Here is a 55202-nt window from a genome sequence, read left to right as displayed (position 1 = left end):
AATGAAATGTGGCTGCGGGAAAGCGTAAGGGAAATGGAGAAAAGTGTCCAAAGAAAAGACAAAACGCAGTCAACTTCATTAAAGACGGATGAGCGACAAAGTCCAAAGATCGACTCTGGAAATGAGCGAAGAGAAACAGAGACAAGAGAGTGAGAAATGGAGAGATGGAGAGATGGGTATAGAAGAGAGAAAAGTTTACATGAAAGATTTAAGGAGCTTAGCGAGTCAAAGACGAGAACAAGACTCGAGTCCTTTTCTCATTCCTATTGCTCTCTCTGTCTCCTTCTCCCTCCCTCCCTCTCTCTCTCTCTCTCGCTCTCTGCAATCGAGGTAAAAGTTTTGTCGCTGGCTTAAAAACGTTTTCTCCTCGAAAGTACTTTTGGGGAACATATTTGCTATCAGTTGGCGTCCAGTTGCATGCCTCAGTTTCCTCCGCTCTTCGCGCAACTTCCGCCAGCTCCATACCCCATACCCCATGTCTCTCTCTCTCTCTCCCCCTCTCTCTGTCCCTCTGTTTGTTTGTTTGTCTGTCTGTTTGTTGCCACTTTCGGCAAGTTTTTGCGAGCAATTTTTCAGCCACGTCGTGTCTGGCTATAATTTCGTGCTGCCTCCGTCGCTGCCTGCTGCCTGCTGCCGCCGCGTGGAGTCGCCATCGTCGTCGTGTGGTTGGCAGCGCTGCCAAGTGTTGCATCCGTTTCCTGTTGATAGTCAGTGGCGTGTAAATAGGAGAATGTTTCTCGTACTTGAATTTATTTGACTCTCCCTCTCTCTCTCTCACCATCTCCCACCCTGTTGTGGGTGGGGCATGCCGCATGCCCACTCGATCTTTCTTTCTGTTTAACAAAGTCAAACAATTTCATGCAATTAAAACCGTTTTTCATTAAAAATGCAAATTTCAAATGCAAAACGAACTCGAGTCACGTCAAGCATCAACATGTACACATACTTACAGACTCACTCATGCCCCACTGTGTGGCATCCACCATCCCCAGCCCCATCCTTCACCCACCTTCTATCTGCCACTCCCGCTGGCGGGCGGCTGAGTGTTTGTTCTCATGCAAGGCGGGTGCTGGATTCTGATGGGTGCTGGCTGGTTTCCGGGGGGTTCGGCGGGTTTGGGGGGGCTTGGGGGGTTTGGGGGGTCGCAGGTACTTAACTTGATGTCACCAAACAAAAGCACTTTGTTTTAACATGTGCCTGACACTCCTCCCTCCCAGCCCCTGCTGCTCTGCCTCTCTCCCTCCCATGGAGTATAGTACCCATCCCCGGGTTAGAGGTTGCATTGCAGCGTGCTTAAAAGCCGCTTGTCTTGTAAACAATCATAAAAAATCATAATAAAATGCCATAAAGTTGAGAATGTATGTTGTACGGGCACCCTGCCACACACTCCATGCCCCATCCGGACAGTCTCCCTGCCCCTTGTGACGATTAAATTTGAAGACTCCCCCGCCCTGGAACTCCCTCTCCTTCTGCTCCTGGGAGCAGGGATCATTGTCTGCTCTTTAGCTGTGGAGATGGAGCTGAAGCTGAAGTGAAAGGGAAGTTGCTTTTGTTCTCCTAGCAGTCTGCAGCGGCACTCAGACCTGCCCCATCCTCCTGCCACCACACACACACACACACACACACATGTGTCTCCTGCAGCTGACATTGTCATGCTTTCGGGGTACTGATTGTGGTCCATGCATTGTTGTTCCCTAATGTCTTCCTTTGCCACCGAGAAGAGAAGCTCTGCAGCTCTCTGCAGCTCCGAGGCTCCGAAGCTGCGAAGCGAACTGAAGACATTGTTACATTTGACAATTTTAAGCGGATTTCGGAAGCGAGGCATGCCGCAGAGGAGCAGACGAGGGACTCCTTTTGCTCCTATTTCTATGGTCAGCTTTTGGAGAAAGAGGAGTGTACCCTGGAGGAGATCCCTTGGAAGAAACCTTTCCTGTGTCGGGACAACTTGTGAAAGGAAGCAAACCCCTAGAAAAGACCGGGACTCCCACGGAAGAAGCCTTTGGCAGTGCCATCGATATTATTTTGATGGAGTGTACCCCAGAGAAGACTTGGATCGAATGGAGAAAGGCCCCCTGCTTGCTTTCTAGTGGGCCTTTGAAGTGGTCTCGATGTTGGTTCCTCTCAAAATTCATCCGCTTTTCGGATAACTCCACAACTTATCACTAATTGGTGGCACTTACCTCTTGCCACTGGCTTCTGTTCGCACTCCTGTAAGTGTGGGGCCCCCTCTCTCTGCCCCCCTCGCCCGCAGAATCTCTTTTCATCTTCTATTAGCTATTTGGGTGGCGCTTCGACTTGAAAGACGCTCCGCTCTCGCAGCGTTTTGAGCATTTCAGCTTGTTTGTAAAGTGGCTTATAAACTGACTGACAGAGTGCTATGTGTGTGTGCCACATCCTGCTCTGCTCTGCTCTTCTTCCCTGTATCCTGGCTCCTTCCATAGCTGTGTTTAAGCTTTACTTTTAGCCATTTAGCCATGGCACAAAAGGAGGAGCAGGAGCTGCCAAAGTTTTCGCCGGTGTAAGCCGAAGGTTGGCCAATTCCTAGGCGCTTGTTATGAGTGCTTACGCTCTCACCTACTGCTCCCGCTGCCGCCCACCTGTGCCCACGTGCCCCATGGCGTACGCTTCATTGGAAAGCATTTAGGAAAGTTTTCCATTTGGCGCCAACTTTAATAAACGCCGCCTCGCCTCGCCCTCGAACGGCGGAGAAAAGGGACAGATTCGATGTGTATGCGCTGCGAATTTAATTTTCAACTTTGTCTGACATTTCGTAATTGAAAGCACAGACATTGACACTTGACACAAACACCACCCGGAGGGGTCGTCGATGAGGGTGGCAGGGGGCTGACGGGCGAACAGCTGGACAGGAGGCCGAAGACTGGGCCCAAGCTCTGCGTATGGATGGCGCATTACTAATACGCAGTGTGTGACAACCACAAGAGACAATTTGGCAGCTGCCAAAGGGTTTGGTGGCTCGAAACACAGGCAGAGACCCACAGACACAGCAGAGAGGGAATGCTGATGGGAAGAGCATGGTCGGCAACCGGAAAGGCGGCTGCTGCTGCAGTTAAACATTCTGCTCTGTCAGATACACTCTCACCCCCTCACACTGGGAAACAGGCATAGAGTCACGCACACACATGGCAAATGGAGATGAGAGCGTGCCAGCGATATTACGGGGCATAACAGAGACACAGAGGGACAGAGAGAGAGGATCTTCTCAAATCAAAGATAATAACAACCAATTACCGAAGTGATGGTTGGTCGACAATGCGGTCCAACGAACTCTATCGAAAAGAATGAGAGCGTAGGCTGGTCGTCGTCACTTCATAACATTTTTGGTGGTTTCACCTTAAATCCTCGATCGTTCTAGTTCATTAAAAAACCTGAAATCCCCTCGACGTGTAGTTCGTGAGTCGCAAGAGGCGCGTATCCCACATCACGCGCCCATCTGCGGCACAGATCCAGAGGCATCCGCCCACACACAGGCATTGTGGCTGTCTCGAAAACCCAAAAATCGTGAGCATAGGCGAGAGATGTGGGGGCGAAGGATGTGGAGCGGAGAATGGTGGAGCGCAATCGGGATACGGCAGGGGGAGGCAGCAACGGGGGCAAAGGGAGGGGATGGGAGGGATTGCCTGGCCGTTGGTTCATTCGTTCATTCGTTCGTTCTCTCGTTCCGTCGCTAGTTGCTCGAGAGTGGCCGCAGGGCAATTGGATATAATTTCTAATTACACGCTTGGACGGACTTTTTACTGTCAGCTTAGTTTACTGATGTCTCTATATTTTCAGGCTCCTTCTGCATTCTCCCCCCGCATGTCTATATGTGGGTGCTCGTGTGTGTGTGTGTGTGTGAGTATCTGTGTAATTTGGTGAATGTACAAGTGTAATTTGGCATTTTGATTTTTAATTGTTTGCCCATACAACGCTGGCAGGCATGGAAAAATAATTTCCACAACAAGCTTTCGGTTTTCCCTTTAATTAAGAAGACAGTCGAACAGACAGGACATGGTGCAGGACACGACTGGACTTTTGGGGCGTCTGAAGTAACAGTTACAGCCGCACCGTCCGCACAGTCCGTACATGCCGTACAGTATGGTAATTGTGGAAATTACCCCCGAAAACCTACACATGAAATTTGCATATTATAATTCTTGGAGCCGTTGTACGAATGTTGCACGAGTTGATGTTGCATGGAGTGACAGACGACCCTCATCTTCTGCTTCTGCTACGAGTAGGGCTGCTGCTTCCTGTGTGCCATAAATTGCTGTTGCAATTGCAATTGTCGTCGCCGTTGCTTCACTCTCTCTGTCCCCATCTCTCTCTCTCTCTCTCTCTCTCTTTCTGGCGATGGCGATGGCGATGTCAACACTTGAACACGCGCCAAGCTTCACAGCACAAAAAAGCTCCCAAATTATGCAACAGATTCTGAAAATTTGGCTCACGAGAAACAGAAACAGCAAGAGCGAGAGCGAGAGCGAAAGCCATGGCTACAGCTACAGCTACAGAATGGGAGTTTATTTTTGTGCAATTACAAAAAGCGGCAGAGAGTAAAAAATTGCAAACGCTGACATCGCCAGCGCTTCAACTGTCATTCTGTCGCAGACATTTTTCAGCCATGCAAGTGGCGCGGTGGCGCGGTGGCACGGTGGCACGATGGGGCCTTTGTTGCCATTGCTCCTTGTAGATTTTGCATCTTTCAGATGTTGTTGCTGCTGGTGCTGCTGTTTCACGCCATTATATTGCAATATGATTATTATGCGAATGCGAATGCTGAAGAGTGTTGGCGCTGTCACGTTTTGTTGCATGTCAAGGAGGAAGGAGGAAGGCGGACGGAGGACAGAAAAGTGTTGCATACTTTCGCTAATTAGCTCATTTCCTTTGCCCAGCGCAAAAGTCTGGGGGGGAACGGAGAAAATTTCATCCAAAAAGAGAATAAGGAATGAGCGCAGAGGTCGTAAGCGGATTACATCTTTTGTTGCAGGCGCCGGATCAAACGACTTCAAAGGTAAAAGGTACAGATACACTCTGCTTGGATCAAGCAATGACACTGCCAGCACTCTCGCAGTGAGTCCTTTCTGTCGCCAGATATGATTCCCTTAGATAAGCGCTAGATAGAGATGCATAAATTCATATGCCGCCAACTGGTTACCACATTCTTCTTATGAAGCCGGCACCAGCATTGTCCGTGCCCCACACAGAGGTTCCGTTTTTGGCAAAAGGATTGTCTTTTGTGTAGCTGACGGATCAAACAATCTTTCGCTCAGATCTCCATCCTCCACCCACGGGAGCTACAGATACTCTCTGCCTAAAGGATTCCCCACATATGACAGCAGCGTCGTTCGTTTCGTTCCCCCAAAAAAGTTCAACTTTAGAGTTTTCCCGAAGTGGTCAAGCGCTCCCTGCTTTCCTACCCTTCACCTTTCAAGCCAGCTCCCAGCTCCCACCTCCCACCTCCCAACCCCTAAAGCCGACCCTCATCAAAAACGATTTAGAAGCGAGAGCAAAGTTTTTCCTACTTTTTGGCAAATGTGCAAATAACAAATGATTTCGGATGTGCCATCACCCACTTGTAAATAAAAGTGGCCTCTCCTTACAAACACACACAGACGCACACAGATGCACATGGGACTCCCATATGTGTGGTACTTTTGTGTGTGTGTGTGTGTGTGTGTGTGTGTGTGAGGACCAGCATGTTTGTGTTTCTGCCTTTGTTTTTTGTGCCTGTCATGGCCCGTTGTATGTGGATATGCCCTGTGGCCAAATCAAACGTAAGCCACAATTAAAACATAAAACTACACCAAAGCGATTTTGCTCTTATTTTCTTGCTCGTGTGTGTATGTATGTATGTGTGCACATGAGTATCTGTGTTCGCTTTGTTTTACACACATCAAACATTTATTTTTTTTTTGTGTCGGCTGTCGTCTTCAGTTGAGAGAGAAGGCCCCGGGGCTATAATTAGCTCGAATTAGTTCTGGCGCTGCACTTGGCAGGTGGGGTGGCAGTGGGGGCTGTAATCCCACCCTCCGCCCTCTGACCAGCCCTTTGAGGCGACTCCCAGGCCATTGGCCGTACCCTCACCGCCCCACATATCCAAAGAGAGCCAGTCATCCAAAACTATCGCCCCATTGCCCACACGGAGGATGAAACCCAAGAGGAGAAGCAAGGATCTGGTGGCAGTGGCAGTGGCAGTGGCAATGGCCAGTGGAGGAGCCATCGCTATCGCCATCGCCATCGACGTTGACGTTGACGATGTCTTGTCATAAATCCGAGCCACTCGCCGCCGTTGAGGCTGTCAGTAATTAGCGCACTGAACGCCACTCCCTTCTGCCACTGCCACTGCCACTGGCACTCCCGTGCTGCTGTGCCACAAAGCTAACGAGTCACTTTGTAAGAAAGCCAGATGATAGGTGGCGAAAGGGTGAGACGACAGCAGGAGGATGTAGCAGTGGATGAGGCAGTGGAGAGACAGAAAGGCGTCTGCAATTAGTGAGCAGCTCTCTCTCACACCGAGGCGCATTTAGTGGCTGCTGCACTTGGGTTGGGGCTCTCCGACGGCATGATGAGTGCAGCAAAGTGACTCCCCGGCAACATGACACCGTTTTAGAGGATGCCACTGCCTGCCCGGCTGACGGCTTGACGGGGCTGACAGCCTCACCGACTCGCTCGGACGGACTGCCTGTCTGATACATTCCCCATTTATACGCCACGGCTGCAGCCGGCTCTTGGTGGGCTCTTGGGCACGTTCTGGGCCTGCCAGGAGCAACAAACAAGCCACCACTTGACTTGCCAAACCAATTGGAGTGCACTTGCTCCTCCAGCAGCAGCACCACCAGCAGCAACAGCTCCTTCTACTTCTTCTGCTGCCTTTGCATGTCAAAAGTCATCACCTTTATCGCTCTGCCAGCATCGACCACGGGCCAGAGGATGGAGCCGGCGGATGAGACTCCTTTGGCAACCATTGCCATTTAGACGTTGCATTAGCTGTGGCAATATTATGACTGCAGCTGAGCTTTGCAGATGGAGACAGAGACGGAGATGGCAATGGCGATGGAGTCCTTCTCCTAGCACCAGTCGAGTATATTGTAATTCATAATCCTGCGATTTACTTGGCAGAAGACACAGCGGTTTATTTCTTCTTGTGGTTTCCCACGGCTTAAGTGGCGCCTGGTGGCTGGTGGCTGGCGGCTGGTGGCTGGTGCTTGGCTCCTCCTCCTTCGGCACGGGCTCTGTCTTCGACTTGGGTCGAAAATTCTGACATTGATTGTGTTTGTAGTTGTCCTTAGAGATGGAGCCTGGAGCTGAAGGAGGGCTTAAGCCGTTGAGCACTGAAAATATTTCCTTTTGGCTGCCTTAAACGCTGCCTCCAAGCGGCATTTTGGGGCCAAAGACTGGTCATGATTATGGACGGAATGTGCCACTGAGCGGAGGATTAGCAAGGAATCCCCCAAGTAGTAAATGAAACTGCCCGAAACGAAAGGTTTACTTAAATTTTTCTTCATTTTTTGTTTTATTATATATTCTCCTTGCACTTTTATACAATCCATATTCCCGTATCGGGGTATTGAATATCTCGTATCTGTTCGATATTTGTCGCTTAACTAAAATGTACACACAACGGAGAAAAACAATCTCGAGAAGCAATGTATTTATAAGTACGAGTATATATGAACACTCGTATATATAGTAATATGCCCCGATATTTGTGCCTTGGGGTTTCTCATATTTACATTAATTTACACGCGGGGATATATATTTTAAGGACATGTAGTCGTAAGACATTACCCAATTGTCGTTCCAATGCCAATATCTTCTATCTTCTATCTTCTATCTTGCAACTTGTATCTCTATACAGTATCTCATCTTAACAATTAGATATTTTAATTATTGTTCTCTCTGTTTTTCCTCCACCCTCCTCCCCTGACACTTTATCTGTATCTGTATTTGTAGCTCTATCTGTATCTGTATCTGAACTGCATCTTCTATCTGTATCTGTATCTGTATCTCTATCTCTACCTATTCATGTGACATTCTTTGGTCGCTGCTTGGGATATTTACACGGCTCATGCTGCCAGCTGCTTTGCTAAATGATATACATATGTATCGAAGTCCTTTGTATAAATTCTGTAGAGTTATCTCTCCGTTCCGTTTCGAGGCTCCATTCTGTAGCATTCTATATAAAAATATCTTTGCATCTCTCAGATACAGTTGTTAAACGTTCGTCACGCCCAGTTTGGCCAGATTCCCGAGCGTGATGGCGTCTCCTGGCTGCAGTCGGAGTGCCGCCTTGTAGCTGGCCGCCGCATGCGTCGAGCGTCCCAGCAGATGCAGAATGGCCCCCAGATTGGTGTGGGCATGGGCATCGTCCGGCCTCAAGGCCACAGCCTGCAGGGAGAGACAAACGAAACTTCAGTTGGAGACGGTTTCAAGGGCGATTCAAGGTTCGGGAGACTCACCTTCCTGTACCAGATCTCCGCCTCCGCTTTCCGATCCAGCAGTCGCATGGCTGTGGCCGCTGCCACAACCAGAGCATAGTCCGTGGGCGCCAGTTCTGCGGCCCTGCGATGGTAGACAGCAGACTCGTGGTGTCGCGATTGCAGCGAGAGGAATTCGGCTAGAGGCGAAACAACAACGATTAGCAAAGCATTCCCCGGCTCCTTGCGCTAGTGACACTTACCGTAGTGATGATAGACGCTGGCCTGGTCGGGCGCCAGTTTCAGGGCTCGCTTAAACCACATCTCAGCCTCCGCCGAGCGGCTACTCTGCAAGGGAGACGAAAGGAAGAACCACTTAAGGACCACTTTCGAGACGAATGTGTATCGTCTACCTACGTTTCGTGCCAGTGTGATGCCGTACGAAAGATGTGCCGCCACTTGATTCGGCTGCAGCTCGAGCGCCGCTCTATGATGCCGTTCCGCCTCATCCCACTGCTGGAGCCGGCCCAGGACGTCCCCAATGCGCTGATAAAGGACCTCCCGCTGCTGTGGGAGTCCTGGCAGGGAAGAGAAAGCCTCGCGGTAGACAGCCAGTGCCCGCTGCAGTTTTCCCTGCTCCACGTAGAGGGCTCCCAGCTGGAGATACGCTGAACTCCTCGCCTGATCGTGGGCCCCTCGATCGCGCACCGATGCCCCATCCAGCGTGGCGCCAGCCTGGAGGATCTCCATGGCCTGCTGGCGCTTTCCGAGCGCAATGAATGATATGCCCAGATTGAGGTACGCCACTGCCAAGAGGCCAAGAGGAGGACACAAGTCAGTCAAGGTCCTTGCGGCTAAGGATTCCCCCGTTTGATTCACTCACCTGCCAGATTCGGCCTGAATTTAATGGCCCGCTGAAAGCACTCGACGGCTGCCGCGTAGTCCTGTTGGTTCTGGTGCAGGATGCCCCTGTAGTTCGCGGAGAGAGAGAGAGAGAGAGTGAAAGTGTTGACATTAATAGACTGTCGCCTGAACTTGTGCCGCTTGCCGCCCTCGTGATCTAATTAGAGCGCCTAAGCCCTACAGCGAGATACTAGAGCCTGAGGAGTGCCTCAAGGACCTGCTGAATGCAGGGGAATGGAATGGAGGAACGGTTTGAAGGGTTGCTGCCACTTGAAGGAGGAGACGCCACTTGGATTTATGTAATTAGTTTGTCAGAAGCAGCAGCAGAAGGATGCGAGGGCAGGGGTGGGGCCTCTTAAAGCGATGCACTTTTTCCCCACTTTTCTATTTCCTGATGCCTGATGCCACATCGATGCTGCTGTTGCTGTTGCTGCTGGTGCTGTCAGTGTGTGGCAACAATAAAAAGAACGAATGTCTGACGTTACACGTAAAAGTAAAAAATCAAATTATACAGTTCAGTGATTTTCTGGTTTCGGTGTTTGGCTCTCCAGCAGCAGGAGGTGGAATTCCAATAGTCCCCGGTCCTCAGTCCTCAGTCCTCAGTCCCGTACTCGTACTCGAACTCGCACGAGTCCTGAGTCCTGGCAAACACTCCTTCGGATGTGTGGATGTGTGCTTGTGTGTTTGTGGAGGGAGTCGCCTGGCAATCAGTCAAGCAAGCGACAGCGACGGCGCCGCGAGCATTCCTATTGATGATTTGATCGCAGTAAATAATGTATCTACAAGATGTGTGTATCCGTATTCCCAGAGAAGGAGTATGGAATGCTGCTGTTGCTGCCTCTGCTGTTGCTGCTCCTGCGGTTGGCCCCCAAACAACATTGATTTTCGATTAGCGAGTGGTTGGTTCGCTTTGTTGGCGGCTCCGGATTTTCCCTGGTCCTCCCTGTTGAAGGGTTTCCACGCAAGACACACAGCACACATAATGGAGGCCTTAGCAGTGTGTGACCTGATTCTGAACCATTGACTTGAAGACTGTGACAGTAGCATTAGCCCCCACTCGGAGGGCAGTAAGCGGAGGCCCAAAGATGGAGTTCAGCCCGGTGGAAGGCGCACGATGGAATAGTATGAAGTACAAGCAATAATCTGGCATGCGACAAGCCTCGGCTCCGCTCCGCTCCTCTGACGTTGACAGACAGGCGGTAAAAAGGAAACCCAAAATGACGCACTGAATATTCAAAGCGCAACTCCGCGCTCGCTTTTTCTCCGCTCGTTTTTTTCTGCTTTGTATTTCCGTTTTTCCTGATGCCTCTGCTGCTGCTGCCGCTTTCCTGTAGCCCCCGTTATGTTGTGTCGCGACGCTGCTGCTGTGAAATATGCGCAATGAGCAAAAATGCAATGCGAACAGACAACAGGGACACCAGACAACAAAACATAGAGAGCCAGAGAAGGGCGGCCAGCGGAGGAATGGAAAGGAAAGGCGAACGGAGAACGGAGAACACAGCACGCTTACAGACTTTGTCAGACGTTGACAGACGCACAGACGGACACACAGACGACGGAGGACGGAGGACGGAGGACAGCAGAGTGTGAAAGCTAAGGACTTTTGTCGAGCATTGCATTCGGAAAGTATGCAGCACGAAATGCGCATAGTTCTCCAGCACGCAAATGCCCTCCTGCCGGGGAGAGAGGAGCCATGGAGTCGGGGCCAGAGCCAGACCCAGAGCCGGAGCCATAGCCTGAGGAGCCTTGGAGGATTGCTGCTGCGTGCCTGTCTCTTGTCTCTTCTCTCTTGTCTCTCGTCTCGAAGCGGAGAAAAAAGTCAGAAAGGGAGGAAGAATAGTAGGAAATGGGCTTCATTTGACAGCTTGTTCGGCATTGTATTACGCGCGGGGATGGGATCCTTCATAACTCTGGGATGCTGCTGCCGCTGCTGCTGCTTCGCTGCATAAAATGGCCGCACTAAATGCGCACCCAAGCAAAGTGGATCAAAGGGGGATGTGGGATAGAGCGGAGGGGAATGGAAAGATAATGAAAATGGCTGCCATTTATCGCATCGCTTTTCCCATGTCACATGTGCGGCAGAGCAGGAGGGGGCTGTTCCAGATTTCCCCTTCGCATTCGAGAATGAAACATCTCGGAAAACACAGCCAAAGTGTCGATGATTCCCAGGCGAAAGGGAAACCGGGAACAGAAAACACACGGTATTTTTGAGGGATACTCACAGATTAAAGTGCACATCCGCCATGTTGGGCCTGTACCGGATGGCCTCCTGCAGGACCTGTTTGGCCTCCTCGTAGCGTCCCTGAGAGCTAAGCACGCTTCCCAGATTGCCCAACGCTGCACAGATATCAGAAAACAGGAGAACCATATTATCCGAGTGCTCGATTACGTTTGGGAGCTGGTCTCCTGGTAGATGACTCACTCACCCTTTGGCGGATTCACGGCAATCGCACTCCTGTAGAGGCTCTCCTCGTCCCGCCAGTCGGCGTTGCGGCGCACCGTCCTCAGGCTCATTGCGGCAAGAAGGCATACGCTGAGGCACAGGACCAGAGTGCAACGTGTCCGTTGCGTGGAGGCCATGAGGCGGGACACTCCGTAGCCCACCAGCAAGCAGAACCCCACGGAGGGGAGGTAGAGGAGCCGCTCGGCCACGACGAAGCCCACATAGAAGAAGAGGTTGCTGGCGGGCAGGAAGGGGAGCCCGAGGAAGGAGCAGGACATGAGCATAATGCAGGCATGTCGACTCTTTGGCGACATTCCTCCGAGGAGATACTCGGAGGAGCATCGCTGTGGCAGTAGGGAGCTGCTGCAGGAACTCGAGCTGGTGCTCGAGCTGGAACTCGAACTGGAACTCGAACTCGAGGAGGAGCTGCTACCGGAGCTCTTGTTGCTGGAGGTGGTGCTGTTGCTGCAGCTGCTGCTGCTCCGGGAGCCGCGGAAGGCGGAAGACACGAGGTGATGCGGATGCGGATAGGCTTCACTGCTGCTGTTGTTGTTGCAGTCCCTGCTGCACGGCTGTTTGGCAGCGAATGGAAGCGCCGTCTCTTGGTGGATAGGCGGATAGGCGGCTGCTGCCTCAAAGGCTTGGTACTTGTTGCTGGCCGCCAGTCGCTTGCGCTTGGAGCGGGACTTGCGACTTGCGGCCACCTTCTGGATGTGGTACTGCGGGAATGGCGGTGCATTTCCAGCCATTCCCGCCACTGATACTCCGCCCACGTCCTTTCCCCCTCCGTTGCAGAGCAACTGCCGACAGCTGTGCCACGCCACGCCCACCAGCACGGAGTAGAAGCAGGCGGACTGGGCGTTCCTTCGATCCCACAGAGAGATAACGCGCGGCAGCGCATCCATGCCCCAGTCGAAGCTCAGGACCTGCGGCTGCAGCATCAATCGAAAATTGAAGACTGGCAGGTAAAGAAACGTGAGGAGCCGCGTCCAGGCGGATGGGGTGCGGGAAATGGGGTTGTCTGCGCTGGAGAAGGCCGTCTGTGGCCCTGGGACGATGACTAGACGGCAGTAGGCGCTGCAGAAGAGAGCCCCCAGGACAATGCACACAGACCGGAGGCGTTGCTAAGCAGAGAGAGAGAGAGAAAGAAAGAGAGGCAGATTGAGGATTGTTACCCCAGCAGTTCGAGAGGTCCTGCTACTCACCTTATCCACCTGTCCACTCACTCCCCGAATCACATCGAAGAGAGCGCACACCAGGAGTGCCGTGATGGCGGTCTCCTTGCAGAGGAGTCCTGCCAGGGCGAGGATCAGGGTCGCGGCCAGGGCCAGCCACTGGCGGGGATCGCCGGACTCGCGCCAGCGCATGTGCCGCAGATAGCTGAGGTACGTGAGCAGGTAGCAGACGCACGCTGCCACATCCGCCCTCCCCACAACGCCGGCCACGGCTTCCGTGTGGATGGGGTGCGCCGCGAATAGGGCACCCGCGGCTAGCACCGCCCATACGGAGGCGAGCAGAGTGCGTGCCACGCGCACCACCAGAGCCGTGGCAACGCAGTGCAGCAGATTGTTTACCAGGTGGAATCCCCACGGCGCGAAGCCTCCTCCAAGGAAATAGTTGAGCCGGAAGCTGAGAACGCACAGGGGTCGCCAGGAGCCGTGGGAGCCGCTGTCCGTCAGCGGGGTGCCCCAGAAGTCGTTGGCGAAGCTCCGTTGCCAGGGCCCGCCGCCAGAGACATCCGCATTGCCCAGAATGGCGCGTCTGAAAAGACCGAGAGGAACGGATATTAGAGGGAAGGTTACAGGAATGTACGGATGGAGGATGATGGGCTAAGGAATGAGCAGACCTCAGGCATGCCCATGCCCACGTCCTTTGTCCAATCATTAAGGGGGCATCGGCATTCCGGACTCCCTCTGGGTCACCACACGCACAGACCCAAAGCTGCATTTCGATGTTGTCATCAGCATCAGCATCAGCACGCACTGCATCTGCGTCTGCGTCTGCAGCAACAACGGTGGCAACGACTTCGACTACAATGGCAACATCATCCATCGGCTTCTGGCATCCTGTTGGCTTTTCCCACCCACGCACACACTTTAGCTTGCATTTTGGTCTTTGGCGGGTGCCCTTCCTCCCACTAATCCTCCTGCTCCTGCTTCTCCTCCTGCTCTCCCTGTCGGGGCACACCTGTGTGCGCTCTTTCTCTCCGCACGCACAGCAGGCAGGACTTTTGTAGGATTTTGGTGTGGTGTTCGTGACAACGGCACCGACGAGGACGAGGACGACGACGACGACGACGACGCCACACGGCAGCTCGTATATCATGGAAACGCCGATGAGGAGTCGCTCCGCAGGAGGAGGGTAGTGGTTCACATAAACAAATGCCACTCTAATGCCGCATAAAGTCGCTGGAGCGCCTTCTTGTCAGGCAGCCAGCCGCAGTGTCTGTTGTCGGTCTGTGTGTCCGTGTGGGTGTGTGTGTGTGTGTGTGGGTGTGTGGGTGCCTTGCCATAGCTGAAATTCGATTTTAAGCACCACTGAAATTCCATTGCAGCATCAAGGCATGCCACTAGCACAGCAACCTCTCTCTCTCTCTCTCTCCATCACTGATACTTTTTGTATACACTTTCCAAGAAAGGGGGCACTATGATTTCTAGCAGATGATGGTGGAATTCATAGAGGGACACCGGAAAGATCAAAGGTTCTCTTGCTACAAATAAGTGCACGAACCTTTCTTTTTCTGTGCGCAGTATACTGTACTATTTATAGTAGAACTTTCCAAGAATGCATTCAAAATTGAAAGATCCTTAAGCTCTAAAATTGAGTTTGCGCTCCCATTCCTTCATTTTCATATGAAGAATGCATTTCTCTAAGGCAGACCCCTTAGAATGAGCAAGCGCTAAGATCGTTTTTAATTTTTCTGAAGATATTCCAGGCAGCGATGGTTTATCAGGGAGGGTATCAAAGGCATCGGCTATTCTTCCCTTTATGTTATTTTTTTGCCATGTAACGCAATTGAGGTTGTGTTAGAGCTTGTCTGCATCCGTGTGTGTATGATATCGCAACTTTAATACATTTTCCTGGAAGGTTGAACATTCCAGTGCCCTATCCGTTGGCCCCCACATTTTAGCGATCCTTCTCTTACCTGTCGTCGTAGACGAAGCCAGCATTGAGGGTGTTCAGATAGAGGGCGAACGCCAGGCTGCAGCAGAAGAGACACGTGTAGTCCATGCTGAAAGAGGGAAACAATCGATTAGTAATCGATAACATGGAACAATTTGCTTATACCATATCCCCTAATCCCTTATTCTTATCCCTATCCCCTTATGCAATGATAACGTTGTGTATCCAAAAGTCTGAAAAGTTGCGACATTCATTGCAGTGGCTGCTGAATTTTCACTAGGAGCTTCTTTAGCATCTCTGGTTCGCAACTTTTTCGCTCTCATACTCATATTTCTCATTACTGGGTATTGCCCAGCGGCATTAAGCAACTGCTGGATGGCAGAAGAGAAGCCTTTCCTATCCTTTCGCCGAGTTTCCTTTCATGGCGCAAATGTACAGGTAGATGGCATTCATGACTTCCTCCCTTCGGCTTTCGGCTTTCGGCCAGCCATTGTTGGCATTTCGGACTCCATGACAGCAGCAGCAGCAACAGCAGCAACAGCAGCAGCAGCAGCAGTTGGCTTCTGTTCCAGTTGTTCTTACTCTTCTCCCTGCTCTCTGGTGCTGCTGGTGCTGCTGTTGCATGCCCCACTGCTGCTGCTACTGCTTCTGCTGCTCCGCCTTTTGTTGTTGTTTACTGGCCGTTGATGATGTTGCTACAGCCATTACACATAATGAGAGCCAGCAGTCTGTTGCTGTGGCTGTTGCTGTTGCTGTTGCCTTTGCATTTGCTTATCCCACTCCTGGTGCTTCTACTGCCACTGCTGCTGACTCTATGCACATTTGTTGCTGCGGTTGTTGCAACGTCAACAAGCGAGGCACTGTGCCCGTCGCATCGTTGACATTAAGACTCGCAACAGTTGCAGACAATAAAGGCTATCAGCAAGCAAGCCCCAGCGACTGCCATGTATGCCATGTATGTTCCACCCTCACACACCCACCGTCGTACACAACACGTGTTTCCTCCCTGCCGCCCTGCCACATTAAACCATTCCCAATCCCGTTTCCGTTTCCTGCTGAGTGCACAGTCCCTCGCCTGCTTGCCTCTTTGCTTTGCGTTGATGTGGGCAGATTTTGTTCCTACATTTTTGCGGGTAATTATTTTTTGGACACGCCCAAGCCCGCGGCGTCCGTATTCTGCCCCTCATTCCCACTGAATTGCATGTAAAAATCAATGAGAGGAACGAAGTCCGGCGGAGCAGGTGGAAGGATAACACCAGATGAAATGAAACGAGATGAGCTCCCTCTTTGTCTGTTGGATGACTCCCAACCCCCACCCCCAACCCCCACCTCCAGTGAATCTGATCCCATTTATATTCCGAGCATTACAGAATGGGGGGTGGCTGCCGGTCCCAGTCCCGGCGACAACCAGTTCTTTCTGGCATTCTTTTTGGCGCACAAGCCATGTAAGTATATGCGAGTAATAAGCAGTTGGCTTAGGCTTAGTGGACGGGCTAGAGGGTGGCAGTGGTGGTGGTGGGGCTTAGTGAGAGCTCTGGCATAGTTTTGTCGACGTTGACACACAGAGCGAGAGATTTGGCATTATGGACGAGAAAGCCGAGGCACGAGGGCTCGCTCGAGGGGCTTATGGCCAAATTAGCAGCATTCAATATGCGAGTAAGACCCAAGAGAAGCGAAATACAAGAAAATTGCTCTGCTAATGAGCCATAATGATGAGCATTTGGCCCTGCTCTTCCTTTCGAGACAACTTGTGTCCTCTTTTGTGTGTGTTTGCCTGATTGATTTGCCTGCAGTTTGTTTCCGAGCCATTGACTTGTCTACGCGCCTAACACGCTTATTCTTGTCCTTGCCTCTGCCCCTGCCCCTCGGCCTGACCGTTCCTGCCACCCCACGCTTAGACCCCTATCATCCTCAGCTTGTCAACTCATTCAGTGGCGGCTGCTGCTGTCTCGCATACCAATTATCCACAAATAATTGCCCATAACTTGAACTCTCAGACGAGCGCCCATTGTTTACTTGGCTATACATTTCCTTGTGGCTTCCTTCCTTCCGCTCAATCTCTTCGCTCTCATGTGGACCACATCTTAACTTTCTTGCCACACGCACGAGAGTGTGGCTCATTGGGTCTCATTCTGGCCACCGTTTTATCAGGGAGTCGACGGCCATAAATCATGTTTTATTTTCGTAATTAGCTCTGCCACAGCATAAATAACAGGCTTTTCATTGTCTCAATTTTCGTGCCCCTGACCTCCCCTGCCCCCCCTCTTTTCCTCTGTTTTGTTTAACTATTTAACAGTTTCGGGTTTATTGTTGATTAAATTTCCACTTTGTCTTATTACATGCCCCGAATGGTGGAGGAGCCGAGGAGCGCACTTTAAACTGTTTGCACAAGTTGCCACCTGGCTGTGCCCTCTTGCCGCCTGCCATTCTGCCAGTGCCACTGCCACTCTTACAGTCGTCGCTGCCTCATGCCTCATGCCTCATGCCAGTTGGCACTTTTGTTTTTATTGCCCTGCCACCTGCCATCCTTTGCTGCTGACCTAGTAAATTGTGTCGTCTAATGGTTTTTTTTTGCCACCTCCTCAGTGGCATTGCGTTTGTGTTTGCTGTGCCTTTGACAGTTTCCGCTTCCGCCCTCGCCCTCGCCTCCGCCTCCGCCGTTCGGCCAGGTGTTTCTCCTCTTGCCACGCCGTGTGCCACTCCCCTCCCACCCAGCGAAGGGAGGGTGCTCTACTTAACCCGTACCTTCTCTGGGATATGTGTCTCCCCAACGGCAGCTCAAAACTCCAATCTCCGGCTTCTGCTTCTGCCTCTCTTCTTTAAAGCATAAATCGATCTTTATGGGCAAAAGTTGCCGCCCAGCAAGCGACCTGGCCAGGGTCACTCGTTGGGGCTTACACCCTCTGCAAAAGCAGGCCACAATTAGCCAGCAGGGGGTGGTATGTGGGTGGGGGGCTCTCTGTGTGTTGGTTCAGCGAGTTTGGAGTATTAAAATTCTAAATTAATTGCCTGTTGGATGGCCCGAAATGCCAAACACAGCAGCAGCGGAGCGGCAGCGGCAAAAAATGTATGGAAATTAGAACCTGGCGTAGGATTCTCTACTCGGAAGACTAATAGACGTGAAATTTAAGCGCATTGAATTAATTTTTCCACCCACACACACACCCCCCACGAGTAAAGTAATTTGTGGGGCTGAGACCAGGAGGTGTTTGTGGGTCAAAAACTATAATTAATAGGCGTTTTTATTTCGCTTTGCTTGATTATGCATAGAATTAATTATATGCCGACACCTGCGGCCAGCTGCGGTAGCTTCAAGTTTCGCCACACACAAAAAAAGGGGTTAGCCCCATGACACATGCATACCCCGCCAGCAATCACCACCCCTGAGGGGGTGGCAATCATTTTCCGCTTAAATTGTTGTCGAATGAAGGCCCATACTCTTGGAATAGCTCTACTTTCTCTCTCTAAAGTGAAAGTTTATTATTATGCGCCAAACGGTATATACACAAACACACACCCACATCCACACCTGCAAGCACATCCATGGACAGACACCGACAGTGGAGACGTTTAGCTCCGACGCCGCATTGCATTTTAAATGAGCCCAGCCCCCCAAAAAAAGGCAGTTGCCGTTTTAGTTTTTCGATTTTCCGTTCTCAGTTTTTAGGCCTCCCCCACTCCCTCCCCTTGCTGTGCACCCTCTCCTTTGCACAACCGGACATCAAAATAATGAACGGAAAAGGCAGCCATTTTGGGAAAGTACCGTAAAAATGCCGAAAACGTTTTTAAAAATGAAACGATTACACCATTGCGGCTTGCAAACGACCAAGTTATGATAATGTTTGGCCAACTAAACTCGTTTAGCCTGCCAAATAGTAGTACGACTGCTCCCCCATTCCTCCCTTTGCCATTCCCATCCACAAAAAATGCACAAGTGTGTGTGTTCGAGAGCGGATGTGCAAGGTAAGCCTCACAGCACAAGTGCGCAACACATGCAAACAAACCCGATTCGGGGTCCGAGAGTCGTGGAGAGTGTGGGGAGGAGTCCAGTCGAGTCGAGTCGAGTAAAGTGGAGAGGAGAGGAGAGAAGAGAAGAGGAGACTAGCCTGCCCCATTGGACGCATTGTGGATGCAGAACTGGCTGACTTTCCGGTCAGCTTTCGTTAGGCTCGTATTGCTGCTGCTGCTGCTGCTGTTGCTGCTGTTGCTGCTGCTGTTGCCCATTGCCAATATTTTTTGAGGTATTTAGAGCCCGAGCAGAGAGCAGAGCGTTGTGGGTGCTGCCGGGTTACTTGGTCCTTGGAACGAGCTGTAGAGCTCAACGAGTGTATGAATGTTTATGGTCTCCGGGCAGGAGTCAGACTCATAGGTGAAGCCAGCCTCAGACTTTGGCAGTTTTATGCTAATCACAAAAAGGCAGTGCTTTCCTTTCCACGTATGCATATATGTATGCACACACGGCAGCCCACATTCCACATACGGAGGAGGCGTGGCAGTTTTTGAGTAAAACTTTTCATATTTTGGCCCTGCAGCAAAGTTTTCCCTCAGTTCACTCTGGGGCTTTCACTCGCTCGATTTTTGGTTTTATAACTCGTTGAACATTTGCCCAACAGTTCGTACAATTGGGGGGTGGAAGGTGGAGGGTGGGATGGAAGCCTGCCTCCTCCCCAAAAACCTTCAGGAAGCCTGTCTGAGAGCGGCTTTTGGGCGAATTATGAAAGTGCCGCAGTTCCGCTTTCGGTACAGCATTTGAATGCGAATCTGATTTTCTATGCCGCTCGAATCGCAGCAATTAAAGAGAGAGTGGAAAAACCCTTAGGCGTATATCGATGCCATCGCGCAGACAACGAGGCTGCCACATAAATAATAATTAGGTAATAATTAGCATCTGTCAATTAACAGCAGCGCTCGATATGCGCTATTTCCTCCCCGTTTCCCCCCTCCTACGTTTTGTCTGCTGCTCTAAACACTTGCCACGGCTACTGGCCCTGCGACTGCCACTGCCATAATTTAATTTAAATGCCCAAAACTGTGGAATCGTTTAATTATGTATTCTCATAGACACATCCAGGGGGGCAGGGCAGGGAGTGTGGCAGAAGGAAGCGCTTAAGCGCGGGGAGGATGCTGTGGCGGATTACTCTGCCCAAAAATGTTACGGCGGCCCCCAAAAAAGAGGCATCCACAGCGTCTCGATAATCGTGGGGCGCCAGGGAGAGCGGGAGATGAAGTTGCGGCCTAGTTTTAGGGAAACTCGAATGTGTGTGCGTGTATGTGTGAGTTCTGTGACTGCGTGTGTGCGAGGGTTGCGTTAATTGAATGCGCAACTGTCGTGCGATTCCCCCCGTTCACCCATTTGCCTGTTAGCCTGTTGAACAATTATGCTCTGGGAGGAGCAGGAGGAGGATATCCAAAATGCCAAGTGCCTTGAAATTGAGTCCGGGAGTCCAACGTGGCGTATGCGTGTTTTGCTCTATATGCTAATTAAAATGACATGTGCGTATGTGTGTGTGTGCCACTATCTGTCTCTGTGTGTGTGGGTTTGTGCTTTGTGCTGTTTGCATTACATAATTATAATTACGCATACGCCATGTTGGCGCGCATTTGATTTCCTTTCCCCGCAGCCCTGCCGTCCCGTCCTGCCCCGTCCCGTGTTGCAGTGGAGTAGTCTTTTTTACACTTTTGCCCTGCTCCGAGTGGTCCGTGTGTGTGGCAAATATTTACGATTCTGTTGCAGCCCCCCTCCCTGCTGCACTCTCCCTTTTTTGGTTTTTTTCTTTCTTTTTGGGCCTTTGGATTGCATTTAAATAGTTCGCATGGAATATTTAACATTTTGACGCGTTGCTCAAATATCCCCTCCAGAGTTGGGGACAAAAACCCGAGCAAATCGAAACATTAACTGGCGGAAGGCAGGAAAAAATATTATTGCGACTGGCATATCAAATAATTCAGCGGCAACCGTATTTGTGCCCGTCACGTGTCCTGGCTGCGCACCGCTCCACTATGTCTCATTTCTCTCTCTCTCTCTGTGTGGCTGTGTGGCAGAAAGAAATCCAATTGCTAACCGCAAACATAATTAAAAACTTTGCACAACCACAATCGATGGCAGCGCGATTGCACTCCGATTTCCAGCGATGCGAAGGGGAAGCCCTGCTCTGGACATTACACAACGCAAAGAGCAAAGAGTGCGACGAGAGACGAGGGTCGAGAATCGAGGGTCGAGGGACAAACGACGAATGATGGCGCTGCAGTTGCAATCAAATTGAGCAGAAATCCTCATAAGGGGTGGGGGACCTGCAGCATGCATCACGGGGGCTCTTCCCACGTGAGGAATCAGATTGCAGACCCATGCCATTCCAGTCCATTCCGTGACTATCGATTCGGTGGACTGTCGGTGGTGGAACGACACGCAATCCCTCCGGCTGCACCGTCCACCGTGCACCGTGCGTACGTGGGCATAAATCCAATTAAATCACAAGTTACGCAATGTGATAAGTCACGTTGTTTATTGTTTCAGAGCACACAGTGCCAGTAGCAATGGCAGTGGCAGTGGCAGTGGCAACAGCATCCCATCTGAAGCTGCGAGGGGGAGTTCAATGGCAGGACGAGACAGAGAGGGGAATGTAAGCGAGGAGTCGGCATTCCGCACACCGCAATTTATGCACAACCGACAGGCAAACAACGAAACAAACAAACAACTCACGCGGCCGTTGCGGTGTGTGAAAAATAAAATAAAAAACAACCGACGGGGGAAAGCCAGTGGAAAACCCCGAAAGAGAGCAACGAAAACAACAACGAAAAAAAGCACAAATGAAGCGCCATAAAATACTGCCACAACTAAACGCAGTTGGGCTGTGGATTTGCAGAGCGTATATCAGCGGAGTAGCAGGAGCATCAGGAACCACACGCAGCACCTGCCACACAGAGTCATTCCTCTAAGTAGATAATCCTTTATAATTCACGATCCCATCACCATCCCCATCCGCCCCACTAATGCTAGAGTTAATGCAGCTCCTCTGCAACTATACTGAAAACGCATTAAAAAGGGATAAAAGATTAGTTTGCTAGTGGTTCAGAACTAGGGAAGATCTATATACGTGTCCAGAAGAAAAATATATATATATTGTAGATAGTTGCACTCCTTAGATCATGGGATATTCATTCTTTTGAGATTCCGTTTCTGGTGTCTTTCCATCGATTTGTGACTACTTTTTTCAAACGTTTCGACCTACTTTACAGTCTGACGGCATCGCCTGTGGTTCCCCTGTGCCCGTCTTCAAGCCTTCCTCCCCTTGGGGTCGTGGTTCGTGGTTCGAGGTTCTGTCTCCTAGTCATTATTTACTTTTGGTCAACTCTCGTTCAAGTTTTGAGGAGGATACAAAAAAAAAAGGAGAAGCGCAGAGAGAAATATGAGTTGAAAAGAGGAAACTGCCAAACAATTTGTGAAGTGCGTTTTGCGCACATTGAAGTTTGTGTGGCTTTCAGCGCTGCGCAAAGTTGATTATTTCCAACCAGAAAAAGGGAGTGACGGAATGGAGTCATGTCCCAAAAGGTAAGCCGACAACGGACGTTGGCTGCTGGTTTATTGAAGCATCAATTTTTTGTTGGCCAAATTATTTATTAAGTCCCAGCCCCAGCGCAGTCCCCGAAAGGGGCAGAAACTCAACGTAAAGATTCGCCACAGATTCGGAGACCGCAAGAAAAGGGTTTTTCCCAGGGAAAAGCAGCAAACTTTTAATGCGCTCGAGAGTCGCTTAAACAGAATACTCTGACGGGAAAAAGGGCAGCTTTAAGGCAGCAGCCCTACATCAAAGACGTCGTATCTCTTTTTATGGTTTTTTAATGCTGCAACGTTATTAGGTAGCTTCTACGAGTACAGTACTCGTGTGCTCCTGCCATTTGCCGGCGGCGGCATAAAACTCCAACGAATGGGGCGTCAGAGCGTTAAAATTTGTCACGCGCTCGCGCACACATGGGGCGTATGTGTAATTTTTTCGCTCTGCTCTGTGGCACCCCGCGGCGAACTTTCGGATCGATCGATGGCTGTAGCAGTAGCAGACGCAGTGTCAGTGCCAGTGCCAGTGCCAGCTGGCAAATGTATATCGCAAACATTTCTATCAATCATTCAAACCGATTGATTCGCAATGCAAACAGAGAGCCCCGAATCTGGGGCATGTAGGAATGGCTATGGCTCTGGGAATAGGAATGGGAATGGGTATAGGAATGGGTTGACCTCAGCTGTGTCCCCACACAGTGTAGGTGCACCTGCAACAGCATCTGCTTGTTTCCATTTCCCAAAATAATGCACAGACTGCACACATATTGACAGCCGACAGATTTTTTGGCATTGTGTAGTCTAAAACCAGACCCCGATCCGGATATGGGGATATGGATATGCACGGCAAACAGGCAAGTAAACAGAAAACAGCATCAGCATATCAGCATCAGCATCAGGGAGTGCTGGCACATGCTGGTTGCCAGTCAGGATTGCAATTGCAATTGTTGTTGCAAATTTGTATCTGCTATGAAATGTAAGAATGTAATTGATGTGCCATTTGTGGCGAATATGTGGATGATTGAGGAGGCAACGAGCGGACGGGCAGGTGACCCCCAACACACCTCTAAGATACGAGAACGGGCAGAAAGTATTCAGAATCGATTGCGGACCCTATCTCCCGCTCTTTCGGGGGCATACCGAAAGCATTTGGCCCGGCATTTTAAGTGAATGAAATGAAAACAAATATTGCAAATTTACACACACACACACACACACTGATGCATTGAGCCGTGCAATTGTTGTCTGTGGATCTGTGTACGTGTGTGGATTGGCATATCTGTGGCAGGGCTGCGGTTGCGGCCATCTGTCCATTATGCGGCATCAGCCGCGTATCTGCTGCATTCGTGTTTCAAGTTTGTAAAGCATTTATTCGATCCACTCCCAAACGTTATTTAATCGATGATTCACTACCCATCGGTAGCCGAGAGTCAGATCTCTATCTGTGTATCCATTCCTGCCTCCTCGACACCCTTCTCCTCTCCCCGACAGATCCTGCGGCTAATCGTGAAGTTCTTCGGCCATAATCTCTACTGCTTCTGCCGCAATGTTTGATCTGGCCAAATACAACTTACTGATTTTATTGCAAATTGATTTTATGTACACCTGCCGCCACCAAGCCCCCCCCCCCCCACACGCCACGCCACACACATCGGACGGCCGATTGGTTCTGGCCTGGCCAAAAGGAGCGGCCCGTCCGAAGCGTCCCTGACGTCTGCCAGCAGTTTAATTCAAACAAATTTTTCATGTTTACATTGTAGGGGCGATAGTGGAAACTTTTTAATCAAAGTTAATTGGAAAGTTTTGCTTTGTCACTCACACACACACACAGACAGTGGATCCACACACACAAACACATGCACAGACAGAGACAGATGGCTCTATAGCCTGTCTGGCCACACACACACACAGACACACACACACACACACACAGAGAGAGAGAGAGAGAGATCCACATTCACTCACTCATTCAGTGGCATTGCAGCAGCAGGGGACAGGGTGCATAAAAGGGCAAAACTAAAAACTGAAAAGTAAAATGTAGGTTATCCTTCAGCGCACACAAAATGGTTCTCGATTCCCTTGTGGGTTACTCTCCTGACTTCGTGTTTCTACCCCCCCTCTCTCTCTCTCTCTCTCTCTCTCTCTGTCTCTCTCCCTCTGTCTTTCTCTTTCTCCTTCTCTCCTTCTCTCTCTTTCTGGCCTTTTGTCTATCCTTATCTCTCATTCTGCCGCTCCTACTGCACCTCTCTCATGCTGTTGTTGTCCCACCTTTGATGATAAAATGTCATTTTGCTCGTTTACGTGTTCGGGGTTGTGTTCATGCCCCTTACCACGTGCCCCGTGCACCGTGCACCATGCACCGTGCCACCTGCCGCATCGGGCTGCCCCCTGACAGAGCCAGGGCCAGGGCTGACATTCAACGCTCTTGATTAAATTTTATGCAGTTTAACTATTTCTTTTTTCTTTCAGAGCAGCCCCATGCAGCGAGAGAGAGAAGGATGGGTGGCTGGTGGTGTGGCAGCAGTCACTGCACCGCTCTTTTTATTACGTTTGAAGGCTGACGGACGTAGGGACAGGCCGACGGACAGACAGAGAGTTACGGGTCGGGCATTCAACACTTAAGCGTAGTCGCCTGACGGAGGAGGCCTCCTCTCTTGCTCTCTCTGTGTCTTCTCTCTGTAAGCTTCAGTTTATGCTGCAACCGGAAAATTAATCCTAATGAGTGCTGACACATACACACACACACACACAAAGGCACACACGGAAGAGCGGAAGAAAGAGAGGGAACGACAGAGACTGGAAAGAGACAGCAATGGCGGCGGGGGAGGGGAGGGGATGTTTGCGCATGTGAAGCGATTTATGCTTTTTATTCCCTATCTTTTCGAAACGGGGGAGTACTGGCAGTGCCATTGCCGATCAGCAAGGTATCTGACACGGCACTCAATGTATCTGTATCTTCACCTTGCCAAAGAGCATTTCATATTCGTTTCTGTTTCTGTCTCTCTCTCTCTCTCTCTTGCTCTGTTCTGTTCTTCTGTGCCTCTGTTGCTTGGGGCAAAGTTGGTTTTTGTCGCTGCCTCTGTTGTTGCACACGTGCGTCCCATGTAAAATGCAATTCCCACACACAGATGCAGGGATACACGGGGTGTGCATGTGCGGGTGTACATGCATGTGTGTGTCTCATATAAAACAACATTTTGTAAGCATTTTATGGGGCCATAGTGTGGCTGACTCAGTGAATGGTTGGCTGCCTGGATGGCTGCCTGCCTGTGCAGGTAGATAGTATCGTGGCAAAAGGCACAGCAGAAAGGATGGTAAGGGGATGGGGATGGGGATGGGCTTTGGCAGCGGAGGAGATGGCTGCTTGGTTCGGCTGCTGCTTCCTTTCAAAAGTGTTAAATGCCGCGTTTTGCATTAACTTGCATTGCTCGCGCTTTCCGCTTTCCGCCTTCCCCCGGCCTACCATCCGCTCCTCAGCGCGCTCTTGGCGGTGTCTTTTATGGGTCTCTGCCATTGAAACGGGGCGACTGTTTGGCATGAGATGAAATGCAATGAAATGAAATGAAATCAGTGTCAATGTGCAGGCAGGAAATTCATTTTACGACTTTAAAACCTGAGCCTGAGCCTGAGCCTCAGTCGAGGAAATTAGCCGCCGAGTGAGTGGAGGGGCGGTAGCGTTCCCCATTCGATGGGGTTCTTGAAAAACGCTCAGACCCCCTTGAAGTTATGGGTCCTTCCGCCTCGGGGCGACTGGGAATTGCATTGGCAAACGATATCATTCGATTCCAAGACGTTTCAGTCCATAATTTCTACTGCCACCTCCCCTTGTCGGTCTCTCGTCGTTCTCTCCATAAACATCACACGCTGATGTCGTCGAGTCACGTAAAAGTGTATTTAGCGGGAGGCACGTGTGTGTGGGAGTCGGTGCCTGGCACCTCAGCGGGCTATTCCCTGCCACGCCATGCGGCGCGGCTCCTCTTTCACTCGCAACAATGGGCGCAAAGTAAACAAATTAAAATGTATGCACAAGCACGGCCATATGGCTGGGGGATGGCAATAGGGGTGTCGTCAATTAGGGGAAGAAAACAGAGAATCAAAAAAAAAGCAAAAAAATAAATATGATTGCATAGCTCCATGGACGACGCATCGGGGAATCGGGGCTATCGAGGACGAGGACGTGGACAAATCATTTTGCCAACGATTTCAGCGATTTTCGAGTGCACAAATTGTTCGCCACGTATGTGTGTCCTCAATTCCTGCTCACTTGCCTGCCAGCCTGCCAGCCTGCCAGCCTGCCCGCCTGCTGCATGCCCCCCGCCCCTTAGCCGTTCCATCAACTACGAGTATTGTGGGACACGCTTGCAGCTTTCACATTTGGTTCATGGCAGATTACGTATACGCCCCGTTTGAAAATCGTTTGCATTGCCTCCGCCCCTGCCTCGGTCCCGACAGCAGCCGCCTCTTGGGATGCTGTTGCTGCTGCTGCCGCCGCTGCTGCTGCGTTCCAATTTCCAGTTATTTGGACGGCTTTTGTGTTGAGGATGTTTTTGGTAACAAAAGCGCTATTCGCTGCTTGCTGCTCAACTTTTTGTACCCGTTACCTGGGCAGCCAGGCAGGCCATGAAGAGTGCTAAAATGATGGTTTGTCTATTCAATAATTCTCATAAAGATCGGATTGTTCCAGTCCTGATTAAGATCTCATCATTTCATCGCTTCATTAAAAGATGGTTCTATCTGTCCACCCCTGAATGAATTCATCGCTTGAATGATGGGTATACCCTTGTTTGAGCATGCCCCACACCAACATTCTTGATTGTTTTTTCGTTTCATTTGGGTGTTGGCTGTTCCTTTTTGCGCATGTTTGACATCAATATAACTTTATTCCCACTCCCACTCCCCGTCCCCGTCCCCGTCCCCGTCCCCCATTCCCCAACCCTGGGCCCAGGAAGCCCGATTCACTTGTCCCAGAAATATGCAACTCTTGCATTTTTTGTAGGTCCTGTTGGCTGTACAGTTGGTTTGGCTTTCGGTTGTTGTTTTTTTGTTTCTTTACTTTTGTGTTGCCTATTGTGTGCTTTGTTGAAATTGTCATTTGTTTCCATAGTTGTTGTTGTAGTTGTTGCTGCAGCAGTGGTTGTTGTGTTCTGCGGCAAGCACATATGGTAATGTGTTCTGTTTGTTTCGTTGCTTCGTGGCTGCGGCACAGCATTTTCATGGTTTATACTCCAATGCTGCTGCTGTTGCTGTTGCTGTTTCTGTTTCTGCTGTTGACTGCTGGCAAAGATTTGCACTTAGCGGGGGGTGGGGTGAACGAATGTGAATGGTCCCTTTTTCACCCCCGCAGCAGACCTTTCTTCCCCACCAATTCCCCCTTTAAGCCATAGCCAAAAGTTCGCCTAGAGTTGCATTTAATTATTTATCGTGTTTGAAGTGTGCAAAAAACCATAATCAACAAATTTACTTTTATCTGTCACGCCCATTACCCCTGTCCCCCACATCAACGCCCCCTCTCGCCGAGCGGCACCGCTGACTCGTGACATTTGCAAATAAATAGAAGAGCAACAACAATACGATATATGTATATACATATATGGAATGGTAAAAAATGAGAGCAACAAGAGGAGAGCCGCACCACAGTAACAGTAACAACTTTTCACATGCGCGAAATTTATGGCTGAAAATGGAATTGCATTGCCAGTGTGTTGGTTGGGTTCCGAGTGTGCCAGTATGTGAGTGTGTGTGTGTGTGTGTGTGTGTGTGCCCGTATTTGCAGTTTAATTTAAATATTTTACACGCACACAAACACCAGCAACACAGCAGAGAACTCCACTCCACTCCACCCCCTCTACCACGGCGAAGGACATTCTCACGCATTTGTTTCACAACAGCACGATTCAGAGTTTTCTTTTCTTGTTTTCCCTTTTTCCTTTCTCCTTGCCCCTTTCCCCCTGCCGTTTTCCGCTCTTTAAAGTCTGCTGCTGCTAGCCTTGGCCCCTGCCCTGCCGCTCTTCCTTCCCTTAACCAATATTTAAAATATGAAGACCATTAGCTAAATATTGGCTTTGGCACGCTCACGCTCACGCACACGCCCACGCACACGCACAGGACAACGAAGGGGCAGCAAAGCAAGGCAAAGGGGACGATGAACATCCCAGGAAAGCAGTCAATAATATTAACTCGGAATTGGGAGCAGGAGCTTGGAAGCTGGGAGCTGGGAACTTGGAACTGGATCTTGGATCCTGGAGCTGGCGGTGGAGTCTGCCCCGTGCTGTGCATACTTATTTGGAGCTCAAGGCGCCCACTGAGTGGCGATGGCAGGGGGGTGACTCGGGGGTGACTCGGGGGTGGCTCGGGGGATGGGTGTGAGTGCATAAAATAAAAATAAATGTTAACAATGGCAGAAAGGCGTTTTGTTCGCCGGACTGGATGTCGGAGTTGCTTGCCGGAGTACTGCCGGCGGTGTCAGGCTCATGCGGCGCACGAAATGCCAGCAACAACCGACGCCCCACCCCCACCACCGACCACGAGGGTGGCGGTGGGAGCCGGGCGGCGGCAATTTGTTGTTGCCTTTGCGCCTGTACTTATGCTAAGTAAAGCGATGATGTAAAAGACAATAACGTGGAGCGGGGAAAGTGGAAAAGCGGGAAAGCGGAAGTGTGAGCGGAGGCTGTAAAGCAAAAGCCGCGGAGACCACAAATTCAGCCTTCGTTCTCGGGCTCTCGGGTTCGAGGTTTGGGGTTCGGGGCTCGGGGCTCGGGTTTGGTTTGGCATTTCATAAAGTGCGTAACAATTTGTTTGCATATACATCTGTATCTGTATCTGTATGCGGGGTATCTGTGTGTGTATCTCTTTATATATCCAAAGAAATATGTACGTATGGTTGGGGGTACACTTTTGCGGTTCATCCGTTTTGATATTGTTGCCATTTATGTTTTAATACTGTGTTGTCTGGCGGGCGAGTCACAGCAATTTGTTCCCGCCAGGGCTTCCTGGGCAGCGGCGGCTGCGAGCGGGTGGATTAGCATCCCGAAAATAAATTTCAGGCCGTCCTCCAATCCTGGCAGATGGTGAAAGCTGCCATGCCCGTTCCCGCTGTCGTCCTGGACCCTGGATGGGAGCCCTGACCACAGACGCAGTCTCTCCACAATGTCATTAGGCAACGGAGTAAAAGTTTTTGCTCACCTGTGCGACCACATCGAGGACGACACTGAGATTGAGCGAGCGAGACGAGTGCAGGTGGCAGTGGAGCAGAGAAGTGGAAGAGGAAGCAAGTTCCGCCTGCAGGCTTTAAAATTAAATAAACTAACTCGCACACATACATATCTAAAGAGAGCGGGGGAGACACAGTGATACCCTCGGAAATGTAACTAACACGCTCGCACACAAACCTCTGCAGACAGAGACACACTTACACAATCGCATATTCGGGTCTGTGTGCTGAAAAAGAGGAGGACACCGACAGACACAGCGAGAGGCAGACAGACTCTCGCACATATATTTTAATGCAAATTGAGCAGAATTAATTTAGTGCTGTCTGTGTTTATCTCTGGAGCGCTTAATATCCAAGCCGTCGTCGCTCTGCTCTCGCTTTACTCTACCTCTTAGTGTCGCTCCTTCCCTCGCTCGCTCTCTCTCTCTCTCTCTCTCTCTCTCTCTCTATTTTTGTCTGCCTCTCGGTCTCTCTCCATCTGGCTGGGGCATATGTTAAACGTTTGGCAGTCTCCGTCTCCTGCTTTATTTTATTAAAAAGTGGGCAGCAGCCTCAGTTTTCTTGGAAGCAGCTTGCGCCTGTCTGTCATTGTTCCCAGGACCCGAGACCCAGACGCCCCCTCAGAATGTCTTGCCTACTTTCAGGCATCGCTCATATACGAGCCGCGGCGACAGACAATTTTTGAAGCTCCTGCGACATTTTCGCTCAGTGTACATTCATATGTAAAAATTCTTTCTTTCTTGCGAGAGTCAATCCCCGACCTGCCTCCTCCTCCGCCTCCGCCTCTGCCCCGCCCACGATTGCGGTTAGTCGTTGCCTCCCGGATCCTTTGTTCGGGGCTTCGGTGGCCTCCGCTTTCGCATTAGACACGCATCATTTGCGCGTTTGTAATCAGGCGAAAGTGTTTCGACTTTCGACGCGTCTCTCCCTTTTGCTCAGCCTTCGCACTGCCGTTTGCCTTTGTCTCAATTGTTCCACGCACACACAGAAACAGAAACACACACACACACGCACACGCACACGCACACACAGATACTAATACCGACTCACCCACACCAACACATTCGGATACGTTTCTGGTTTAAAGTAAAAGTTTTTCAATTTCAAGTTTTATGGGCGACAAGTTCGCAGCGTCCGCTCTTCGAGTCCTGCCCCAAGGAGTGTTCGCACCCCCAAAGAGAAAGGGGATGCGAGATGGGAGATGCCCATCAGCTGCGTAAATTTGCCTTATTTCGTTTTATTTCCCTGGCAGTACGTGCTCACAATTCCTGATGCAGTCGCTTCGACTCCTCCTCGAACGCACTTTAAGGCGCACCCCTAAGGCCACGTGTAAAGGACTCTACATCGACAGCCAGCAGCAACAAGTTGTCTTGGCCAACATTTGGGTTCCGCTCAGCTGGCCTTTGCCCAGGACGATCCGGGACCTGGCCCTGGTTTTAGCTGCAATCGTTTAATTTTACGCTCCAGTCACTCCTCGCTGGAGTTGGCCAAAATCGCTGCAGACAATTAAATTCCATTTGAGAATTGGCTGCAACAAATTCGCGCCTCATTCGTGGCACTCTCCCCGTTTTGCACGCTCCTGGACCTCTGGCCGTTGCTTTCGCTATTTCGCTGCTTTTCGCACAGTGTCCTTGGATCAATGGAAATCCGATAGAAATCAAATTCAGTTTATTCTCGCAATTAAACGAAAGGGAATTCTTTTCAGAGAAACTTTTGCGATGCCCAACTATTGTCCCAGACTTCCTCTTCCTGGCTCTGACTCTGGCTATGGCTCTGGCTCTGGCTCTGGCTCCTCGTAATCGGTTCGATGCTCAGAGCTCACAGCAGCAGATCCCAGCAGAAAAGTGCTGCACAGCCCCGGACAAGTTTCGTCTGTTTTCCAATTTCCCAGCGAACGACGACGGGGGGGAGCAGGAGGAGAGTGGGTGGTGAAATACCAAAGCGAAGGATTTTATGAAAATAGCTGAAATAATTTTCCATTAAATTCTTGCGCATGAAATTATCGCATTAAAACGAAACAAAAGCCGCTTTTTTCCCACTCGAGCAGAGTCTCCCATTCACCAAATTTCCCCCCTGGTTACACTACCCCTTCCCCCCTCCCCTCCCCCACAACACCAGCCCAATCCCAATCCCAATGCTCGTCCATTGTTTGCTTAAATTTTGTACAGTTGCTCGTCGTCATCATCATCATCGCCAGCTCCTTCTCTCCGGTCTCTCTCTTGGTGCCTGGTCTCTGGTCTTGCTCTCTGCTGGAACTCTTCTGTTATTTGCTTGGTGTTTTACTGTTTGCATTCATCTTCATTATTTGTTTGCACTGCTGCCCCAAGTGGGCGTGGCAGCGACTGTAGGCCGAGACGGAGGCGAAGAGTGAGACGACAGAACAGCAATACAGAAGAAAGTTGCTGCTGTTCCGCTCCTACTGCTACTGCTACTCCTACCGTTGAGCACTTGGCAGCGAAAGTTTTTGACACAGTTGATTTGCATTTGAAATCCTTGCTCGAACTCAGCCGCTCCTCAGCTCCCGTTCCCACCCCTTCGCCCTCTTTGCAGCCGCCCAACAATCCTACTCAACTTTCTGCTGAGGGCACGGGAACGGGCACGGGGCCCGCCCACACACACAATGATTTATGGATTTTCATCATATTCTGTTGATTCTGGGAATATTTATGATTCGCTCCTCCGTTCTCCGTTCTCTGTGCATCTCCGCTCCTCCTGCTTCTGCTCCTGCTCCTGTGTCTGGTGTCCTTGGGAAATCTCCTGCTCGCGTAGAGTATTCATATTTTGGGAGCGTTTTTGTTATAAATTTTTGAGAAATAAAAGAAAGAAAGAAAATTGTACTTGCTCTCGCACTGGCAAAAAATAGACACAAAAACAAAAACCAAACCCCAAAACAGAAACAGAAACAAAAGCACGCCGGAAAAATGCTGAATATGCGCAAATTGAATTTGATTTTTAAGCACTGATTGCTTTTATTGTTCTCTACGACGGGGGTCCGGTTCTGGTCCTGGCCCTGGTCGTGGCCCTGGTGCTGGTGCTGGTCCTGGGATTGGGTTTGGGATGCGGCGGAATTTAAATAAAATATTCTAAAAAAGATAACCGACAGAAGTAAAAAGATTGCCGCAGCGGACAGCAGCAGAGTGATCGAATGGGAGATGCCCAGCATTGATTGGAACTAGAAACTGTTTGTCGAATATCCAAACTCCCTTTTGAATCCTTCGCCCACAGGGTAGGGAAAAGTTTGGCTGGCGGCTAAAGGGCTCTGCGGCTCTGCGGATCTGCGGATTCCCGTGACAGCGTTTCTGTATTAATTTATTGATATTAAGCTTTTGTGTTGCCCGAATTTGCATTTTTTGCAACGGAAACACGGAAATGAGAAATAGTTTTTATGTTTTTTCCTGCCATTGATATGAAATCGAAATAACCAAATTTTAACAACAATTAGCCGAATGTTATGTTCTGTTCTGTTCTGTTCTGTTCTGGCCCTGGCTTCGGGCCCAAATTGATTTTCATCTAGAGTGGAAATTGCATTTTCATCGCTTGCCAGCGCCCTCACCCTTCTCAACAGAGAGAAAACACATTAGCACGCGGAATGTGCACAAATAAATACTTAATAACCTCAAAGGCATCGCACCCGCACCGGCACCCGCACCCGCACCCGCACCCGCAATCGCACCTGCACCCCTCTGGCAGCCCCTGCAGCGACAAATGCAAGTCACACTTGCCCCCAGGCAAAGGAGTAGTCGGGGGAGGACATTAGCATGAGAATAAAACGAAATTACAGTCTTTAAAATAAATGTATGCGAAATTTCCCAACCAAATGCCAAAAAGTATTCAACTAAATGCGAAATAAATTTGCCAGAAGACAAAGCCACGACACAGGAGGGAGGGTGGGGGTGGCGTGTGGCGTATGGGTGAGGGTTGGAGGGGTGTTGCGGGAATGTCAATTCCCTGGGCGTTGGGATGTGCCGCCGCCGCCGACGCGGCCGCCGCTGCCGCCGCCAGGAGACGCAGAAAATCAATTTCGGCTACAAGTTTTCAATAAAGTAAAAATAATGTCGCAGCCAAAGCCAAAGCCAGCTCCAGCACCAGCTCCAGAATCGGAATCGGAATCAGAATCAGGAGCAGCAACGCGCTCGCTCCTCTGCCATTATCCTGTTCTGTGAGAGACGGTGAGGGGGAGAGCAGAGGAGAGGAGATATCGAAGATATGGAAGCATCGCTGGCTGCCGGCGAAAATCAACGCCGAGTGTCAAACAATGAGGGTCGTTAGAGGCAGCAAATCGGAGCAAAAGCAAGGCAAAGCGACTCGACTCGACTCCTGAAGTCAAGTGCACAAAGCGTCAAATGAAAAGGAAACTGAGAAGAGCAGGAGGAGACTGCCGACTGGGGATTGGGGACTGGGACAGAGCATTGGGGCCTGGGGACTGGAGATAAGTCTAGTGATGCGTAAAGCAACGCACTGTCAAAAAATACTCTCCGTGGCCCGTGGCCCAGGCAAAAGTATCAGCAAATCCGACTCCCGGCTTCGGTTCCATCTCGGATTGCGGCTCTGCCTGGTGCTTGGGATGGTGTTTATTTATGTGCGCTGTGCCTTGTGATAAATCACTGACATTGATGCCCGCAGACACAGAGAGAGAGAGAAAGAGGGTTTCCATCACCATCACCCTTCCCACCTTCATCCCATTCCACTCCCACTCCCATCCATGGTGACATCGAAAACTTTAACCGACTCCCGATGCCTAGGCAAGTGACACGTGGCAGCAACCTCTTCTGGCTAACAAGTGAGGCCTGGTCTCGGTCCCGGCCCCGGCCCCGGCCCGGCACCAGCACCGGTCCCCCGCTTTTAAAGAGTATACTGGTATAATAAGTTTATCAGGAGTCAGACAGGCAGTCCTTGCGGTCCTCGCTGGCGCCTCCTCGCAGGAAATAAAGCGGCGCTCAATCACAGCGCCTGCCGGAAATCGGAAGTTAGCAGGCTCACGATATCAGGGCCGGCGGTTTCCCGAAAGAAGAAACGAAATATCGGAGCAGCGGAGGACCAACGAAACGTGGAGGTAGAAGGCACAAACCGAAGCTGAAGCTGAAGCTGAAACTGAAACTGAGACACAAACTCTGCCGGGAAGTTGGAAACTGTTTGGCAGCGCCAGATAAAATGTTGTTGATTGAGACGCAGTTGAGCGTTAATAATTATTATTTTTGTCCGCCCAGAAGTTGCCTCCCCCTCCCCTTCCTGTGCTGTCCTTTCCTACCCCCTGTCTCCTGTCTAGGACGTGCCTCGCCTGGTTTGCTTTTGATTTTTGATGTCTTACAATTTGTGGCAGATTTATTTTGTGCATTAACCTCGAATTTGCACTGCGTCCATTTCGATTCGATTTCTTCCGAAACGGCTCCAACAGCACGTCGCCGCAGTGATTATCGGGCCCCCATTCCCCCCTTCCCCCATATATGTATGTATGCGCCTCACACTCTCTGTGTGAATGTGTGCGAATGTGGGTGTCAATAAATTCCTGCCTCATTGCCACTGCGGCCACAGCAATGGGAGGGGCGACAGCAGCTGTTTGTCTTGAAGTTTGTGCCCCAGAAACTTGTGGATGCTGGTCATGTACTCGGCTTAGTAATGGGAGCAGCAGCAGCAGCAAAGGAAGGAGCACTGGAACAGCTGTGACACTGTGTGTGTGGCAGCAAGCATTGATTTTTCGGGATGGCGGGGGGCGCACTTTTATGGCTTTTCATTTATGAAATTTTTGACAGCCACTTTCCCTGGAGTCGCATGTGCCCCAGAAATATAAGCGCCAGGCGGCCAGGACCCAGTTCCCTAATTATAACATTCTGTCGAGGCGAGGGCTTTCCATTAAAGCGCTCTCCGGGGCTAAGCACAAATCGATGGCAATAAAATGAGCAGAGGAGGAAACTGCTACATTTTTGGAGATTTTAAGTAGGTCTCCAGCCCTTTTTACCCCCGACTCGCAGAGACCCTCGTCATAGGGTATTTCAAGAGTTCTCAGGTTTAACATACGATGCGGGAAAGTGTCGCCATTCCAGGCCGGGAAATTCTTTCTGGCTTCCGCCTGCTGCTGTCCACCTCCGCCTCTGCCTCTGCCTCCTTCTCCTTCGATCCGGTGGAAATTATAAATAGCAGTGGAGCGAAAATAACTTTTTCCAACGGAGACTTTTATTATTCCGGGCCATACTCGAGTTCCTTTTGTTGTCCAACCCCGCCCCCCCTTCGGACCGGGCTGTGGCTTCTGCCTGGGATCTCCTTCATGTGCACCACACTCTCTCCCAGTGAAATTTTTACGGTTTGTGTGTGCGAATTTATTGAAAAACTTGCGCTAAATATAACGAGAGCAGAATGAAGCCAAAGCCCCAACGAAACCGAACCGAAACGGTCGGAAGTTTATAACAAGTTTGAAATTAATTTGATTTCTGAGAGAGAAACCGCTCCCCCAGTGGGAAGCCAGTACCCGTTACCTATTCCACATTCACCATTCACGATTCAGAACCCATCCAAACCGAACAACAAATAACAAGATAGGGGATAGATGCAAGATGCAACTTACTTTGATTTATGCAACCTCAGCCGCAGCCTCAGCCAGGCCTCGCCGGCCACCATCTCCTTGGCCGACAGCAGCCAAGGCGTCTCCATCAGAGGCATCTCTTTCTCTCTCTCTCTCTCTCTCTCTCTCTCTGTCTCTCTCGCTCTCACGAAGAGTGGTGGTGGAGTAGGAGGAGCTCTTGCTCTCGGACTTATCAAGAGTTTCCTTATGAATTGCAATTGCCTTTGCTATCACTTAGTTTAAATATTTTATGCATGCAAGTGTTCTATCCTTGTTGCTGCTGTGCACCAGATTTGGTTGCATTTTATGTGATTTTCTTTCTGGTAGCCAGCCAGGGGACACACACACACGTGTGTGGGCTTTGTTTTCCCTTGAAAATTATATGAGTTTTGTGCTTTATTTGCATTCGTCTATGCATTCCCAGCGCATTCTCCGAGGAGACTCCGGGGAACGACTGCTGCCAGGAGCTGCAAGTGGAAAGAATCGATAATCAAGTTAGTCGAAAAAGTGCCAAAAAAAAGATCCTCTAGAATGTGTCAACACCAGTATATCTAGTTGACAGCCAACGCTTTTAGACCAATTACGAGACAAGGACAAGGACACAGACACGGACACACGGAGGTCCATTTGCTGGTGTCATGGAAAATAGTTCCCATTTTGCCCGATTTTGTTTTTCCCTAATTAATTTTTGTTGTTGTTGCCGCAACTAAAATGTGATTATTTGATCTACATTCGTCGATAATTACGGATTATTGAAAGTTTTGTTTGAATTAATATTGAAATAATTTCCACACAGCCACAAGAGAATGGTCATCGGAGGGCAGGCGCACGGAGCATGAAGCATGAGACATGCGGCATGCGGCATGCGGCGTGGGGCGTGGGGCGTGAGGAGGGATAAATAATTACCAAAAAACAGAAAATACAGAATAATAATCGTAAAAATAAATGGCCTCATTGGTTTCCATTTGTTTGCCGCTCGATTGTTTGCTTGGCTCGTCGGCGGTTTATCGTTCAATCTATCTATCCGAACCGAATCGAACCGCACCGCACCGCACCACATACACAGATACAGATACAGATGTGTGTGTATCGATGCATTAGTGTTCGCTTTTCCGTGTTATTGTCAGCCTAGAAATTAGGTTAATTAGTGGTCAGTCGTTGTGTAACTGCCGTGTCCTCTGATTGCTCTGTCGTTTTGGTTATTATTTTTTCCCCTTTCCCTTCCCCTTTCCCATTACCCGTACTGCAAAGCCTGGCCCCTATTCTGGATTCCATTCAGGATAGAAATCACTCAGCTATAACTGATTTAAGGGAGTCTGGGTATGGTTGCCCGAGAATCCATAAGCTGGATGCAACTCGAAGACACTTCGGAACGGAGTGCCTCAGCTGGGGTATCGACGGAGCAGAGTCTGGGATCTGTAGCTCCGGCCGAGTGCCTCAGTCTCGATTCCCAATTGTCTCATCTTATTCGTTCCTCTCGTTCTCTTTCCCTCTCCCTGTCTCTCTCCTTGTATTATCTTCCTGTAGAATGCACAATTGTGGCAGCAGCATATCTCCATCCCATACACACATTCAATCGCTCGATTTTTGTTTGTGTCCCTGGCAGTAATGAACTTTTATGCATTGTCATTAACTTTTATTGTATATATCTGCCATTCATCCTCTCTCTTTCAAACACACACACACACCTCTGCTTCTCCCCCCACCGCCACCGCCACTCTTGGGGATGTCCTTTATGTGTCGCCTCCATGTTTTGTTATTGCAATTTCTGTTTTTGCAGGCATTTTAATAAATTTAAATCATTTGTTGCATTTATTTTAATTATGCGCAATTTAAAATGCATTATGGCGCTGCAACTTTAAAGGCTTTAAGGCACCGAGGTGGGCGGGGGAGGGGTAAACGACTGGGTCATGCTAGGAGGGGGTGAGGGCGCTGTTAGAGGGACGCGTAATTTAATTTCGTTGACAGAAATTCAATTATTTGCGTTTTCCGTTGTGCCGCGGCGGCGGCTAACAAAAATTTTGTCAAAATGCCTCACGCATGCAGAGAGCTCCCACATTTCAGGGGCGACTTTTTTTTTAGGGTGGGCGGGGGTGGGGAGGTAGGACAGTGCCCGGGGGCCGGCGGCGCATGCTGCGTATACGTGTTTTCATTAAATTTTTATTTATTCGCCGCCGCTCATATTTCCCAGGCAAATGTCTGGATCGTCCCCATCGCCATTGCCGTCGTGCCAGAGGCCGACAGAATTCTTTTGGTGTAATTTCATTACTCCAATGTTTTACTTTGCTGAATTATAAATGAGCCCTTCGGTTGGAGTTCCACAGTGTGACGCAGCGCCTCCTGTTTATAGCTAGTCATGTGTGCTCCTCCTCCTCCTCCCGCCCTCCTTTGCTCCATTGTGATGTCCTTTGAAGCAGATGTTTTGGGCATAAAATTTGAGGGTGTCCCTGCCGCCCATCTCTGACTTTTGGGGGGCGTTGGTGTCAAAGTTTTCCCCATCCACCTCACGACTGGAGCACAAACGTTTTCAATGAGCCCCTGACCCTCCTCCGTTCCTCCCGTCTAGCGGTCAACTCGCTCCGCTCCCCCATAAATATTTGATAATGTGTGTGGCTGTCAGTTTGCCGTCGAATTGAGTGATTTCCATGGGCCCCCTCCATGGCCCCACCTCTGTCTGCATTCTATTATCGCTGTCATTTTTCTCTTGTAATTTTTCACATTTCACGGAGGAGCAGCTGCAGCGTTTCCCAGAGGTTCGTTCGGTGCAGCCGGAGCCCAAAGGCTGAAGTGCCAGCCATTGACACACGACCCCACCTCTGTCTCGCTGTCCCTTTGTCTGTCTGCCGCTTCGTCTGGCTTCGTGACAGTTTGACATCTCCTGTTGTTGCTGTTTCTGCTGTTGCTGTTGCTGTTGTTCGGTTGCTGGTTGACATTTCGACAAAACGCTGAGCAGGCAACCCCGTGGAAATTGAATATTATTAGCTCATTTTGCTGTAATTGCCCCAACTGGGGTCCACTTCGGGCTCCACTGTGGTCTTGTCTGTCTCCAAATTACACATATCACACATACGCCGCGTGGCCGATCTATTTGCGTGGGCGTATCCACCATATCCACTCGACTCCAATGGCAGCAAAGTCCAAGCGGTGGAGCAACTAAGTCATTAGCTCCACTTAACTCCCGTGACGAAGTCGATAAGGCACCCTTATCGCCATGCCTTTGCTTTTGATCGAATTTTAAGCGTCACACATGGCAGAAATTTCTCTGGATTCCCACTGCCTTCCACGCCGTCCACTACTCATGGGAGCGTCTCGAGATGGTGGTCAAGAAGGCCAACGATGCGTATTCGAAATCTGAGCGTAGAACAGAGCAGAGCCAGCAGCTGGTAGACACACTGATTAGACAAAGTTGGCTCAGCAAATTAAGGGACAGGACACAGACAATTGCAGACTGCCGAGAGCAAACTGCAGAGACTGCAGCATCTGGCCGCCACAGAGGGCAAAGGGCTGTGGACTGTGGACTGGGGACTGGGTGGCTGCCACAATGGCCAAGAGTCGGCAAAGTTTCGAGCTGCAAAACACAGAGCACAGACTTCAATCCTGTGGCGAGCACACAGGACGAACTTTGCGACAAACAGCAACAACTGCTGGTAACCGCTGGCGCTTAACACTTTCTCGAGGGCGTTGCCGCGCCACGCCACTCCTTCCCCGCTGCTTACTTCTCGTACTTTTGCCTCCAATTTTAATATATTTTTAATAACCCGATGAGGGAAGGAAGGAAGGTCACAGGACCAGTGGCCGGATTGAATTAGAAAGTTGAACTTTTGGCGAGACACAGTACCAGATGAATTCTCAATTTGCACTCTGAATTCCAGAGAACTTCGACTCTTATGGAGAGTGCCAAAGGATTCGAATCTCACATATGATTGTGTGCTCTGGTTTCCCTCACCCGCCTGATCGCCCATCCGCTGTGCTGGTGGGTTGGCATTCTGTTTATTTTGTGTATTTGCTGGCAACAAAAAAGTTTGCCAAAATAACATTTATCAATGTCGTCTCGCTCCCAGTCGTTGCTCGGTCCCCAGTAGAAGTCCCCCAAATTTCTCTCCCTCCCTCTCTCTTTCTCTTGCGCCACGAATTGAAGTGCATCAAATGCAAAGTTTTGTGCATGCGAGATGGAAATTTGTTTGCCAAATGTATGCTAAAGTATCTGTGGGTACAGCACTCACACACACACACACACACACACTGTCAAAATATTTTATCAATAATTCAACTTGTGCCCCAGAAAAGGAAACAAAAATAAAAAAAAATAGTAGAACATGGTAAAAGTTTTCAGCCGCATTTAGACAGTGATTTTCAAGAGAGTTCATCTCCTAAGGAAAGTCGGAAAAATTAGCTGCACTCTTGGATGTACGCGACGACTTCCTTCCTTTTTTCCTTTCTTGGTTCCCTCTTCCTTCGCTCTTCATTCCAACCCCCTGTCTATCACTTGATTAGCGCGTTAGGCGAAAACTTTCGCCGGATTTTACATGGCTTGTTGTGTTGTCTTGAACTTGTGTGCGTGTATCTCTGTGTGTAATGTAGCTATACGTGTGCTTGCGTCGCGGCAATTTGTTCGCTGTCACTTTGCACGCGGCTGCGACATAAATTTCGCTTTTGCCGACCCAATTTTCGGAGGCGGCTGCTGCTCCTGCTGCTTCTGCTGATGCTGCCGCTGCTACTGCTGCTGCACAACCGAAAAGCGTTGTCAAAACTTTGCAGTTGGCTTTTATTTACACGGAGAGAGAGGGGAACACGGATGAGAAGGACTGGGGTAAGGAGGTGAGGGTGAAAGTAACTAACCAAAAAAATGAAAACAAAAATAGACCATAAATAAAAACCACAAGCAGCACCAGAACCACCAGCAACAGCAACAGCAGCAGCAGCAGCGGCAGCAGCACGAGCAACAGCAGCAGCAGCAGCGGCAACACACAGAAAATAATGGAAAAAGTTAGTTTTGCATAACGCGCAGATCCCGAGCACACTTGAAAGTCTCCATAGATGCGGGGGGGGGGGGGGGGGCGATGGACAGGGTATTGCACAGGGTAAAGGGTTGTGGGCAGAAGCCTGGGCCTTGGTCTGGCTCTGAGTCTGGGTCTGGGTTTGGGCGCCCAGTGTGTGAACAGCATCCTGGCACCCTGCACCCTGCACCCTGCACCCGTCACCCGGGGACTAGAAGTTGAGCAAGAACAACAGCTGCTGGGGCCCCGTCCTGCTGCTGATTCTGGTCCTGGTCCTAGTCCCCGGAAACAATGCAGCAAGTAAAAAGGGGCTAACGGACCTCGATCCCCCAAAGTGTGTCTGTATGTGTGTGCCAGTGTGGCTGCAAGCTGTGGTTACGCTCCCACTCACACAGATGTGTAGTGGGTGCTTCTGCTCCTCCCAAGGTTAGGAGACTGGGCGTAGCAGTAGAGGAGGAGGAGTTTGCATATTTACTGCAGCTGCAGACAAAGTTGCACTTTTACTACCATCGAAGCAACTACGAATGAGCTGACGATGCGCCCGAACTTCCTGCCTCCTGGCTTCTGCTTCTGCTTCTGCTGGCCATCCCATAAACTGGTCCAAAATCGAAAGTTCCATTGAACTTCTCTGCTGCCATTCACTGGCTTTGGCCGTATTTGCCGATCCGAGCAATTGCTATCGCTATTTGCTCCTTCGTAAAATTGAAACCGGAGAAGGGCGAAGCTGGGTTCTGGTGGCTGGCTGATGTTGGAGTTTAATTCTGAATTATTCTACTAATTGAGCCACATTAGCCAGCCACTGAGATTTCAGGAAATTCCAGAAAATACTCCCCAAAGTTCAATTCTCCCAAATGTTCACAAATGTTTCTTTGCATGCGAAATTATAGTGAAAGCATCTTTCTTTGTAAAGCTTTCAGGAATTCTTAAATTAAATTGTTTCTGTTTCCATACAGTAACTGTGATCCTAGAAGCGCACTACTTAGTCAAAAGAGTTGCAATTATCCTGCAAATACAGGCCACTCGAGAAAAAGGACACTTAGAGCATTGAGCGGCTCGACCATAAAGTCATATATGTACATGGGTCGTATCGAACCTAAATCTATTAACACGTGTGGGATGCTTGCAGTAGGTGACGTTAGAAGGAATGAGTGTGGAACATCGTGGGTCATGACATATGTACACAAGGGGCCAAGCAGGGAGCGTATACTTTTTTAGTTGTACAATATTTTTAAATCACAAAGGAAATATCTGATTTACATCCATATAAACATATGGTTTCAGTGACATTTTTTAGGAAAAAACGTCGAAATTTTTGGACAAAAAAAATGTTGCTTATAAATTATAAAGGATATGTAAAAATTTTTACCAACTCCCTAAGATTTTTTCATTATTCAATTTTGAGCTTTCAATTTTTACATATAATTATTATTACCAAAGAATATCCGTAAGACTTAAAATTCAGAGATTTTGGTGGATATGTATAGGTTAGCCTTTGAGCAGTCCTAATTTTAATCTGCGGCTATTCTATTATAGTTTTCTCGGTCAGGAAAATAAATTCACTTCCCTGCTTCTAAGGTTTAAACATTTTTTTTGTTAATTATCATAAATGTATCACAAGAAATTACTTTGAAGAAAATGTTTTATTTTTGTGAGACAACGTAGAGAGAGTACGGAAAATAAAACACACATTACACAATTGAATCTAAGTAAAGAATTTTTGAAAAGTTGTAAGCCACAACCCATGTTTAACACTAGGTGTGGGCATACAGCTTATGCCTTATGACAGGGAATTGTTGTTAAAAAAAATTTGCATTTCAGATTCCAATCCAATTAAATGATATTTGTTTCCAAATTCGACTAGTTTTGGGCACACTATGTGGTGCTGGAGCTTGTGAACACTCGAGGATGAGCAGTATCATATTACTATTCATACTTCACTGAGAAAATTCAACCTACCACATTTTTGTGCCTTTTTTTAAGAAAAAATAACTTCAGCACAATTTCGATTCGGAATGAACTTTCTAGTAAAACCGAGTCTAAAAAGCCATTTACAGTCTCAGTTCAGCTAAGTTTTTAGCCAAGTTCTGGTCTTGAGAATCAGTAGCACTGCATTTTCAGATATTCACTGAAGATATTCACTTCTAAGAAATATGAGCCATGAATACGGACCTACAGGCATACGAACGTGTGTTTTTTGTATGTATATTTCACTAATTTCACATAAATTTATTCAAATCGTTGGCAATCTCTCACTTGGCACCCGACAGGGCATTAGGCATTAGGAACTTGTTTAATTATTTTGAAAGCGAATTACACAAAAATAATTTATTTATGGCTCCCAACTTTTCTGTGGAAATTCTAAGCAAAAACTTTGCACTTGCTCCCCAGGGAAGCAGCAGAGAAAGAGAAATAGAGATGGAGATGGAAATGTAGAGAAAGGAAGGACCAGAGGAAGGACTCTTGCTAATTGAATGCCACACAATAATTTGGCTGCTCCCGCACTTTATTCACTTTATTCATTGCCAGCAAACTGATTTGCATGTCGCCAGTGTCCGCAGTGCTCGCAGAGCCCGTCCGCACACTCACATATTCGCACGAATCTCTGGATGAGTGCGCTCAATGAATGGCCTGCCAGTTAGGGAACTTTTTGAGGCTGGGACTTAGTTGGTCAAAGCCAAAGCCAAAGCCAGGGTGAAGCTAGGTGCAAAACTGGCATTCAAGAGCCGCAATTCGCAATTCGGTCTCATTATTAGCGCTAAAGTAGGAGAGGCGAGCATGGGGCAAAGTAAAGCAAAGTAAAGTAAAGTAAACTCTGCGGAATTAAAATTTAAATAAATACCATACCAATGGCAGAGGGCAACGAGAGACCTTAACAAAAAGTTGTGTGCCAGCCAGCCGGCTGTCTGCTTTCCATTTCTCTACGAGTACTACTACTACTGCTACCAGCTGCTGACTGCTGCCTACTGCCTGCTGCCTGCTGCCTGGCTGGAAGAAGAAAGAAAGCACCAGGAAGCGGCTACACGAATTGCCACTTAAAAATTCAAAAGTTTTGTGGCTGGCGCATATGGCGGCATCGTGGCATAAGCAGCAGGAGCAGCAGCAGCATCCACCGGAAGTGGAAATGGAAATGGAGGCCCTAGAACGATGGCGAAACAATAACAAAATATGCCACGCTGCTCGGAGGCTTGGCGGCTCAGAGGCTCAGCGGCTGTTGGGGTTAGCCCAATACGCGGTCGCTTCGCGGTTTCATATGCCACGAGAAGAGAGACCTTAACCCGGATCGGATTCTGGATTCAGCAGCAGAAAATCTAATTTCAAATGGCGGCGCGACCGACTGTAGCATTAGCATGGGAAATTTCTTAACGCTCACGTATTTGATGGGAAAATATTTGCGCTGGCACAAATTTTCCTGCCAGGCATTAGCATGAAAGATGAGACGACCAGGCAGGCCATGGAATGTGGGTGGGAATAAGCGACAGAGCTCTCATACGGCCATGAACCATGTAATAGAAGGGAAAATAGTAATAGGGAAAAGCCAGAAGAGCAAAGGAAAATTGTTAAACAAGTGCTGAAGCCGAGGAGCCGCAAATTGACTTGGACGGGAGTCGGGAGTGCAAGGCAAGCACAGGGCACAAAATGCACTCATTGCCGGCTTCGTTTTGATTTCCGCAAGAAGTCAAAAGCTACGACCGCAGCCGCTTGTCTCTGACTCTCTGGTTTTTCGCCTCCGTCTTGTTATTTTTATTTTTCTTGGGTTTTCCCTTGTGTTCTTCTACTGGTACTGCTACTGGTACTGGTACTTGCCTGCTCTGTCACTCGAGTGCGACTCTTTCTGCAGCTGCACCACGGAAATGTATCCCGATTTTGCCCGAAAGCGGCGACAATGCCCCGCACACATCCACACACATCCACAAACACTCACTAAAGCGCACAGCCACTGGAAACTCCGGGTACGGTGCGGGTACGGGCACACACGTATACGTATACGGCGGGGGATGCGACACGAAAACAAAAACGAAAAACGAGCGCACGAAAATTGCTTTAAGAGCTTTACTTTAAAGCCGACGACGACAGAAGCCCGGAGACTGGACCGGACGCCCGGCTCTGATTTGGCCTGCAATCGAGGATCTGGGATAGGCGACGGATATAGCCCGTTCTAGCTCTACGACGGTGCTGCTGCGGTCGATTCGCAGTTGCAGTCGCAACAATTGCTAGTGGATATTGCTGCTGGTGTGCTTAGTGCCACATTTGAAGCGTCGGTCGCATCGCGGCCGAGGCAGCGCGCTGTGGGTTGCAGTTCAGTTTCCAGCTGCTGACCGCACGATTCAGAGGCAAAACGAAGACTGAAAGCGCTCAGTTGGCGCACTCGTTGTTATATACGCGAAGCCACCCCCGAGGACCACAGGACCAAAGCCGGAGCACAGGTCCTTCGTCTATGGTCGGCTAACAGAGGCACGACCATGTGGTGGTGCGTGGTGAATTGAGTGTCCTCTCGTGCGGCCTCAATGCGAACCCCGATTGAGTCGTTGCCAGTCACAGATAATGGTTACCGTGTGGATAGCACTTTATGAAGGGAGCGCGCAGTGCAACAGTTCTCTGCTAACTTCGAAAAGTCGATGCAGTGTCAAAGACCATGCATTCGATATCACATATTTGTTCTATGACTTTCAATGCAAGAGTTAACTTAGATTTACCTACTTTTACTAGACCAATAGTAACTACTGGTCGTGGTGTTAAATTAGATTCAGACGTAACATTCCCTGTTAAGTAACAGCCTGGGGCATAGCATTATCCGTGCTATAAAAACTTATCCGCTCTGACTGTTACGAAACGGTTAACACAAGACTGGCAGAAATGTTAAATAACAGATTTTCTCCGATTTCATGACATGGTTTGAGGCTGTTATGTTATCAACATTATTGCAATTGGGGTATCAGCCAACTAACAGTAGGACAGTTTTTTAACGGAACGGTTAACTTTGGTCTTCAGTTAAACTACAGCCAAATTGCTTCTCCGTTTTAATGGCATGTTGTAGGCTATTATGTTAATATCTAACATTAATGTGCAGCAGCCCAACAGTATGTAATCATGTTATCACCCATATCATCCCATATCATTCTTAATGCAAAAATAGAATTGTGCTATTTCCGAGTATTACATTTCTCTTTCCTCTTTTTCCACAGGTGTGGCTCTATAAAATACAATCAACCATCAAATGTCATTCGGTAAACAATTTAAAACCGCATAAATATCGCAATATTGCAGTCGTGGATCGGTGTGGTGGGGCGAAGGGAAATACAGCTCCATGGATGCAAGAAAAATGCTAAGAGTAGCGCATAAATAACAGTGCCACTATAAGAAGAGGGATCGTAGGGGGGCACGTATAGAATACACGGGTCACCAGCGACGACGAGAAATAAATTGTATTTAGTTGTACAATTTATGGCACCGGCTACCGCTAGGAGAGGGAGTAGCAAGAGGGGGGGTGGGATGGGGCATAGATAGGTAGGGGCTGCAGGCCAGCACATGCTTACATACACACACCCTTACACACACACACATGCATAATTCAATGCATGCTGCGAGGAGGGCATCACCGAAGGAACAGGCGGTGCATCTGGGGGAAGAGTAGCCCCGGGGGCTACGTCGATTCCGCTGTAGCGCACTTTTGGCGGCATGTCCTTTGTTTCACTTTGTTATTTTGTTATTTTCAAATTATTTATTGGCCAACGAGCGGACGAGCGGGGAAGCGGGGAAGCGGAGAAGCGGAGACGGAGCTGCAGCTTCTGTACCATCTCCCGTCTACAGCTGGAAGGATCCGCATCGAGTCGTGAGGACTCCGAGACTCCGCGTCCCGGGCTTGAGCCCGGAGTCTAAAGCCCGGAGTCCGGGGCTAATGTGTAATTCAATAGAGTAAGTAATGTGCATCAATTTTCAGCTCAATAACGCATGGAATACAAATGTGAAACATGTGCAAATATGTGCGATGCGAGAGCTCGCTCGTTCGCTCAGAGACACAGACAAACATCCGCAGAAATAAATATCTAATAGCGCTATATACCCTCCTCCATCGTCCTTCGCCCTTGAACGCCCAGGGACTGCGAGGGAAGGCGAGTGCGAGTGCGAGTGCGGGTTCGACATTGTGTGACGCGTTTCCGTTTCCGTCTTGCGGTTCAATGTTGTTTGTTCTTTGCTCTTTGCTCTTTGCTTTTTGCTCTCTCTCTCTCTCTCTCTCTCTCTTTCTAGCTACCACTGGCCCAGCCACTGCCTCGCAGCTAGAAGCTCCCTTTTGTCTGCGTTTATTTGTTTTTGGTATTGTCATTGCCCCACCACCACTGCCCCCACACCCCACTACTTTTTGCAAGAAAAATTGCAATGGTTTGGCAATTGTTTTTCTTTTTAAATGTGCAGCCAGCGATCGTGCGTGAATTTCTCTCTCCCTCTGTGACGCTGTGAGTAATGTGAGACCTTCAATTGCGTGGAAAATTGAATTTTGCGGCAAATGCCTGAAATTTATGAGCAGTTATGCAACACAGCAGATGGGCGGCTCTCGAAGGAGATGGCGATATAGGGATATAGCGATATAGAGAGCAGTCCGCCATTTGCATAGCTGCGTTTTATTTGTCCACCGCACGCACAGACACAGGCACAGACACAGACACAGACACAAGCGCAGCAGCTGCTGGCCACTTAGTGCAAACAAATGGGGGGAACCAAACAGGCCGGCAGCACTTCCACTTCCATTTCGGCCCCAGTCTATCGTTGGACACGGCCAAGATGCCTGCTTGCAGTCAAGTGCATTGTGGCAAGCAAATAAACAAACAATGCAACGGCCAGAGCGGAGCAGCAGGCCCTGCAACTGCGACTGCAACTCGTGACAGGGCACGCAACAAACTCAAGGACTGGTTTCCTCAAAGTACACAGTACACAGTCTTCGAGAGGGTGGTACACATGCCCACGTCCGTGCCCCATCTGACTCTTGGGCCGCTTTCAGCCTTGGGATTTTTTTCAATTTCAATTTCATGCACGATTGCTACCAGGTTTGCGGTCTTCCTTAATCGGTTCCTGCGGTTATTGGATGCCAGAATTGTGACAAGCCCAAAGGAAATGTCCGCTTCTTGAAGCGATCCATCAAATAACCCTGTTTGCCTTTCAATGTTGCATGTTCCCCATGCGATAAATCCCTGCTGCCTCTTGCCCCACGCTCTGAAGAGACTGCGGTACGTGCTGTAAGTGGCAATTGCCACAACATAGTGTATGTGGAAGGAGCCCTCGTTCCCTCTCGCTGGCTGTTAATTAAAAATGTTGCCAGCAATTTCCTTTACAAGTTAGCCCCGACTTGAGGATAGCCCCCAAGATTTATACCAGCTAATGGGTCGCTTGTCTGCCTCTGCCTCTGCCTCTGCCTCTGCCGTGCGGTCGGCCACAAGAATTTCAATTTGCCCAAGAAATTGCGGCCGCCAAGTCGCCCCCCAAGCCCAAGAGTGGCGCCCCAGAAGGTGGCTCTATGCTCCCTGCGCCTTTCTTTGCCACGTGTGTGGTCGTGTGTGTCTGTCCTATTGGCTCCTGTCAGACGAAAAGGGTCGAACGATTGCCCTCATGGTCTTCAGCTCCAGTTGGCAGCTAATCCGGCCATTTCCTTGACTTTGGCTTCGGCTTCAGCTTCGACCACAATTTACACCACGGCTGCAGCTCATAAATTTCCCAGAGTGGAAAATTGCTCAATTTATAACATTGCAAGGTGTTGATTGCACTCGATTCCATTCGAAAGTTGCCAACTGATTGGACTCCCTGTGCAGCCATACAAACGGACAGGAATGGGGTAAACCCAAGATCCGCTGATAGATATCCCAGGGGAGGGCTTCGGCATCGGCATCGGCATCGGCATCTCCCATCCCCCATCCACCATCCGCTTATTAATTTGTTTATGCGACTCTAATCGCTCACACCCAATCCGAGACGCAATCCCCATCGAGGCCCCAGCTCTAATCCTGGTAAAAACCGCAGATCAGAACCGAAAGCAAACTTGACATTCCACTCATGTCGTTGCCTGTCCCTCTGCCTGTCGCATCCTAGTCCCACTTTCCCTCTCTCCCTCTCTCTCTCTCTCTGTCCGACAGTCCACAACAAATGTTCGAAAAATTTGTTAACATCAAAAAGTACATTAAAGGCTCAAGGAATGCGCTTTCGTGCGGAAATTGCTTACGTGCGTGGCATTAACAAATGACATGCCGCATGCCGCATGCTGCTCCGCATAAGCCGCCGTATAAGACTCGTTCTTTGGGGGTGCGTCCTGCTGCAGACAGCATCCACGCTGTGGAACGTGTCGCCCTGTCGCTTTGTCGTCGGTGCCTCAGCCATTGGCCATCGGTGGTGGATTCGCGCCGCTCTTTGCCTTCTGCGCATGCTGCCGACGGCAACAAGTGTGGTGTGTTTTCCACATGGACTCTGCCATTCAGCGGCTCTGTTGGTGGCAACAGTGGAGTGGAGACTTTTCCTCCAGCCCTCCTCCTGTCTCCGGCAACTACTCGAATGATGGCTCACGTAGCAGGCAAGCAGCAGTAGCCAAAGTTGAAGCCACTTCACAACAAAATAATTAAAAATTGAACACACACAGAGGACTGACACGGATAAATGACACTCGTTCGCCATGGAATGCAATGCGATCCCCAATGCAGAGCTCCCCTTAGCCAGAGCTACAGCACAGCACCATCTCCTGCCACATCTCTGACTCCTGCCACAGCACGACACGCTGTCAGCAGTCATCTTCTGGTTGCTTTTCCCTCCTCGCAGCTGATGCTCATTTTACACACGAAACCAACAAAGGCCAAAGGCCACAGGCCACCAGGCAGCACGAACTCTGCAATCACCCAGCAGGAGATCCTGCCGTCTGCTCATCCTTGCAGTATCATCTCGCCTGCAGCTGCTTAAATAATTTTCGCGTTGGGGAGGCGTCGTCGGTTGCTGGGATATAAAATGTCAATAAGCTCCAATAACGCAATTGACAAGCTGAGACGGCAGCCGATGAGGCAACCCACTTCCTGGCAGCTCCACTGTGGCAACAATAAACGGGAATGACGCTCGAATAAAGTTGGGGGCAAGGGTTATGGCAGGGACAGTGGCAGTGGCAGTGGCAGTGGCCATCCAGCCGTGTATTAACTTCCAGCATCCAGCATCGACATCTCCCGTTGCCCCAGGACCAAAGTCACATCCAGGACGAAGTAATTTCAAGCTTAAAGAAGCTCAAAATTGATTACGGAGCAAATGATGGGCACAGTTTTTATTGCAAAAAACAGAACTCGAAACTTCAGAGGCGCGCCTCCTGTTGCTGTTGCTGTTGGCTCATCTTCTTATTCGTGTTCCGGGTGTTCGAGGAGGAGGAGGAGGATCCGCCCGTCGGGAGTTCACACATCTCCTCCGAGGAGCGGCCAAGGACAATGCGCCTGCCTGACTTTGGTGTGCGTTCCAGGGATTTCTCCAGGGAGGGACGTGGCGTGGTTCGCAAACTGGAGACGGGAGTGCCGGCTGTGATGGGCTTCTTGTTGTTCCACACGCAGAGCACGAACCTAATCTCCTTCTTGAATGCCACCTTGAATGTGAGCTGTGGACGGAGCAAGTGAGACAGACAGAAGGGAATAGAGGGAATACTACTACTCACCCGCTCCTCGAGTGCCACCTGCTGCACGTAGACAAGGAACTCGGTGATGCCGATAAGGAAGGCTATCAGGAGGCCAATGTACAGGGTGTAGAATATCCCACGCAGCTCCTCGAATGTCATGTCGGGTGTGGCATCCGGATCGGGCTCTTCGAAGCAGGAGGCATTCGGGTTTTTCCACCACTTCTGCTTCAAGTCGTAGAGCTGCCCGCGCTCACTCAGGTGGAGGATGGCCACGCTGAGGTTGGAGCGGTACTCGGCCCCAAAGGGCACTGCTATGGCGTAGTGCTTCTCCCCGAATTTCTCTCCGACGGAGCGCAGGTCGCAGTGCTGCTCGCGATGGTACTCCAGGGTCGTCGTCTCCATGAGGAACATGTAGTCGCCGCGGTTCTTCTGCACCCGATCCACGCCTTCGGCATTGTCCTTGGTGTAGGCCGAGGGATCGTCATTGTTCATAAGGTTAAAGGCCAGGCGGTAGGTGGTCTCGTTGGAGTCGGCCAGGAGGTTGTAGGTGCTTCCTCCGTAGATGGTTCCGAAATGCACCTCCTTCTGGCCGCTCAGATCCTTCAGATTGGCGATGCTCCCCTCCATCTTGGAGCTGGTGAGGAAGGCGGCCAGATTGGCGGTATAGGAGTTGGCTATGATGATAGCAAAGATCCACCACGTGGCCTCGAACATCCGCACCTGTGGACTTCTCGGCAGGATGTCGCACCCAGCTGTCATGATGGAGGCCACCGTCAGCCAGAAGGTGTTGTGCAGATGCCACTGATTCTCGAGCACTTCCGGGTCCCGGTTGCAGGGATGCGGATTCTCCCACTCCGTCTTCGCAATGCGCGCCATGATGGCTTTCAGGAAGGTCATCACGAACACCGATATCAGTATCCAGATCCACACCTCGCCCCCAAAAGGTTGCAGATAGGCATCCAAGGCTTTCACCTTGTGGGGACTCTTGTACGCGAGGATGCTGACTCCAAGCTGCATGAAGGGCACCGTGAAGTCCACTGCGGTTCTCCGAGCCTGAGTGATGGTCAGGTCACAGATGCCCATGTGAGCGTCCTGGGGAGGAAGTCATCTTTGAGCATTGCAAATAGGCAGCGATTGAACTCACATTATTGATGATCTCTCCGATGATGCCGTTCCACTGTTTCGTGTCCTTGTCCTGCTTTCCGTACTGCTGATCAGCCACCGGCACAAACTGGTACTCGAAGCCCACCTCCTCGGCGATGGCACCAATCAGGTCCACTGCATAGCCCTGGTAGATGGCATTGCCCGTGAGATTCAGCTCCACCGCCGTTTCGTTGTACGAGAAGTAGGGTGGTCCAATGCGAGTGGCCACGCGGTAGATAATCTTCTTCTGCACCTTGGCATCCACATTGCGCTGCGTTATCTGCCCCCGCGGGTCCCACACGGCGATTCCGATGCCGTCCAGGGGATCGTACACCTCGATGTTGAAGGTTATCCGCTGTCCCTCGTCGTCAAACTGAAGGCTGGTGGTGCGAAAGTTGGTGTTGTTCATGCCGGAAGTCTGCCGGAAGATACCTCAGAGATTGCCAAGTGTTCTGGGCCATCGGTGCGGCTCTGATTACAGACACTTACCCCCTTCATCAGGCGCATCAGGTAGCGGCCCATTTGCCAGGTGCGACCTCCGGCGGCCGCAAAGTCGCAGCTCATCCGAGGTACCCCCATCCGGTCGGGGTAGAAGTAGCTGGCATTCCGCCACGACTGCGAGAACAGCTGCAGTGCATCGTGGATCAGGTCGTGGAGGAGAGTGCGGGGGGAATCATTCGTCTCAAAGACGACATTGTCTCGCTGCGTAACGTAGCCATAAGGCAGGGAGTACTGGAAGGGAACCGAACTCTGAAGAAAGGGCCATCCAATAGAGGATAATGGACTCACGGATGGTGGTTCTGGAGTAAGCAGCAGTCGCGCGGCGGTTATGTTCACCGCAAAGGATTCGTTTGCCGCGGAGAGCTCTTCCAGATGATCCGTGTATGTCTCCAGATTGGTAAGGAATATGTGCTGCAAGGATGCGAGGTCAATCAATAAGCAAGCACATCTAAAGGTACTTACATTGAATTGCCCCGTCAGACCAAACTCGGAGGAAGCATTTAGTAGCTCCACCAGCATCCCAGGAGGACAGTCGAGTACCACGCGTCGTTCGCCCCTGATGCTTTTCCACATGACGCGGTAATCGTCGTCCTGCTGGAACTTTCGTACGCGCACCACATCATTGTGGACTTCCCGTAGCTGCAGTAGATCCTGCAAGCGAGCAGAAGCCTTCACTGGAGGATCCAAGTATTGTGATTAATAAAATAAAAAGAGCAATCCATAAAAGTCATACTGTACGTACCGTCACTCGAATCGTAGACAATAGTGAACTTGCGCCAGCCAAAGTTCTGCACAATGTCCGCATAGGCCTTGGACAGTATCACCTGCGAGGGATACAGGTTAAGGGTCATCTGATGGTTGGGTCTCTCTGCCACATGCTCCTCGTCGGCCACATCGAACTCGATGTGGGGTATACCCGTGTTGTTGCAGACCAACGCAACGATATCTACGGAAAAAAAAGAGAGAGATGGATTTTTAGATGGACTGTATCTCTCTCTGTTGTCAAACAAATCGAACAGATGCGAACGCTTTCCCCCATTCGCTGGTGCCACAGATTCGTCGAGAAGCTTTCGGTCTTCGGTGTTCTATTTTGCTTTCATCTTCTACACAAGATCTGCGTCCCTCCCTGGAATGCTTACCGCTCACCGCCTTTGAACTTGGTCCGAAAATAGCCGCGACACCATTATCTATGAGATCGCAAGCTGAAAGCGAAATCGAAATTGAAAATTCACTCGAATAGAATGCGAATATTCCACATGGTTCCCGTGTAGATTCACTCACCCTGCTCCTGCATTGTCACACTCCCATCCTCGGGCTTCAGGCGTTTTATCAGTGGATACAAACGGAAGGTCTGCTCCGACTCTGGACCATTGATGGCACTCACCACCGCCATGAACTCCTTCTCCAGCTCCAGTTCATCGTCGTAGAAGAAGGCACCTGCCGGAAGAAGTGCTCTCTAAAAAGGATTTCCATCATCCCCCAGTGCGATGGCTATCTCTTACCAATGTTGATTTGTTGCTGCAGGCTGTCGCACACGAAAAATGCACTCCACATGCAGCAGAGCAGAACTATGCGGTGCGTCCACATTCCTTTTCACGAGAGCTTTTCCTCTGGAATTTTCTTGCGGCTTGCAGAGCTATTTCCGGAATATTTCGTGTTCGCTTTTCACTTGAAACGCACCCGTCGGCAATTCCACGGCAACTGAGGGGAGAAGCTCTCTTTTCGTTCCGTTGGAGATCGCCGATGCAGAGGCAGATGGAGAATCCCCGATCAGCTGATTGGAAAAGCTCCCGACATCTGTTGACCTGCTCAATCGTCTACCCATCAGGTGATTGCTGCGGTAGATTATGTGACCAGAAAGAAAACTCTCCCCTTGGAAGGCTGTCCATCAGGAGCCACCAACAAAGCGATTAGCTCCCCAGGGAGCCCCACTGCCCCATGGAGCCGGACACAGTTCAATCAGCCGCAGACTTTTACACACGGATGGAGCTGCTTGCTGCCTTTTTTTTCCCTTCTCCATTGAAAAGCGATGAGGTGTCAATTTTTCATGGCAGGCTGGTTGCTGCCAGAGGCAGACCTGGCAATAAGACGACAGCAAACGCCTCGCAGTCATCATCGGTGGTGTTCCTATCGGGGGATTTGCATAAAAGGAACATTCGGCATTCAGCCATGCATACTTTTAATGGATGGAAGGAGCAGGGGATGGGACACACAACATGGAAGTAACAATATGGCCGCTGGTGTCATTTTAGCCTTTGCCTCTGTTTGCTCAAAGGATTTTGCCGATGCCAAACACGTTTCGTGCTTTAGCCTGCACCTTTTTGTCGAAATTTGAATAATTCCCCACCATCTCCATCCTATGCCCAAACAAGGTAACAGACGAGCAGGGCAGGAGCAGGAGCGAGAGTTAGAAGATGGACCCACAGCTAAGCCGTTAATATTCATTTGCTGGGGGGGATGGAGGCGGGATATGCCCCCGATTTCAATATGCCTCCAGCCGGGCGGCTGATGATGATAAATGCTCGCAGGCAACGTCCAAGGCAACTATTTCTCCGAATTGAATATTCACCATTAGTAGCAGCTAATGCCATAATCTGGCGCAGGGTGGGTGGACGCACGCTTTCTTTTTCGATTAAAACTTTTCCACATGGAATTTTCTGCGAGTAATGAAGTCAGAAAAGAAGAGAGAAGAAAACTAAACCGAGAGCGGGCATAAAAAATGGCAAGAGCAAAGCTCTTAC

The 55202-nt window shown here is 49.9% G+C and overlaps 2 protein-coding genes across 3 annotated transcripts; both read right to left on the bottom strand.

Moving 5' to 3' along the window:
- Positions 1-7497: 7497 nt before the first annotated feature.
- LOC108164059 (protein O-mannosyl-transferase TMTC2) lies at positions 7498-36666 on the bottom strand. 2 transcript variants are annotated; one of them, XM_017299643.2, is made up of 10 exons: positions 36205-36666; positions 14906-14992; positions 12966-13521; positions 11744-12884; positions 11540-11654; positions 9298-9383; positions 8832-9220; positions 8678-8762; positions 8457-8614; positions 7498-8385 (listed from the first exon to the last, which is right to left on the bottom strand). In XM_017299643.2, exons 1-10 carry the CDS (start codon positions 36297-36299, stop codon positions 8212-8214), a joined length of 2886 nt encoding a protein of 961 aa, XP_017155132.1. In that variant the 5' UTR covers positions 36300-36666; the 3' UTR covers positions 7498-8211. The 2 variants fall into 2 exon arrangements, 1 of the variants encoding a protein (XP_017155132.1); XR_001775769.2 differs by lacking the exon at positions 7498-8385 and having other exon boundaries at positions 8525-8614; positions 8678-8757.
- Positions 36667-50457: 13791 nt separating this feature from the next.
- LOC108164259 (glutamate receptor ionotropic, kainate 2) lies at positions 50458-54150 on the bottom strand. The gene is made up of 10 exons (XM_017299899.2): positions 53964-54150; positions 53743-53898; positions 53601-53663; positions 53204-53407; positions 52924-53135; positions 52750-52872; positions 52450-52692; positions 51962-52378; positions 50857-51909; positions 50458-50799 (listed from the first exon to the last, which is right to left on the bottom strand). Exons 1-10 carry the CDS (start codon positions 54046-54048, stop codon positions 50506-50508), a joined length of 2850 nt encoding a protein of 949 aa, XP_017155388.1. The 5' UTR covers positions 54049-54150; the 3' UTR covers positions 50458-50505.
- Between the last annotated feature and the right edge of the window lie 1052 nt (positions 54151-55202).

Source organism: Drosophila miranda, chromosome 4 (genome assembly GCF_003369915.1).
Source record: "Drosophila miranda strain MSH22 chromosome 4, D.miranda_PacBio2.1, whole genome shotgun sequence".
NCBI classification, from domain to species: Eukaryota; Metazoa; Arthropoda; class Insecta; order Diptera; family Drosophilidae; genus Drosophila; species Drosophila miranda.
The sequence above is the reverse complement of the archived record's forward strand: the minus strand, read 5'-3'. Positions and strand labels throughout refer to the sequence as shown.

Excerpts from the sequence above, each read along its gene's own strand:
- LOC108164259 (XM_017299899.2), bottom strand. The coding sequence starts at position 54,048 with ATGTGGACGCACCGCATAGTTCTGCTCTGCTGCATGTGGAGTGCATTT. Across the intron at positions 53,664-53,742 it reads TGTGACAATGCAGGAGCAGG|CTTGCGATCTCATAGATAAT; the intron begins GTGAGTGAATCT and ends TTTCGCTTTCAG. Across the intron at positions 52,693-52,749 it reads TTACTCCAGAACCACCATCC|TACTCCCTGCCTTATGGCTA; the intron begins GTGAGTCCATTA and ends GTTCCCTTCCAG.
- LOC108164059 (XM_017299643.2), bottom strand. The coding sequence starts at position 36,299 with ATGCCTCTGATGGAGACGCCTTGGCTGCTGTCGGCCAAGGAGATGGTG. Across the intron at positions 14,993-36,204 it reads CTGAGGTTGCATAAATCAAA|CATGGACTACACGTGTCTCT; the intron begins GTAAGTTGCATC and ends TCCCTCTTTCAG. Across the intron at positions 12,885-12,965 it reads TGAGTGGACAGGTGGATAAG|CAACGCCTCCGGTCTGTGTG; the intron begins GTGAGTAGCAGG and ends CTCTCTGCTTAG.